The 72,089-nt window shown below is 38.0% G+C and overlaps 2 protein-coding genes and 1 long non-coding RNA gene across 19 annotated transcripts in view; 1 reads left to right on the plus strand and 2 right to left on the minus strand.

Annotated features, from left to right (window-relative positions):
• Positions 1-561, minus strand: part of LOC136222944 (uncharacterized) — a 3,845-nt gene extending 3,284 nt beyond the window's left edge. For all 9 annotated transcript variants that reach the window (XR_010685768.1, XR_010685767.1, XR_010685765.1 and 6 more), the window contains exons 1-2: positions 414-561; positions 81-335 (exon numbers count right to left, since the gene is read on the minus strand). This is a non-coding gene — a long non-coding RNA (uncharacterized lncRNA). The remainder of the gene's footprint in view (positions 1-80; positions 336-413) is intronic.
• A 1,618-nt stretch (positions 562-2,179) lies between these two features.
• LOC136221987 (alpha-1,4 glucan phosphorylase L-1 isozyme, chloroplastic/amyloplastic-like) lies at positions 2,180-5,506 on the minus strand. 6 transcript variants are annotated; one of them, XM_066009462.1, is made up of 5 exons: positions 5,296-5,506; positions 3,491-3,666; positions 3,227-3,408; positions 2,546-2,625; positions 2,180-2,429 (listed from the first exon to the last, which is right to left on the minus strand). In XM_066009462.1, the coding sequence occupies exons 1-5, from the start codon at positions 5,387-5,389 to the stop codon at positions 2,299-2,301; spliced, it is 663 nt and encodes a 220-aa protein (XP_065865534.1). In that variant the 5' UTR covers positions 5,390-5,506; the 3' UTR covers positions 2,180-2,298. The 6 variants fall into 6 exon arrangements, 2 of the variants coding, with proteins under 2 accessions (XP_065865534.1, XP_065865535.1); XR_010685449.1 differs by having other exon boundaries at positions 2,410-2,429; positions 3,232-3,408; positions 5,296-5,495; XR_010685451.1 differs by lacking the exons at positions 2,180-2,429; positions 2,546-2,625; positions 3,227-3,408 and adding exons at positions 4,208-4,287; positions 4,553-4,643; positions 4,810-5,042 and having other exon boundaries at positions 3,527-3,666.
• A 16,964-nt stretch (positions 5,507-22,470) lies between these two features.
• Positions 22,471-26,240, plus strand: LOC136221640 (uncharacterized). 4 transcript variants are annotated; one of them, XM_066009040.1, is made up of 7 exons: positions 22,471-22,769; positions 22,848-23,102; positions 23,304-23,485; positions 23,901-24,594; positions 24,685-24,733; positions 24,855-24,986; positions 25,909-26,240. In XM_066009040.1, exons 4-7 carry the CDS (start codon positions 24,424-24,426, stop codon positions 25,941-25,943), a joined length of 387 nt encoding a protein of 128 aa, XP_065865112.1. In that variant the 5' UTR covers positions 22,471-22,769; positions 22,848-23,102; positions 23,304-23,485; positions 23,901-24,423; the 3' UTR covers positions 25,944-26,240. The 4 variants fall into 4 exon arrangements, with proteins under 4 accessions (XP_065865112.1, XP_065865111.1, XP_065865113.1 ...); XM_066009039.1 differs by having other exon boundaries at positions 22,471-23,102; XM_066009041.1 differs by having other exon boundaries at positions 22,471-23,102; positions 23,412-23,485.
• The last annotated feature ends 45,849 nt before the right edge of the window (positions 26,241-72,089 follow it).

Consider the following 72,089-nt stretch of genomic DNA (forward strand, 5'->3'; position numbering starts at 1 on the left):
AGAGAACACCAAAATCAAAATTGCACTTATCTTATACCCCAAATACATATCAATTTCACGAAATTAATTAGATTACTGACCTGTAGCCGGTGAGATGGTGCATGATCTGAACCTCACGGCGGATATCCTCCAGGTCTTCCTTGTGAACGAGTCTCCGAGTAGCAACCGATTTTAGGCGAATTGCTGTTTAGTCTCCTTATGAGTAACAAGATAAGTTACACCAAATTGACCTCGACCTAACTCACGGCCGAAATTGTAGCTGGCCTTGATGTCCTCCATCGGACGACCGAGAACACGGCCGACGCCATTCAATGAATGTGGTGGAGCATGACGAACTAGAAATGAAAAATTACCAAATGTAAATACATCAATTTTTGAAGATATTGAAATGAAGAACTCGAAATAGAACTTACCAGTCAGAAGAAAATAGAAGAGGATTCAAGGGAAGATCAAATCGGCGGACATGCAATTAGAACCCTCAAAATCAAGTAGTTGAAGGCGGCGATAGTGTTTTTGAAGTGAACGAAAGAGAATGAATGAAATTAGGGAAATGACAAAAGGTTTTTTCATAATATAAAAATATATATTTTTGTTGGCCCAGATATTTACTTTTGAGGCTATTTTTAGATCCGCCTCAATATTAAAGGATGGGCCTTTTAATGTAAGCCCATTCCGGCGCTTATTAGTTTAGCCCCTAAAAAAGGGCTGGTAAAGCCCGTTTTTGTTGTAGTGCCGCTTCATAAGCAGACAATGAGAATCCTTTCCTCATAATTAGCATGTGAATTTAATGAAATGTGCCTGTCAGACACTAACTTTGCCTCCTTCCATTCTTAGCACAACCCTAGAATCATGGGTCTCTCATATGTTTTACACATTTGTATACATATTTTCCTTGAAGGAATTAATGGGTAATGTTTCCTATAAACTATAGCAGTTGCATTGTAATGGAAATCACATGAGAACTTAATGAACCAAAGAGCACATTCAGGAACAGGCTATTTTTGAAGGATGTCATATTCATATAACTTTGCTAATATTTTTTACCTGACCAAATCCAACATTTACAAATGCATTGACAAATGTAGCAGCATAATTTTGTCTAGCAGAATCAACATTAGCACCAGCCCAAACTTCAAGCAAATGTGCCTACACAAAATTAAGCAGGAAAATCATGAAAATGGCAAAGCTAACAGAAGTATCATTAAACTACATAAGTAGATGTTGCATACAAAATCCTTGAAGAGATTGACAGTTAAATATGCTTCCAGGATAAATTGTGTCGTTAATATTCAGATGGCATCAAATGATATTTGTAAACTATTCTCACAAAGTGGGTTCCTCACCAGTAGAAGCAACACGCTCCATCTTTCTAGCAATATAAAATGGCAAAAGGCAGACTGAAACAATTTGGGATAAAATGGAAAATAAATCAGAAATTTATTCCAAACACAGGGTGACTATGAAATGTGAGATCAACACATGTAAAGAATAAAATTAGCAATTTGGCGCAACGGTAAACGTTGTTGTCGTGTGACCAAAAGGTCACGGGTTCGAGTCTTAGGAGCGGCCTCTTGCCAAATAAATTGGCAGGTGAAGGCTTGCCCCCAGTAGACCCTTGTGGTTGCAAGTTACAGATACATTAAGAAAAGTTATTAACGCATTCATAGTCTTACCAGAGAAGAGATTTACGTTGTCATTGATATGATCACCAACAACTTTAAGAGACGGCAAGAGATGAACCGGAAAAGAAACTAGAGTTTGAAAAAGAGGTGAGGAATCGAGACACTACAAAAAACAGAGTCTTTACCGACGGAATTTAGCTTCTGTAGCGACGGATGTTTCTGTCGCTATAAACTTTAGCGACGGTTCACGAAACCGTCGCAGAACCCCTGCTACAACAGGCGTTGCTACACTAGCGATGGTTTTTATGAGGCGTCGGGGTAAGTTTTTGTAGGAACGGTTTGGTTGGGACGGTTTTCTGACGGTTTTGGGGCAATTTGAATTTTTTACCGACGGTTTTGCAATGTTTTACCGACGATTTTGCAGCTAAAGACTTTTGGACCTCCTCTGGACTATTTTATTAATTATTTTTATTTTATATAAATATTTCAATACTTTTTATAATAAAATATATAATTACAAAATAGTTTTAATGAATCAAATCAACTAAATTTTTTATCCAAAATTAAGAATATATTTTCATATATTATGTAATGAAATCAATATTCATTTCTCATACAATATATCCAAAATTGTCAAATTGATATAACTGTTACAACAATTATCAAAACTAGTCCACTAGAAAGTAAATCTGTTAATACAAAAACGTTTTACTACGCATATGAAATAAAGGGACATATTTACTGGATCAAAGTCCTCTGTGAGAATTCCCCTACTTGGAGAAGCCTTCTTCACTTCTGCAATCAAACCTGGAACTCCAGTTGAAATTCTGCTATTAAAGTGTTGGGAAGACTTTTTTTTGTAGTGTATTGAAATTCTGCTCAGAATCACAGCAAACAACCATACTGAATATCAAAGGACATACCTTTCAGACACTGATCCTTAATGCCTCTACTGAGAGCCCATGGGCATACTCTCCAAATATCTTCAAAGCAAGTGCAGAACCTGCAAGGGAAAAAATACAACCATGAAGTTGAAGTAGTGACTAACCTATTATGATGCCGAATTTGACGATATCATATGTTACAGATAAATTGAAGTCAATTATATCACTTGATGTTTCCTGTAATTTCTATTTCCATATAATATACACTAAACACATTCCCAATTTGCAAACAATAGTTAACTTCCACTATCACATTATAAGAAATTAAAAACATAAATAAATAGTGCTTAATCAAATTTCTAGAAGAAAAAATCGAAAACATAGGAGAACAAAGTGTCAAGTTGAAGAATTGTGAAGCACAAAACCATTTACTTTCATGTATGTACAACTAGGTTCTTAAAAAAATGCAAGGTCCAAACCATTTACTTTCAGGTATGTACTTGCAAATGAGAATGGAAGATTCTTGTTAAAGTCAAATTTTGAATGCATATGACATTGGGAAAGACTACTTTTTTTGTAGTGAGAGATATCATTTCATACTATTTCCCATGGATTCCCCATCTGAAAACACATTCTTCAATCTGTCAGTTGACAGAAAAACTCACAAATCATGCCTTCAACCAGAAAATTAGACAGATTAATGAATTCAACTACAAGTACCTCACCTCAAGCCAATTTTCTGCAACTTCCTCCTGTCCATTTTCTGTATTTAGTTGTTTGAATAAACCATATCTGTACCTAAGTCCATATCCCCAAGCTGGGTAATTTAATGTAGCCAAGGAGTCCAGAAAGCAAGAGGCTAGACGTCCTAGTCCCCCATTACCAAGTGCAGCATCAGGCTCCTGTAAGTTTTTGTAACATTGTTTAGTTAGAATCAGAATGCCTAATTAAGCAAATTGCATACAGCAACATTAAACATCTGACCTGATTGGCTACATCTTCTAGATTGTGACCTAGTTTCTGCAACGCCTCTGCATAGAGCCCGGAGAGTTCCAAATTAGTCTTCTCATGGAGCTCATAAGTAGCATTCCAATTTATGATGAGTGAATCACGAACACTCTGTGCAGTAGCAACAAATGCCTTGGGGAGGTCGGATTGTTCTGGGGAAAATGAAGGACAATCAAACTAACAAGCAAGGTCGATTCTACGAACACTCTGTGCAGTAGCAACAAATTCCATATGAAAAATACAAATCATTGAATGAATTATACATTTCTATATAGATTTAAGTAGAGTAATCTTCAATTTCAGTTGTATAGTTCATCGTAGATGTTATCTGCTTCAAACCCTTACAAGTAAAAAGCCACACATGCCTTAAGAAAACATAGATATATGATACTACTAGAAAGCACGAAGGAATAGCAACATCCACTCATCTAGAGTAAAAGGCATTGCTCCTACTTAGCATGTGACATACACAACTAGATTTGGACAAACTAAATACATCAACTTTAAACCGTTTAACTCAAACTCTTTAGACTTGAAGTGTATATTATACATACTCATCTTACTGTGAGAGACTCTGGTAGCAAATACCAAAAAACTTAAGTTAATAGGAAAATTATTAAAACAACACCTCCAAAATCATTAAAGCAACTTCAGTTACACTGCCTTTTAACGGAAGAAGGACAGGAAACTTACAGTGTTAATCCATCTTCACGAAAGGAATGAGCCTAACACACCCGAACTGAATTGCTAATTCTCTAGTGTCCAGCTTTATCCTATAGCACAAACCCAATTAAGATTCAACATATCATAAACTATATACCGGATTTACATCAAGTTAGAATTACAACTTCATTAGAAGGGAAGAACTCACTTACCGAGACTGTTTTAAATATTGAATACTTCGAATACTATCAATTTTTAAATGATAATCTTAATTCACCTATTAATTGCTTACAACAACCTGATCATTCTCCATACCAATTCAACAGTTCACTACTATGGTAGGTATTAAAGAAACATTTTAACAATAAACAATACCTCTGAATAAGATGTAGAGGTATGGTCTTCACTGGCTAACAACTCCAGGGGCAGATCAATCCAGAGCGAGATTCCATGTCTCAGAAGTGCCCTACATTAATTACACATACATTCAATTCAACAAATGCAATCCCATAATACACACACTACAATTACTTCATGTTCATACAGGTTAGTGGAACTCTGCACTGCACCATCTTATGATTCCAGATGTTTAAATATATCATCAAATTGGTTTTGTTTGAAGAGAAATTCACCTCAGACTGCAGAAATCCCTTTTCATCAGTCTCTCTACAAGATTTGAGCGCAGATGCACCACCACAACTTCCTCTACCAGACTATCACTAGAAGCAAAACATTCACAGGTTTACATCCTCCCCAAAGCTAAACTTCAACATGAAGCCCAGGAAACATAGGACTTTTCACTCTGTCCACCTCTTTAGGCTCTCATCCCTAAGATCTCTTTCTTCAACATCAATTTCACTAACAACTTTTAACAAATTCAGAATAAGATCCAATTAGCAATGAGCTTAAGCTACTCAAATGGCGATTTCAAAATTCCAACGAAACACAACCACGATAAGAATTAATAATTGTTCTTCAGGATGAACCCAATTATCAAAAACCAAAACGCTTGCCCACTCAAATCGCAATACGAGATCTAAGAATAACCGGAAATAACATAATCGAAAAAGATGGCACAAAAAAAAATATTGAATAAGTAAATCAGTAAGAATTCGTACTCTCCATTGTTAGACCTAGCTTCGGTAGTGACAGGGAGATAGAGAGAGTTAAAGAGAGAGTACTATTTGAGCGTTGTTCCAAGGGATGCTCCATAGTCGTTCACGATGAACGGCTGGTCGATGGATGAATGGCGGCCTCTTCTTGGAACTGAAATTGGATTAGGTCGGGCTGAAAAGTCATACTGGATCGGTGGATAATCAGATCAAAGAGAAAACAGCTGGAAATGTCAGGGGTAAAAGTGGAATTAAGGCATAAAAATATTTAATTTTGTACGCGTGCAAGAGGTATATAGTAAGTTTATTCAACGATTTTAAATTTCTAATAGGGACGCTTTTTGAATATGCATTCATAAAACCGTTGGTAAAGGGGTAATTTTTTGTAGTGAGAGATTATAAAAGAATCGAAGAGGATAATCTTACCAGAGAAGAGATTTACGGTGGGCGTCGGTTGCAATGATGTCACCCTTCGAGTATAGGCGCCTGAATAAGATAGAGCACTAGAGAGAGAGTTGTCGCTTTGAAGTTTAAGGTTGAGAGATGAGGGAGATTTTAGGGTTTCAGATCTTTTATTAAAATGGGCCACTTATTGGGCTGTTTGTCAACAAAGCCTATCAACGGTTTATAAAAGTGCTGCTACAAAAAGCGCTTCTAAAGCCCTATTTTCTTGTAGTGATAAGATTTAACATAGATCCTCAATTAGCCAAAGACTTGAATAGCCTTGACATGAGGTTTCTTGACTTTCTGTTTAGGAACTGTAACAATAAGCACTCCATTCTCCATCGAAGCCTTCACTTGATCCATCCTTGCATAGTCGGGTAGCCTGAACGTCCTCATGAACTTATCGTTGATGCGCCCAACACGATGTCAGATGTCTTTCTTATCTTCCTTCTTGACATTCCTTATCTGTTCCTATTTTCAAAAATATTTTAGCATCTTTGTAGTTTGCTTACGATCCTATTATATAGCATCTATTGAAGTTTGCCAATAATAGCGACGTTTTGGCAACGGTTTTAATTAAAACTGTTGCCAAAGGCCACTTCAGCGAGAGTGCCGAAGGCCAATGACATGGTTTTTTTATAAAACCGTTGCCAGTAGAAAAGACCTTTGGCAACAGTTTACTTATGACACCGATGCAAAAGATTCAAGGTATCGATGCTTTTCTAAAACCGTTGCCGATAGAAAGAAATTTGGCAACAATTTACTTATAAAACTGATGCGAATGATCAATGGCATTTGCAACGGTTTTCAAAACCGATGCCAAAGATCAATATATGGTTTCACGCATTCTAGTGTTTATTGTTAAGAAAATTTGAAGACAAAAGTCCAAGCTATTAAGAAAACATTAATATATTAATTAAAGTAAAAAAAAAAGAATTTCATGATAAACAAAAACAAACAAAATAACAAGTTAGAGCATTATTGTGATGCATTATTATGCATACACTTGATAAAAGTAACAAATAAATAAAAATTACATCATATGAACAAACTTTGAAAACGAACTGACGGTGCATGGCCCCACACGCCACCTACGAGCACCACACGCCTGCGTGTAGGCGCACATGCCAACCATGACATTCCAAAAAAATAACAGAATATTTTTTTTTCTTTATCCAAAAGTGACATAAATTTTATGAAAATTCTATTAATGAGAAATAATTATTTGGAAGCATTCTTTGTTTAATCAAAATGCGTTTTGATTGATAAAGACGTTTTTGTATAGGTACATTAACTCTTTTTCTATTAATTGATTTTTTTGACCGTAATGGTCTCCACCAAACACACTCATGTGGTTCCTCGGACTCCTGCTCAATTTTAGGCTGCGAAAATTGCAAAAGATGATAAGAAAATGCAAGATGATACTTTATGTCCAATGAGATGATGTTGATGTAATTGTGCGTCATGTGGTCAAAATGCAAAATATAATAAAAAAATTACATTTTTGCTGTTGTTCTAGCGCAAGCTTGGGTGTTGGAGTGACTAATATTTTGTTCCTTAAGTTGGGGTGGCAAAGTGATGGAAATGACAACTTTAGAGGGCTCCATATGATTTAGGCCATAAACTATTATTTAGTGACTATGGTTTTACATAACTCACTAATCATTCCTTTTATTTGGAGAAGTTACATGGTCCATCAGTCTTGATTCCGTTAAATTGCTTAGTCCTATACAAGTCTTCCCGTCTATCCATCTGTTACTCAACAACTAAAGGAGTTTAATTCGTTCCTTTTGTTTTCATTGGAATACAAATGTATGGATGGAATGAATCAATATACATATCACTTTAAAGGAATTTCCTATGTTGATTAAAGTAGTTGAACCTATTAGAATCTATTAAGAGACATTTATATTGATGAAATGAATCCCTATACGAAGAAACAGTTAGTAAAAACACATGAATATAGCATTAAGAGCTGTCAGACAATAGGAATAAGAAAAGATTAGTCAATATAAGTATATCAGAAACATGACAGATATAAGCAATATAATGTTTTAAAACAAGATCAATATGTCAAAGCAATGAAAAGCAAAAATTACATTAGCAAAATACAAATCAAGAGACAAAATTACATTGATTGAATAATCCTTGAACATACAAGTAGCATTGTATGTAACGACGTTTTAAAGCGGTGGGGCCCAAGGTGTTGGATTTGATATTCAGTTCATTATGTCCCCATCGCCATCCCTTAGGGGCCGCTCCTTGCTCAGGCCTTCTCCTTGCTCAGACCTTCTACCCGACGCCACCCTCTCGGGACCGGGTCATTACATTGTACTTATTAAAAGTATGAATGAATCTCCATCAAAACCATTCACTAAGAACTGAAAAGGGCAATTCCTAGAAACCCAGTTTGCTAGAAAGATAATCAAAGAACTTGGCAGAAACCAATTCTGCTCTTTTCACTAAATCCAAATTTTTCGATTTAACACAATTTTTTTAAAATGTTAAGAATCTTAGACGCAATCTAGCTTATGTTTGAGAAGTTTTATATGAATACTTAAAACTTGGTTCTTGACTTAACTTAAAGCATCATTTCATGCTATTATTCCGACTTAGGGGATGGATGTGACAGTCTTTGGCTTGAAAGCGATTTTACTTATGGCTTTGATCTTCTTAAGAGAAAAAATTTACTTGTTTATGAAGTCCGTCAAGATTAGGTGGTAGACTTCAATTTGGGATTTCTATATTAGGGTAGCTGGGGATGATTTTTGCAGAAACATCAAAGGCCAGTTTCAGCAACATGTCTATATTTATGTTCTGCACATTTGTTCTGTGAGTGAGTATGGATAAGAAACACGGTGATTAATTCCATTCACAGATAACTATTCACGAAGTGATTGAATGTCACCCGCCCCCAACTGGTCTCCCAAAATTTTCGCCGAGCAAATTCAATATGCCCATCTTTAGCATATGCACTAATCGCACAAGTCAAAGAGACTACATCTTTATCAGGCATTCTCTGAAAAACTTTCTCAGCAGATTGCAAACGCCCACACTTAGCATACATATCCAGAAGCGCGTTTCTCACAATCAAATATATCTCCATTCCTGTAACCACAATATATAAATGCACAAATCTGTTAAATAAAGTGAAGGACTGAATTGAATAAAACTCATTTTATTAAACCCAAACTTAAATTTTGACAACTATATTTTATTACTCATACACTCACTCTTTATTTCTCTCATACATCCATATCACACACTTATTTTGTGCATATATTTTCAACTTACTCATACACCTATTTATAGTCTAACTATGTTGGTTAACAAACTAATAATCACCACAATTTATACAATCCATCACAACCACAAACTTGTATGAATAATAACCACAAAACAACCCAAAAAATCTAGATATTTTAATAGAATTTAGTGAATTATTCTAGAGAATAATTATTGTAAGTTGGTGTTGTAATTTAAATACTCTCTCTTAACACCGACTTACAATGCCTTGTACGTGCTAGCCATTCCAAGTGACTTTTTCTGAAATCTTCTTTCATAACATTTTTCAATTTCATGCTTAAAGATGTTTCTCTGTGTTCTGTAGGCATATCTTCTTTGATCACTTGTATTCCTTTACCAAACACGACTTGTTCACGCTTGTCTTTGTCGTTTATGGAACGATTGAATTTTCCCACTCTGTTGGGATTGCCGCACTCTTCATTGTTGGTCTCCATCAACTTACATCGCCTCGACACATACTTGTAATCTCTCTTCGGTTTTTGTCATCGATCTTCTAGCCAATACTGCCAAGCCTTCCCTAGCTTAGCTAATTCGCTCAAGCTCTTGACTAGAGCTTCCAGCAGTACTATCTCTCTGATGGTTGCCTTCTTGGTGAACCTTTGTTGATTGTAAGCACATTGCTTATATTTTCTCAATGTAACAACTCCATCTTTAGCTATGTTCGCCTTGTGCTCCATGATCTGCTTTGGCTTCTGAACCTTGGACATCTGCATTAGCGTAGACTTCACCCTCTCTCTGGGTGACATCACCCTCTCTCTAGGTGACAACCATTTTGGTGAACCTGTTGGCTTAGTCTTCACCATCTTCCCTTTTTGTGACATCGTCTTTGTCATTGCTTGCTGTTGACGCTTCACCTCTCCTTTGTCTGGTGGCATTTCGCATGAAGCCGGCAACTCCTTTCGGACATCTCTCTTGTTCCTTTCCTAATTGGAACGCTCCTTGAGTGGTTCCCCATGACCACCCAGATCTTCAATGATCTGTACAGAATTGACGAGCTGAACGGAATCCAGTCGCCTCACTGGTTCCTTCTCCTCTTGCTGTCCAGCAGCAAATCCTTGCTCCTTCTTTCCATCTGTTATAGATGATCTGACTAGATCACATATCACCGGCTCTACCATGTCATTTGAAGCCTGGAAATCCCATTCTTCTTCCATTTCTCCTTGAGTGTATATGGATGTAACGACGTTGCCTTCAACTTTCTTGTACCAACAATCTCACGCATAGTGACCTCGTTTGCCACAAACATATCATTGATTGTTCTTTCGTCGATACGCCTTCTCGTCCTCTTCATTATGGTTGTGAGTGTGGTGAGCTCCCCGTTGTTTCCAACTCCTTCTTTGTGAACTTTTCTGCCATCTGTCCTGTTGTTTGAACCTTTCGCCATTTTTCGATCTTGCGGTGTCCGGATCCTTGCTATTCTTATTACTAAAAAGAGCTTTATCTTCATCATTAACTGAGACCTTAGACATTTGTTTGTCCAGGGTCTCTTGATTAGCCGAAATATTTTCCAATTCATTTAAATTTGGCTCTTTAGCCCATCCACGGGTTGCAGTGACAAGTGCGTTAAATTATGGACGCAACCTATGGACTATAATTCTTCTAATCCTTGTTTCGGTGATTTTATTTTCAGGATCCAATTTTGAAATTTCTTTACATAAAGTTTTAACTTTAGTAAAATATTCACTCACTGTCATATCTTGTTGCGAGATCGACAGTAACTCATTCTCGAGTTGTTGGAGTTTGGCATCATTTTTCTTCGCAAATAATTCTGCTAGAGTGTCCCATGCTTCCTTTGGGTTTTTGGCATCCTTGATGCGTTGCAACAAATCGTCCTCCACCGAAATTGATAAAGCATACATAGCTTTACCGCACTTGACCTTCCACTTTTTAAGGTCATTTTGTTCCGTCGGAGGTGTTGTGTCATTACCTCCAACTGTCTCCCACAAATCTTGGCCGAGCAAATAAAATTGCATACGAGTACTCCATGTACTATAATTATTATTATTAAGTTTTTCAAGAGTGCTTACCAAGGTAGACATATCTGCTGTCACAACTTGGTTATCTCCTTTAATTAACCAAGTAAGTTTGGTCACTGACCAATAATTTTCACAGTGCCGGACATCGCGTTAAAAATACCTCGTACTATCACGATCCCAGATCGCGAACTTTCGAAGCACTCGACTTCCGGTCTCTGACCGCTTTGCACTCGACCACATACCAGTCCCTGACCGTCCGATCTGATACCACTTGTTAAATAAAGGGAAGGACTGAATTCAATAAAACTTATTTTATTAAACCCAAACTTAAATTTTGACAACTATATTTTATTACTCATACACTCACTCTTTATTTCTCTCATACACCCATATCACACGCTTATTTTCTGTATATATTTTCAACTTACTCATACACCTATTTATAGTCTAACTATGATGGTTAACAAACTAATAATCACCACAATTTATACAATCCATCACAACCACAAACTTATTGGTGTTGTAATTTCAATAAAATCTGCCAAAGTCAATATTACTTCTATCTTCACATACCAAAAGCAAACACCCACATTTACCATACCGTTTGCGCATAAACATGAGATCCAAAACTCAACTTCTCAGACCATAGACAAGCAAGGACAACCAAAATGCTAGTTCAGAAGCACACGCCTTCAGTACAAAAGGGAAAGTGAACTGATTTGGTGGAAAAAGGCTAGAGAGCGATAGATACTAAGTAGAATCACCGTAAAGAAATGTAGGAATTGGAATTCTCTTCTCTAACCAGACTCTAAAGAAAGCGGCTCGTAGATTACATCGGCAGAAAATAGGCTTATTTCGCAAGAGTTTGAAGAGCTGGAAGGGTTTGGGAGGGTTTTGAAATGGGAGAAATCATTAGCTTACTAGGGGGCAGTGATAGAGGCCACAAGACCAATGGTTGAAGAGAAAAGGAGAAACTAGGTTTTTACTTTGTCTTTTATATCTAGTCTACAAGATTCAGCACGTTAAAATTTTGGGAACTTTTTGCTCCCCTTCGAAATTTATAATATTTTACGGTTTTTGATTTGAGGTTGTTTGCACTTAAGCTTTCAGATGACATAAATTTAATATAGTGTCGCGAAAAACATTCAGACAACACGAAAACAAATTCCTATAATATATCTTGTGCCATGTCAAAGGAAAAATGACATAATGTTCGTTCATTAATCGTGTTCATTCGTGAAACACACATGTCCATTTGAGTTCTATTTATACTGGATGTAGCTGTAAAATTTTATATATTTTGAAAAATTATTCTCTGAAAAATTTCTTCTCTCTGTACGTTATATTGTTCTTATTTTTCTACCCCGGAGGTAACAAATTTACACACGTAAGAGTTTGCTTGCGTAATCTATTGTATCTTGGGAGACGATCATCAATATATGAAATTTGTTTTAAGGAGACTACTAATATAGACTTCAGATTTGTGTAACACATTTGTGTATTTATTTTGTTTGATCACATCTAACAAGTATATATCATGTTTGGTTCGTGCAATGTGATTACAAGTCACATGCAAAATATGGAAAGTTTGAGTCGTGTTTGCAATTAATAGTTGTAATTTTATTACATTTATTAATTAACAGGATATATAAATACATGAGAAAATATGATAATAATTTTAAATATTTGTATCATTTCATGTCATTTTCGAGTTAGCGGGTCAATCCTAAACCAACCAAAATATTTAGGTTTCAATCCTAAAATAATCGACTACCTATAAGCTAAAGGGAAAATTACAAAACTAGGTCAAATTAGAGGCTCATTTACATATTTAACCTATTTACTCAACCTACTACATATCTAAACTGATTTTGTGTGACTTTCCTATAATACCTCTAACCTTCCCACTTCCCACCACTCGCGAACGGTCGCTCCCCCTATCTCATTGGTTACGCGAAAAGTTGGCTCCTGCATTAATGATGTCAAGACTTTTGATCTTCCTTTCTTCCTTTAAATTCCACAAAATCTGCACCATTTCGCCAAATCACAATGAATTTCTCTTTTTCCTCTCTTCATCTCTTGATTCTGCAACTTCCTAACCCTAGAAAACGAAGCCATGGTTCTTCATCTTCCTATTCGTTACTTGGTTTCTTTCTTCTTGTTACCATGTTAGAAATGGTTATTCTACGTTATTTCCTTCGTTTTTCCCATGTTATCATATTGTTATTGTGGCTTTTGGGGGTGAAAGGGGCGAAAAATGTAAGTATTTGTTGAATTTTCTGCGTTTTTTCATGAATACACTTCATGAATCGATGGTTTCACGAAGCTTTGCGAAGAGAAAGTGCCTGGAAAGTGACGATCTACTTCATGAATTGATGATTTCACGAGGATCTGTGAAGAGAAAGAGTCTGAAACGTGTGGATCTACCTCGTGAATTGATTAGTTCGCGAAGTCTGTGAATAGATCCTCACGTTTCAGACCTCGCAGACTTCGCGAAATCATCGATTCACGAAGTAGATCGTCATGTTTTAGACCTCGCATACCTCGTGAAAAAATCGATTAGCGAAGTAAAATCACCTCTTTTTATGCACATTTACATTCGCATGCTTCGCTAATCTTCATTTCGCGAAGCCAAAATCGTCTTTTTCCCTGCCTAACACGAATAATTTTTTCTAAAGGTGGTTGAATACGTAACATCCCTTTCTGGAAGGCGGCGTACTGGGGTGCAGGCGAGATGATTTTCCTTCCTGTATAGGGATGAACTTCCCTCAAGATTGACACATTCACTCCTGAAATGGTTAGTTAAGAGAGATTGTGCCAATCTTTGGGTGCACCATGGGACAAGTCCATCTCATGGTGCCAATCTTCAAAGTGAACCTAACTAATCCGGTACCAATTTTGAATCGGATGAGTAATGTTGTTGTGCACCGTGGGACACATCCATCCCAAAAGGTCTGGACTTCCATTCTCTAGACCTTTTAGGATGGATGTGTCCCACGGTGCACACCAAGATTACTCATCCGCTTCAAAATTGGTACCAGATTAGTTAGGTTCACTTTGAAGTGATTTGTTAGGAGTTTATTGTGGCAATCTTGTTGTACATTTTGATAATGTTATGATTTTAATGTTGTTATTGTGGCAATCTTGTTGTAAATTTTGATAATGTTATGATTTTAATGTTAGAATCCGTTGTTGTTTGCCATTTTTTTTGTTATATACCACTTCGCGAATTAGCTTCAAAACATATCCAGGCTTCGCATATGCGAACTAAATTCATCAAGTAAACCAAATTCTAGCTTCGCAGGCTTCGCATATGCGAACTAAATTCATCAAGTAAACCAAACTCTTCGCATGCTTCGCATATGCGAACTAAATTCATCAAGTAAACCAAACTTTAGCTTCGCATGCTTCGCATAATATCAAATCTGCGAAGTCAGACGGGAGGGGGCGAGACGCGCGTAAATATTGAGGGTATTATGGGAAAGTCACACAAAATCAGTCTAGATATGTAGTAGGTTGAGTAAATGGGTTAAATATATGTAAATGGGCCTCCAATTTGACCTAGTTTTTTAATTTTCCCTAAGCTAAATCCAAACACTATAATTACGTGTACTGTAATTGGACCCGTGTAAAATTTCTATCCTTAGGATGATGTCGGTCAAAGGTAGAGGAATGGTAGTTAAAATTAACGTTTAAAGATAAAGTAATATTATCTTTTGAAAATGAATGGGTGATGATGTTGTTATATTAAGTTAAGCCTCGGCTCATCCGGAGTCCTGGTTCTGCCACTAATTACATGATGAGATAGGGCGGTAGGAATAACAATTTTGTTTTAATAATGAAAACTACTTTATTTAGCATTTTATATAAATATACATATAGACCAATACTAAATTACATATAATTGGAACCATATAATTAATAGTCTCCATTATATATATATATTGGTTCACTTTTAATGGGTATTATCCATCTATGGGTACCTAGAACAATGTGTGAATCAAGTAGAGATTTTTTTTTCAATTAATGCAATTTATATTACTCAACTATTTTTCTCTAATTTATTTTTTCTTTCATAATAATTTTTTTCTAGGAAATGAAAAATATGAATTTTGGAAGTTTGTGTCTTCCTAAAAAAAAGTGATTTGGATAGAAAAATATTCCAAATTATCTATTCTTTCTAACATTAATTGTTATAATATTGAATTAAAAAAAACCTATGTTTATTGGGATTTATATGAGCTGTTATATTTTTAAGTTGTTATTGACTATGTCTAATTTACATAAGCTGTTATATTTTTAAGCTTTTTTTTTAAACGATATTTTTAAGCTTTTCTTTTTTTTTTCTCCCTGAAATACATCATTTTCTTTTTTTTCCATTTTTATTCAATTCATTATTTTCGAATAGTTTCTTCTATTTTTTAAATAATTTCATTAAATGCTTTTCATCTAAAATTTTGAAATTTAATTTTGATTTGGAATGTTTATATGTTACTATTTATTAATATAATTTTTAAATTTAATAAAAAAAGTGAAATCAAATTTATTATTTTTCCTTTTTATTTACACATAAACATAAATAGGGGTAAATTACATACGTGGTGTACAACCTTTACCCCAAATCACACTTTGGTGTACAACAGGAGGTTTTGTGCGAAGATAATGAAAAAACTGGAAGCAAACAAAGATTGGGCGAAGCATTTTAAAGCAACCTTCTCAGGTGGTCCAAGAGTCCAAATTAATGGCTTGGGGGAGCAGTATGTGGTTAACTTGGAAGAGCGTGAATGCAGTTACAGAAGGTGGCAGCTAACAGGCATTCCATGTTGCCATGGATGTGCTGCCATCATTGCAAACAATGATGATGCAGAGAACTTTGTAGCGGATTGCTACTCTATAGAGACCTATTTGAAGGTATGAATTGTATATGGCCGTATTTATGAATTGTTACAAGTGCATTGTATGACAATGTTGGTTACATTGTTGATTCAGGTCTACAGCTTCATAATTGAGCCAACCAATGGCATGGATATGTGGCCAGATGCAGATGCAGCAGTACCAACTGAACCACCATCTCCTGTAAGAATAAAACGTGGACGAAGAATAAAGGCAAGGAGGAAGGAGGCAGAGGAATTAGAGGAGGCAGCTAGGAAGGGAAAATTAAGTAGAAAAGGAAACATGTACATGACATGTAGGAAATGTGGAGGTAAAGGTCATAACAAGCGGACATGTACATCTCAAGGATAATCTTCAAGTGCCCCACAGGTAATCTCAAATTGTATTATATGAGTTGTATATCGATCTGAAGTTATGAATTGTTATAATTGATATGAATTATATGAGCTTGCTTGCTGATTTTAGCCTAAGATGAGAAGAACTAGCACACCCACTCAATTTAGTGCTCCAAGACCAACTACACAACCTACAACAGTGCGTTGGATGATGCCTGTAAGTGTATATGTGGAGGACTGGTTTTCATGCAATATATATTGGTGGTCACTATTATTGAATTGATGTTTGCTTGTGTTATTGTAGGGTGCAAGTTAAAGCAATACAACTGGTGGAGGACAACAGAATCAGGGCTCAAATACTGGTGGCAGACCTAATGATTCAAGCCGTTGATTGTTGATTCATTTTGTTGCTTTTTGGAACATGTTTTTGTTGTACCAATCTTATTGTGTACATGGTTATGGTTGGGGAATATGTTTTTTGTGTAATGTGCTACATGTTTTTATTGTTGCCTTTCAATGGGCTGTAAATTTTTGAAACTCGTTTTTGGTATGGTACCAATATATATATTGTGCTGTTTTTAAGGCACTTTCAATGCAAATGATGTTTTTAGGCACAAGTGATTTTGTATGCGTTGGATGTTTTAGGCAATTATAGTGCAGTTTTTAGGCAAGGTGCAAGTGCACTTTGTGCCTTTTTTAGGTATGATCCATTTGTAAGCACTTATAGTGCAAATGCTGTTTTTAAGGTAAGGTGCAAGTGCACTTTGTGCCTTTTTTAGGTATGATCAATTTGTAAGCACTTATAGTGCAAATGCTGTTTTTAAGGTAAGGTGCAAGTGCACTTTGTGCCTTTTTTTTTAGGTATGATCAATTTGTAAGCACTTATAGTGCAAATGCTGTTTTTAAGCACTTATAAAGCAAGTGTCTTCAATGATATATAGAAATAACAAAGTCTAAATACAGCAAATTAGAGTACGTTAAACCAGATTGCAAATTTCATAACAGATTTTCGAAAAGCGTACATTAACACACGGATTGCATATTTCATAACAGATTTCCGCAAAGAGTACATTAAACCTTAAAACATTTCTAACCCAACAACAATTTGGAAATACAGCAAGCAAGCACAACAACACAGAAAATCCCAAGCCAGTTGCACAATTGTCCTCCTTTGTCATTTCTATCCTTCTCCTGCGGAATTAGTGTTGCTCCTTGCTCTGTTCCTCGTTCCATTGCCATGTCAAATTCCATGTTTCTTTCTCTTTCACAATTCTTCAATCTCTCACACTCTTTCTCAATTTTATCTAGTTTCCTCAATAATCCAATGATGACAGATTTTGCCCTTTCGTTCATTGGAAGGTCCATCCACTTAAAGAACTTACATGCATTTCGAGTCTGGCATAGAGGAGGAAAAATTAACAGGGCATTACAGAAGAAATCAAGCACAGAATCAACGCAACATTTTTTTAAACAAACGACTTACCCCGAAGTTTCTACAGTTGAAGTATCTTCTCCCTGGGTTTGAATCACTCCAAGAAGTTGCCATAGGGGCTTCAATCCCACAATGGCAATACAATCCTCCGCCAAAGTTCTGGACAGTTCGCGAAGAAGATGAGGAAGGCATAATCGGTGCTTTTTTTTTTGGGTATCGCGATACTTCCCTTGCGATTGCGATTGCGATTTTGCAGATTAGGGTTTTTTTTCATGCAGTTCTTCCGATGAAGACCAACAATGGAAGAAAGAGGGAGGAAGACGCAATGTCAAGCGAGAAAGATGAAAGGATAGAGGAGAGAGGAGAGAGAGTCGTTTGGGTTTTATGATTTGTGCGGGAAACTAAGCAGGGGTATAAGTGTAATTGCATAAGTAATAGGAAACGTTTTTAAATTGAAAAAGGGGTAAAGTGATGATGTGGCATGGTTGACCGACGTTGACCGGTCACAGTTACCTGCTGTACACTTTAGTGGGAGGTCACTCGAAGTTCGTACGGTTTAGTGTGACAAAAAATTGGTTGTACACCAAAGTGTGATTTGGGGTAAAGGTTATACACCACGTATGTAATTTACCCACATAAATAAATAGAATAAGTTACAAATTTAGCTCTATAGTTATTGGACGAGAGAAGATTTAGCCTCCACGTATAAAATAGTACAATCTTAAGTCTAACGTTTATCATACAGTGTAATTTCAAAACTCATTACATATCAATGTATGAGTATGGTTATATGGTTTCAGTGATATAAACGGCTTTAGCCAGTAAAGGTAGAAGCATAATGGAGTTTTGTCTTGCAAGGATTCGAGGAGGGTTTTGAAAATTTATGAATAACGAATATGAAAATGGATTAGTTAAAAATAAAGAGGCATTTTTATAATTTTAATTATCCAAATAATATTTTTTAAATTTTCATCACTAAACTTAGAGGATTTTTTTTCTATTCTCCGATGCGGAGCCCAGTGCCCCCGGTAGTCCGAGCCACATTTTCCCCTTTTGGGGCTCATATACCCTTTTATGGAGGGGAGGAAATTTTCAGAATTGTGCCTAGAAAGAGAAAGAAACTTTTTTTTTTCTTAGAAAATTTGAGGGTAACTAGAAGGTAAAGTGATCCTATCATATCTTTTAAAGGGATAATTTTTTAATCCCAATTTTTTTTTTAAAGAGCATGAAATCCAAAAAAAAAAATCTTTCCAGAATTCAAAAGCAGTCCACAAAGGCTCCAGATGTTAGAATCAAACCAAATACTAAAAATACATTTTAAGGGTAACGTACTGAAGGGCATAAAGTCACTCACCCTCTATTGATTTTATTATTGTTATGATTTACTTATAGGACCAACCTTATATATTTTTATTGATTTAATTCTTTTAAAATAAAAATATAAATAAATTTAATTATATTCCATATTTTTATTCGTTATGTTACGTTACATTATGTTTCATTATGTTACATTATGTTATGTTAAGTTACGTTACGTTATACTAAGTTATATTTTGTTACGTTACATTATGTTACCTTATGCTAACTTAATGTAACGTAAATTAGCATAGCATAATGTGACCTAAGGTAACGTAACTTAGTGTAGCTTAACGTAACGTAACTTATTGTCACTTAGCGCAATTTAACTTATTGTAATGTCGCATAATGTAACTTAGCGTAACATACCTTATTGGAACTTCATATAACGTAACTTAGCATAATGTAACTTAATGTAACGTAAAGTAATGTAACATAATGCAACTTAGCATAATAAAACGTAGCGTAGCGTAACGTAACATAACATAACATAACATAACTAGACTTCACTTAACGGAGCTTAATATAACTTAGCGTAACATAACGTAATTTAACATAACGTAATTTAACATAACATAACGTAATGTAACTTAACTTAACTTAACTTAACTTAACTTAATGAAGCTTAATGTACACTTAGCGTAACATAATGTAACGTAACATAACGTAACGTAACGTAACGTAACGTGATGTAACATCATATGACGTAATGTAACGTAACGTGACATAACATAACGTGACGTAACGTAATGTAATATAATGTAACATAACTTAACATAAGGTTACATAATATAATGTAACACAAAGTGATGTAACATAACGTAAAGTGACGTAACATAACGAAACATAATGTAACGTAATGTGACATAGCGTAACGTAACGTAATGTAACATAACGTAACATAACGTAATGTGACGTAATGTAACGTAACATAACGTGGTGTAATATGATGTGACATAACATGACATGATGTGACGTAATATAACGTGACATAACATAACATGACGTAACGTTTAACATAACATAATGTAACACAAAGTGATGTAACACAACGTAAAGGGACGTCACATAATGTAACGTGACGTAACGTAATGTAATATAATATAACATAACATAACGTAACGTGACGTAACATAATGTAACATGACATGACGAAATACAACGCAACATACTGTAACGTAACGTAACGTACGTAACGTAACGTAACGTAACGTAACGTAATGTAACGTAACGTAACATAACGTAACGTAACCTAATGTGATGTATCATAACATAACGTAATGTAACATAATATAATGTAACGTAACATAACATAACATAATGTAACACAATATAAAGTGACGTAACATGATGTAACGCGATGTAACATGACGTAAAGTAATGTAGCGTAACATGACGTATCATAACATAATGTAAAGTAAAGTGACGTAATATAATGTAACGTGATCAAACGTAACATAATGTAATGTAATGTCACATCATATCGTGTAATGTAACATAATGTAACGTAATGTAATGCAACATAATATAACGTAACGTAATGTAACATAACATAAAGTAACGTAACTTATTGTAACTTGACATGCCTTAAAGTGATGTAACGTAACTTAAAGTGATGTAACGTAAGGTAAAGTGAGGTAACATAATGTAATGTAATGTAATGTGACGTAACGTAACATTAACGTGATGTAACATAATGTAATATAACGCAACATAATCTAATCTAGAATACTTAAACTCGGTTTGAATTTGAAACTCTACGGGCCTATAATTTTAGGTTCAACAAAAGCTCGCGGACGACTGGGTTTTAATTTATTCACTTGTACGTGATTTAACATTTATATTATCTAGTAACGTTCAAGTAATTAAAATTAACGTTTAAAGTACTATGATGTAATTAGGATGGTCGATGAGGCAGAAATTCCATGTCGTCACTTTCTCTAGAGGATTCATCTCAATGGAGATGGATAATATATTGATCTATTCATGGTCCCCGGGTACCCTTCTGGTCCGCCCAGGCCTGTGTTCCCTGGTCTAGGTTTGGATATGAAAATTTGTCTCTAGGCTCAGCACGGTCTAGGCCTGCTAAAGCCCGTCTCTTTTTTGGGCGCGCTTGAGATTTATAAAAGTAGCACATATCGTTCTACCGAGGTCAGTCTATTAATATTAATTAATAAATTAATATATTAATAGTTATTTTTAAGTATAAATTTAATTTTTTATTATTAAAAATTATACATATATATTTAGGTAGGCGTATATGGACACGGATTGTGATTTGATTTTTAAGCCCGAGCCTGCCTAAATTAATAGCGGACTGGACTGAGTTTGGATTGAGCATCTTTAGACAAAAGCCCGCTCGGTCTGGCCCATGAACAAGTCTAATAATATATCTTAAAATTCAACTAGCAAAGCAATAAGAGAGTTTGTATAAATTGACAGTGCCTACGCTATAAGTTAAGGGGTTAGTAGATTATTGTAAGAAAGTTTAGGAGGCAAATAGGAAATTGAGCCGGTAATTTAAGCAAGTTGAGCGCGTAAATAGGAAATTTTCAAAGTATAAGGAGCAGTTGACTTTTTTGAACAAATATAAGGATTAAAAATGTATTAAGCCATGATTTAAGGCATAACTTAAATATTTTCTTGGTCTGCAGATTGTAAACTAGAAACAGATGTAAAATAAGAAAATGATTAATAAAAATTAGCAGGATCTTATTGTTGTCCTTAAATACAATTTGCATCACATTCCTATATTTGCTATATATCTTAAATGCATATGAATAGTATATTGTGGTTGGATTAATATACGCACAACTATTAATTGTTTTATTTTAGTGGTTGTAATTTCTTTGTTAGTTTTTTTATTAAAGAATTTCTAAGTTAGCTTAATAACTATTAATTAGCATAACTGGGCAGTAGCGATTAAATCAATAACAACATTAACAATGAAACTAAATTAATCAAGAAGGGTAAATCTTGTTATATCAAAATTACTGGAAATTAAGTGATTTTACAATGGAAGATTTTGGAATGGATTTTCCTGGTATTAATTCGACTATGACTTGCTTGTCTTTGCCCCGAAAGAGCAATTCTCATGGAGTTGGAGGGAGTTTCAATCATCATTTCTTGACATTTAGTTTGCCCCTTTTCGAGCTGCAGATAGGAATCATTTTGACTCTCAGCCATCTAATTCGGTTTTTTCTTAAGCCTTTTGGAGTTTCTACATTCATGTCATCCATTCTGGTAATTCTCCCTCTCTATCTCATCAGGTTTTATTAAAACACTAGGTACTTACAATACCCTATAACTATGTTGCACGGAAACGGAAACAGATACTGAGAAAGAAAGGTCTAGGAGAATTTAAGTTTATGAGGGAAGTAATATTTCCTCATGATAGCCAAGGTCTAATCTGCATAGCAGCAAGTTTGGGTTACAATTTATACTCATTTCTTACAGCAGTGAAGATAGAGCTCGGAATGTTACTTAAAATAGGCCATAAGGCTCTAACAGTTGGCATAACATCGACCTTAATACCTTTCGTAATTAATTGTGTATACACTGCAATTCCGAACAAAGGTGTCATTGATATTTAGGGTCATTTCCCTAATTTCATTCATTGTCTCTTTCGTTCCCTTCAAAATCTCTATCGCCACCTTCAACTACTTGATTTTTAGGGTTGTAATTGCATGTCCGCCGATTTGATCTTCCCTTGAATCCTCTTCTATTTTCTTCTGACTGGTAAGCTCGATTTCGAGTTCTTCATTTCAATATCTTCAAAAATTGATGTATTTACATTTGGTAATTTTTCATTTCGAGTTCGTCATGCTCCACCACATTCTTTGAATGGCGTCGGCTTGTCCTCGGTCGTCCGATGGAGGACGTCAAGGCCAGCTACAGTTTCGGCCGTGAGTTAGGTCGTGGTCAATTTGGTGTAACTTATCTTGTTACTCATAAGGAGACTAAACAGCAATTCGCCTGCAAATCGATTGCTACTCGGAGACTCGTTCACAAGGAAGACCTGGAGGATATCCGCCGTGAGGTTCAGATCATGCACCATCTCACCGGCTACAGGTCAGTAATCTAATTAATTTAGCGAAATTGATATGTATTTGGGGTATAAGATAAGTGCAATTTTGATTTTGGTGTTCTCTGTATTTTTGGGGGTAAATGGAATTGGTAGAAACAGAAGGATCTTACACAAATCAATTAGTATTGGATTCAATTGATGTTCATGTTGGGCAATCTTATTCAGTTCTTGTGACAATGGATCAGGATGAATCTGATTACTACATAGTTGCAACACCTTTGTTGTTCAATAATACAAGCTTGAGCCCCTTTGCTGGTGTTGGGGCACTGCACTATATGAATTCAAATTCTCAGGTTCAATGTCCTTTACCTGCTGGTCCAGATCCTTTTGACATGGCTTTCTCAATCAACCAAGCTAAATCCATAAGGTAAAACACTATTCTATCTATAATATTTCAGGTAAATTGTATAGACAGACATTCAGTCAACTTCATTTTGTTTCAATAATGTGATTGAGCTTCCTTTTACAATTAGGTGGAACATGACAGCAGGAGCTTCCTTTTATCTTAATTTTTTTTATATAGGCTTAAACACATCAGGCAGCCCTGAACTCCCTTAAACTTACTTAAAATGATCTATTGTCCCTGAACTTGCTTAGAGTGTCTTAGTGGCCCCTGAGCTCGCTTAAAGTGATACTGCTTCAACTTGCCAAAATCTCCTCATATTCTGCCACATATCACTTAGAAGTTAATTATGTCATTTAAGTAAGTTAAAGAGGAAATATTGATGAGTAGTATTTGAACCCTGAGGCTTATATTGTGGAATTGGTTATTTGTGGGTCAGGTGAAATTGATAGATAATATTACCAACAAGGAAGGAAAGACGAGCCATTGCTATAGGACTACTTACCGATCAATGGAACGTTCACTCACAGACGAGGAATTTGGATGAGTTTGCTAATTGAGATTTGTATATACAGAAAACAATTTTTATGTTTTTTCTACTTTTCTAATCCCTTGCGATAACAAATGCAAGACGAGAATCGCAGGCGAAATGCTCCTTCTCCGTCACCGCTGAGGACTACTCGGATTTGGTAATTTCTCAGTCATATTTTTTCTTTTGAGATATTATATGTTGGTCCAATGTTTTGTTAATCTTGTAAGTTCTAGCTTCTCTTGGATCCATCTAGGTGGTTTAGTTTGTTGTGTTTGACTCACTTCTTTGTGTCAATCGAGGAATCCAGATCGATCTCGGTGGATTTTTTTTGGTTTCAGTTTTTTTAATACTCCTTGATTTTTGTATTTTTATGCTTTGATTACTTATAACCAATTTTTAATTTATTCTTTTGTGCTGAACTGCTTCTGGAATGACCGGATTTGCTCTCTTCTTTTGCGCTGAGCTTGGGATTGGAAGTGTTAGGGAAGTGAATGTCAAATCTGGACTCCCTGCTACCACTAGTACAGAGAGGCTCAAACTCCTCGACGATGAAGAGCACATTCTGGGAGTCAAGTTTGTAGGCGGTGATCACAGGCTAAAGGTATATATTCTATCTGTTTCTTTATTTGTAATGAATAGTTGCAATTACTTTTTTGAGATGCTCTTTTGTTTTAAATTGACGCTTATGCAGTTTCCTTGCATATATTTTTCGGAAGAAGGACCAGTTGAGTCTATTAAAGGTAAAATTGCCTATTTTATTGAGTTATCCTTTTAAGTTTGCTCTTTTGGTGCATTTCTGAATGCTTTGCTCTATTTGCTGGATTCTGGTAATTTCTTTGCTTCCATATTTTGTGGTTGCAGGAAGGAAGCTTTATGTGTTGAACCTCACAAGTAATAGGTTCAACTCTAGTATTTTAGCTTCATTGGGTGCTCTTAAATCACTTCAGACTTTAGTTATGGGAGATAATGAAATAACAAGTGTCTTCCCTAAAGGTAAATTAATTCAACATATATTACTTCTTATTTTATTTACTTTCCCAGTTGAAGAAACCATTCCTAATAACATTCATGATCAGAGATAGGGAAGTTGAAATACTTGGAAACATTGTATTTGAGCTACAATTACCTCAGGGGTATGCTACCTCTACAAGGTAAATATATTTTGTGGGACTTTAAGATCATTAGAGAGGAAATAAAAAACAGGGGTAAGATGGGTTTTGACATTAGAAGTTAGGATTAGAGGACACATACCAAAGATCCTAGGCAAATCCTTTTGGCGGATGCCTTTGGTTTGGAGGAAGGAGGCAATGGAGTGTATGGAATTGAGAGAAGCAGAATGGAGAGAAGGGTTTAGAGATAATGCTTTGCCACAATCAACACCCATTAATGGATTATAAAGATTTTTGTGTTCTATCAGTATGGTATGTATGTATGTATGTTGAGCCTATCCTTCTGCATTTGTTCCATGGCTTTAGAACTGTTAATATAATTCGTTTATATAACAAAATAAACAACAAAATTCATGGGGGAATTGTTAATGAGGTCTTATGGAAGGCAATGCTTGAACGTGTTCTATTTTATCTTGTCCTTTTCAAAATTTAAGGAATTGATCTCATGAACGTAGGCAGTAAACATTTTGTGATACTTTCACCATCAAAATGCAAGTATACCAATTAATTTTTGGATGAATTTCCTACATTTAGCAGCATGGTTTACTTGTACTACCATTTGTGAGGAACAAGTGTCCTGGAATGAAAAATGATTTGTGAGGAACAAGTGTTGAGATTGAATTGATAGATCTTTTAATGAAATATGGTCTATATTTGTTGCAATTTGCCTCGTAATATATATGATATGTGGAAATGATGTTTCTTTAATTTCGTTGGTTTTGATGCATCACCTGAAAAATTCTCAGAGAGCATGACAAGAAGGCTTGTTGCTTGGGGTTGACATCACTTGTGCTTCCTGCAAATCAATTACCGGGAGAGGCTTTGGAAAGAAGAAGCTGCAAAGGAAGAAGAAGCTGAAGATGATGATGATATGGATGGGTTCCAGACTGATCATGAAGATGATGGGGTCTAACATTTGCGGATGAGGCTGACAGCATTAGGTTCCAGAAGTTAGTTTCTTTTAGAATTTTAGAAATGACATTTGTAATATATTCTTTTGGATCCATTTAGGATAATGTGTTGAATTTAACAATGTATGAAAATTCAAAAAAATTGATGTTACATGCTCTATTTGGAAGTTTTATGGATATAAATTTGAATAATTGGTCTATAATTAGTATTAGGTGCCCAATTGGAATATAAAAAATATAATATAAATAATTAAAAAGCAAAAATCACTACCCTTCGGCTGAGAAGGGAGTATTCCAGCACCACAATAGGGGCGGTTTAAACCGCCCCTACACATCCCCCGCTAAATTTTATCTACCCTGTCGGTGATAATTTTCTTCGCTATTTTGTAGCTCCGGTCCCATTTGGCGACAGATTTGGGACGGTCGGTAAAACCGCCCCTAGACCTTGTAGGGGTGGTTAAAACCGCCCCTACGCGTAAAAAAAAACTGCCTCCATAGGCAATTTTTATTGTAGTGTGGGGATGACTTTTGCTGAAACGTTAAAGGCCAGTTTCAGCAACATGTCTATATTTATGTTCTGCACATTTGTTCTGTTCAGTGAGTATGGATAAGAAACACGGTGATTAATTCCATTCACAGATATGAAACGTTAAAGGCCAGTTTCAGCAACATGTCTATTTGGGTATTGATTGCTATTTCAATATCTTTATGGGTTAGTCTTTGTTTGCATGAATTTCTGTTGCTTTTATAGAGAACTCTTGTGTAGGGTTTTTGATTGGTATTAATTTCTTGCAATTAGTTGGATCTGGTAATAATTTCTCCTTCAATTTTGCTTTTAGGATGCAAATGAAGAGTCAAAGGCTCTGACTAAAGCTCCTATGATGAAAGATTATCTGCAAACCACTGTTTCGATTTTGGTTTTGTACATCCATACAAATTTCTTTTTTTATTTGTTTTCAGATTCCGATATAAGATTTGCACCTCGAATGATATTACTACTTCTCTGATTTTGATTTTGATTTTGATTTTGATATTGATATAAGATCTTATTAACTTTTGAGTATCTGGCTTCTTTATTCTAAAGATAATTTTGATTATTTCATATTTTTATGGGTTAAATTTAGTTGTCAAGCGCTATGAGGATGAAGTTAATCACTTCTATTCTACTTTTAATTGGTAATAGCTAACCAAGCATTGCATCACTTGGAATAGAATGATCCCATATAAGATATGGAAGGAAATAACTCCTTTAAACTCTATCTATTTTATGAGTCCAGCTAGCTAGCTAGCATCAACCTCAAAAGTTAATTGAGCTTGTTACAGTATCCCAATCAATATATTAGGAAGACATTAGGAAAGTAAGTGTAGAGAATTAACAGTGATGCTATAACACTGAATTATAAACTCCAGCCCACTTGTCAAGTTGTTAATTCAGTTAGATAGTTTGTTAGATGGTTAGACTATAAATAGACAGTAAATGCATTGAATTCAGTAGGTTGTTATAAACAATATACAGAAGTTTAATATAGAGTTTTCTTCCCCATTTTCTTTCTTTCGTTCATCCTTCTATTTTCTGTACATGGTATTCCGAAAATCTCAGTTGAGATTTTCTGTCTTTTTGCAATTGAAATAACTGTAAGGGATTACAGTCTTCTTTCTTTAAAATTTCTGTCAGTTGAATCAAAGAGGTATCACTTTGGCACCTTTTTCTTTTTAACAGACACAACCTTTCACTTATAGGTCTTATATATTCCTGTAGGATCAGACTTCTACCATTTCATTTTATCTTTCTGAATTTCTTTCTCAAATTCTCAAATCCTACAGACATCATTTTATTCTCTCTCACAGACATGACTAAGTCTTTGAAAAATGTTCAAAAACACACTTCTTCTCAAAACGGGAAAGTTGATATCTCTGATCGTTATGGTGCATGGTTTCCAATTTATAACCATGACGAGGGGAAACGCTTTCTATAATTCAGATATGCTCAATTCTTTGGCATGATGTATATGGACGAGTTTCTGAACGAGGAACTCGGGATAAGCGAAGACATTGATCGATATCTTACTAATTTGGGTTGGACCAAATTTGCTTCTATGAAATTTCCTATTATTGGAAATTGGGTTCTGGAATTTTTATCCACTGTTCGATTCGTCAATAAGAGACGTGTTCGTCTCAGTTTTCATTGTGAGGGGCAGGTCTTCACTTTTGGATATCCGGAACTACATAATTGGTTTGGATTTCCACCCCGAGACACAACTCAACAACATCCTGGAAGGGATATGACTTCTAGTGATATATGGAGGATGTTAACAGGATTTTGGTGATTCAATCCACGTTTTGCCTTCAACAAATCCATTAATTCTAATTCCATGCTGTATCTGGATAAATTCCTCTGTCACAGCCTTTTTGGTCGAGTCAGTAGTAATGTTGTGAAAGATACTGAGTTATATGTGTTGGGCGACATTTTCCAAGGCAACTCAGTGAACTCCTCGAAGATTCTAATGGAGGGGTTAGTTGCCACTTCCCATTCGAGAACCGGAAGATTGGGTTCGCTAACATCATTTGTGGAATCATACTAGGAGCCAAGGGAACCATTTCTGTCCCTTGGACTGATACAGAACCATTCCCTATTCTAGACTACGAGTTCATGGAGAACGAGGGGCTTGTCAAACGAGTTTTTCGTTCTGGTCCAACATTCCTTTCTGCACCAGAGAGGCAAGTCTTCATTCAAACGAAGATTAATAGGGCCAATGCATGTCGTCTGTCATCTACTTAGGGATATAATATGAGTTTCTGTTTGGTTTTATTATACATATGAGTGTTTATATTTTTTTGTGTATATATGAGTAAGATGTTTTTTTTATGTAATATATATAATAAGGTATTGTTTATATTTTTGATAATAATAAATAAAAGTGCATTAATTCCTTAGTTTCATTCTTTTATTTAAGGAACAACCCTTGGTTTTCCTTTAATTTAATGTTTCAGTTTTGTTTATCTCAGTTTCATGGATTAATATTCACATTAATGTCACTTAATTATACGAGGAATTGGTTTAGAAGTGTTAAAATCATAAAAAACAGTCACAATTTTACCCAGAATTTCCAAAATCTCAGTTGAGATTCTGAATTCTCAGTTGAGACAGCAAGAGGACAACTTTTCAGTACAATTTCGACCCCCCTACGTACTTGTTGTCGCGACTGAGATTTTGAAAATCTTAGTCGCGACTTGCGACTTCCAGTCACGGGATTTGGGCGAAATTTTGGTTCTTTTCCTATTCCTACACTAATTACTTACCTATTCATCTATCCTAATCAATACCTATTACTTACACCTATTTAAATCACCTCTTTTTACACCAATCAATCATCTTTTCTCTTCCCAATACCAAGATTCACTCATATTCCCCATAAATCTTTACCCTATTCATCTTCTTCTTCCCTAATTCACCACCATTATCTTTTACTCTTCCTTTCATCCTTTCATATTTTCTTCTTTCCATTCACCCAAATTTCACTAAAAATGCCTAGACAAAAGACCGTTGCTAACAAAACCAAGGCCACCGAAGTCAATAGATTACGGGTTCAATATGGAGCACCGTTCGATATTACGACGGAAGCTGAAGGACGAAGATTTCGTCGATTTTCTAATAGCCAAATAGAGTTAGTCGACATGCTTTTTCTTGACACCGATACGGTAAACACACTTTCTTTTACCGAGCGTATTGATGAATTTCTTTCCGTTCTTGGTTGGAAACGATTTTCTAGTATGTGTTTTCCTAGTCTTAAATTGTATATTATTGAGTTTTTGGTTACTCTAACCTATGACAAGAAGAAATGAGTTATCTATTTTCGGAATGATGGAGTTCGTTATGACGTTGGGTATGCGGCCATGAACCGTTGGTTTGGTTTTCCTACTCGGAATTTTTATTCCAAACCAAAGCCTTTTAATTCAAACACGGTTTGGCAATCTTTGAGCGGTTTAGATGTTTTTCTTCCGAAGAACACCTCTAGTAAGCTACTTAAGGATGATTGTATCTTCTTCTTTCACAAGTTTTTATCATTTTCCTTATTTGGTCGGGTTGAAAGTTCAAAAGTGTAAGTTTGTGATTTGGTTGTGTTAGATGCTATTTTTAAGGGTTTGACCATTGATAGTATCGAGATGATATTTACTAATTTAGTTCGAGCTTCCAAGTCCCGCAATAAGCAAGTTCATATGGGTAATTTAATTACCGGCATTGTTTTGGGTGCTCGGGGTGAATTAGTAGATTATCAAAATATGCCCCATGTTGGTTTACCTTCATTGGACCTCACGGCACTTCAAAGGGCCAATTTATTGAAGAAAATGGGACCCCCCGCCTTTATATCTTATGCGGATCGCACAAGACGTGTTTTTGCTACCATGGGTAGTGAAGCCTCGGGTTCTCAAGGTTTAGGTGCCCAAGATGATGATGAGGATGATGAAGAGGACTTTGATGAAGAAGAGGAGGAGGAGGAGAATGTTGATGTTAATGCCAACGAGCAAGCAAATGTGGACCCGAATGTTGATGAACAAGTTGGATGGCAACGTGTTTTGCAACAAATGAACGAGCATAACCGTCACATGAATTTGCGGTTAGATGAAGTCGTTGCCAACAATACCGAAATGAGTTCGAGGATAACCACGGTGGATGCCAATATCACTACATTGAGACGTGAGCACAAATCTACTCGTCGCCGGTTGCTATCTTTCTTCCGATGCCAAGGAGTTGAGACTACGCCTTCTCCACCGAGTTCACCTTGATAGGTTTTATCCTTTCTATCTTTTACCTCATTTTCGTTATTATTATTATGTCTTGTTAACTTTGGTACAATATTTTTAATTCTGTTTGGTACAATTCTCTTTATTATTATGTTTGAATGTTATCGTACTATATTTTTCAATTCTAATTCGTATGATTTATTTCGTACTATTTTTCGTGTTTTATCGCTTTTTGAACCAATGAGGACATGGTCCAAATTAAGTGTGGGAGGAGATATTTCATATTCATTTTAATTTTAAGTATGAATGAATGCCACGAATGAGAATGAATGCTATTTATTTATTTACGTATAAATGCATGTTATTATTCAAATTTTAAGTAAATTGCAAAATGCAACATTTTTAAAAACAAATGCAACATTTTTGTTTATAAAGTGCAACACTTTTCAAAATAAAAAATAATAGCTATTTTTCATAAACGTAAAATATTTTGTTAAGTATATATATTTCATATGTTTCAAACAAGTCAACTTTCAAAATAATGTTAAGCATATTTTAAGGTTATCATTATTGATAGAAATAATATTTCTATACGGGCTATATTTTTACAAATATTTTTTTACAAATCTTCGATACGATTTTATCAAAAACGTCTCGAGTAAATGTATATAAGTAAAATTTCTTTAGTTTCAAATCTTTATTTTATATCATGAATTCATGATAAATATAAATCTTATTTTCAATTTTCAATTTTCAATTAGGTTTATAGGCATAAATCAAACTAACAACTTTAGCTTTTTAGCTCGATATGATTTTCGTCTTACATTAAAAACCAATTGAAGTTTTTAAGGAAACTTTAGCCATAATACATGTTGAATTTCAAGTCAATATAGGATGAATGTGCTATTTTTCTTTCCCAATTTTATTTTTCGTTGTTAATTCAATCAAATAGTTGTATTCTTAACTTTTGGCCACGATTGAGACCAACCTTATCACAATCGAGGTATGAAAGGGAAGAACATTAAGTACCGTTTACTTTTGGCCACGATTGCGACCACCCTTATCACGGTCGAGGTATGAAAGGAACGTTAGAAATTAAAGCAAAATTAAACGTGTTTAAAGTTTTAAGTAACGATTGCGTCCACCCTTGGCATGGTCGGTACCTCTTAAACGAACACAAAAGCAAATTAATTCAAATAAAGTCACGGACGAGACCACCCTTATCACGGGCGTGACTAAGCAAATATATTAAACCTAAGTCCTTAATAAATCTATATTTGTAATAGTTTAGGTTTGGGAAAGGAAATTTTGTGCTTGGAAATGCCTTGAGACGAAAGATTCAAAAACATGCGTGCTTACACCGTCCCGAATACTTCAATATAAAAATTGAGATACAAGACGAGTGATATATCTCTTTTACACTAGCTAGTTTGATACTTTGCGTATAAATTTACTATGAAAAGTTTATCTTTCGGTTTAACTAATTTAAAGAGGAATATATGGATATATGTTCTATTTATAAAGAGATTGATTAAAGAATAAATTCAGTGAAATTTTGCTCGGGACTAGCAAAAGCTTAAGTGTGGGAGTTTGTTAAGCCCAAAATATACCTAAAATATCATACATAAATACATTAAATTTACTTTGAATCCGTGCTAATTATATTCATTTGGAATACTTTTACGTCTTTATTTACTTCTTTGATGCAAGGTACTTAATTATTTGGTTAAATCCAAATAGCAGCAAAAACGGAGCTAAAACAGAGCTAAATGGAGCTAAAATGGAGGAAAAACCTAAAAAACGTACCGAAAACGCATAACAGTCAGAAGAACGCTCAAGGAAGACGAGAAGCAGTCGAGAGACAGGGAGATAACTCTCTGTCACGACTGAGATTTTCATAATCTCAGTCGCGACTTACGAAAGGCATCACGGAAGAAGAACGAAGTCTTCAACTCGCCCCTGTACCCCTTGTCGTGACTGAGATTTTCAGAATCTCAGTCGCGACAGCGAAGTATTCTGCACATAAAACACATGTTTTAATCCGAGAAACGCGTCTGTTCGTTTGGATAAAAGCGACCCTTCACCAACGGACACGACCCATCATTTACAACCCTTCAACAACTATAAATAAGTGATCCATTTCAGAAATTGAGTTGTTGGTTAGGTTGGAAAAGTTAGAGAAATTAGAGAAGAAAGTTATTATGTTGAGTTTCTGATTCAGAAAAGAATCATAAAGTTAGATTTCATTTCTGTGTAAACAAACTTGCTATACACAAGTTGTTATTAGATTAGTTATAAACACAATATTAGTTTAGTTTCTAAGGTTGATCAGAGACAAGTTTTCATTCTGGTAGTGGACTGAGCAGTCTCTATTCCGAAGATCCAGCGAGAAGAATCGACGGCTGAAGCGCATGAGGTTTGACGCACCTACGGAGTTTGAGGGAAAGATTGTCAACCCGGATCTCAAAGTTTTCGTTACAATGCTATCCAAGTTTCTACTTCTCTGTTAACTTGTGAAAATTCACATTTCATTAATGATATACTTATTTATTCAATACATTCTTACAGTTGTTATTTTGATATTGTTCTGACAAAATGATTTTCAAAATGATAAATTGGTGTTTTTATTAAAACGTTCTATTCCATCTTATTCATATAAGAACTTTGTTGAACACTTGACAAATTTAGTTTTTATGGATGACATGATCGCTGATCGCGGCTTATCATACATAAAATACTAGTTTGATTAAGGTAGCAATCTGCTCCGATCCAGAGAGATTTCTACGGTTCAAAGCCATTTAATTGAATAAATCGCTATATTATTACATGTCCATAATCTTTACAAAGTTAAAGTTGCCTTATTTTCTTTATGAAAATAAGTTTTATACCTACTATTTATTCCAATTACGGAAGTATCTGTCTTGTAATCAAAACCTCAAGACAGAACTGATCTCTAAACTCGATATAATACTTCTATCTAATCCTAATTTACCAAAACCAATTCCATCAATTAAACGTATTTCTTTCATTAAACCTAAACACGTGATTAAAACTGAATTAAATAAAGTTTTAGTTAAAAAGCGTTCCCTGTGGGTTCGATATCTTTTATTACTACAAGCGTATACCGTGCACTTGCGGAAATCGCTCAACAAGTATGTTGGGGTTTTAGTGTCCTATAGACAATTGTTCTAGGATACAGACTTAATGTAAATGAAGTGTTCTTTATATCATTTGTTTTAATGAGATATATGTTTTATAACTATATAAAGGCAAACCCTTTTGAGCACTAAATAAAGTCTAATAAAAGGAAATCCGTAAGTTTGTTTAAAGTGATTATAAAGTGTTCATACAAGCATGAAATGAGACAAAACTTAATAATAAACTAATAAACTTAAAACCACCCCAAGTCAAGCAATATGTTTAGGATTGACATATCGCGGTTGAGACTTGCATGTAACAATGTCTTCTATCCGACAGAAAGCTGATCTCACAAGCTTCATATATATAGATATTTGGACAGTTACATGGATCCGATGAAAGGTAGTTCATTAGGATTGGGGACCCGACTTGAGATAACAAGATGGGTAGATTCTTCCTTGTCACCTGTTCATCTCATTGGTATTAATAGGTATAAATAATCCTCAGACTCAAAGGAATGTTAATTGGTATTATGGATTACGGAATGTGACGCTTTGACTCTGGTGTAACACGATCCTTAACAGAGATGACTCTGGGTGTGAACAGCAGACGTTGGGTATCACAGGAAGTGATTGCGTGATCGTTATACATTGGATTGAGCATTTATCACTCCCGATAAATGGGAGATATGTCCATGGATTGCTTGTGGAAGGCTTGACTCTAAATCCTTGCAAGGTGATAGCTTAAGATTGAAATGAGATTTCTCTTAACCTATCTAATTGGAGTTGACTCGGCCAGAACAAGTAAAACGAACGTCTCGCTATATGTGACTTGACATCACCCATAGTCATAAGATTCAGTTCAAGGACGTAGTTGATAAAGGATCGAATTATACCGTAACTAATACGGAAAGGTCAACGACAGAATCAACATATCTTCTTATAGCTCTAAGGGAATGATTACGGACTTGCTAATCACATACTCTGTACATCATTCCGTTATGCAAAGATTAAATATAATTCTTTGAAAATTATTTAATAACGTTGCATACGGCTAGAAGCAATAAGAACCTAATGGGTCACACATAAGACTTGGAACCCAAAAGAGAGACAGATGCTAATTAATTGACGGAAGCCCAATTGAGCCCAATAAGGCCCAATTACCATGGGGGGCGATTTTTATGTATGGAGATACATAAATAATTAATTTGATTTTAATCAATTCTAATTAGATTGGGATTATGAATTAAATTAATTAAAGGATAAATAAGTTAGGAGTTTTAATTAGATTAAATTACTCCTATTATTATCCAATAAGGTTATTGTTATTATCTTTTATATTTAGATATATTAATAGATAATATTTAAGAATTCTATTCCGAATTGAATTCTTATTCAATAAACCTAATTCTATCTAACTAAGGATTAGAGACAAGAAAGATTATATATACCCCCTATGTAGATTTTTGAAATCTACCCCCTAAGAACAAGCTAGATAATTTCGAATTCCACCCTAGCAACAAGAGAGAGAATTTCGACCCCTAGCTCGAGGACGAGATTTTCCACCGCTTCCTTCCGTTCAATTGATTTTCATCTCTTTCTCTTTATCCTTGATCTTGTGTTGATTAATTAGAGACAATCTACTTTGGTTGTTAATAAACGGTTGATTCTAACTTGATCTTCTGTTGTTTTGTTTTGTGCTCGGGAACTCGAAGTAAGAGTTGTGGGCACTTCGTTTGCAATGGTAGATAGAACATCTAAAAGGTATTTCTTCTTATCCCTCTTTGTATGAAATAACGGTTAACGGATCTTGGGGTTAATGGAAATAGGTTAAAATTTTTATATTTCCGCTGCTATACGTTAGCCTATTTTCCTTCAATGTTTCCCACAATGGTGTAGACGCACTGCTTCCATATCATCTTTACAAATCGGACATGCCATTTTTCCTTTTACAGTGTACCCTGACAGATTTCCATAAGCTGGAAAGTCATTTATTGTACAAAAAATCATGGCATGCAAGGTGAAATTCGTTCTACTATATGCATCGAACACCGACACACCTTCATCCCACAACAACTTTAGGTCATCAATGAGTGGATCTAGGTAGACATCTATATCGTTTCCAGGTTGTTTGGGCCCAGAGATGAGAAGGGATAACATTATGTATCTGCGTTTCATACATAACCAAGGAGGCAAATTGTATATGATTAATAGGACAGGCCATGTGTTGTACTGGGTACTAAGTGTTCCAAAAGGATTCATCCCATCGGTACAAAGACTGAGTCTAAGATTCCGAACATCCTGACCGAAATCCTTGAACTTCCAATTAATGGTTCGCCACTGTGGAGAATCGGCTGGATGCCTTATTAACCCATCTTTCTTCCTCCCTTCATCATGCCACCGTAATAATTTGGCATTATTTTCATCCGAGAAAAGGCGTTTAAATCTCGGTATAATTGGAAGATACCATAACACCTTAGTCGGAACCCCTTTCTTCCTTAAACATGAATCATTGTCCTTTCTCTTGTACCGAGACACTCCACACCTTGGACATGCTTGCATATCTGCATAGTCATTTCGATACAACACGCAATCATTCCTACATGCATGTATCTTCTCATACTCCATACCCATATCGCACATGAGTTTCTTTGCCTCATAAGTCGTGATCGGTACTTCGTTTCCATCGGGAAGCATTTTTTTTCAAAATTTACAGCAGTTCTGTAAAACTCTTGTCAGTCCAACTGTGGCTCGCCTTCAAGTTGAATAATTTAAGGAGAGCTGAAAGTATCGTGAATGTTGTACAACCAGGATATAATGGTGTCTCAAAGGAACTCAAAATTCTATCGTACATACCAGGACGCTCTGTAAAATCATCCTCTACATCATGCATCATATCGTTAATCCTATCCACCTCTACTTCACTATCGTTTTCAACATCAGCATCACCGACTTGATGACTAACTGCCTTAGTTGGGCTCTCTGCATTATCAAACATCTCACCATGCCATGTCCAACTTGTATAGTTTTTTTAAATCCCCGATAAATTAAGTGATCTTGGACTACATATATGTCGCCTGGACACCTCATGTTATTGCAGTCACAATAAGGACAACGGATTGAACCACTTTTTGATTGGAATTCAATAACAACCTTACTTAACTTACCCAACCCTCGTAGGAACTCAACGGAAACTCGATTACCATACATCCAACTTCGATCCATACTAATTAACCACTAAAAACACAAAACAAATGCACAGGATATCGATTAATTAATTATCTCATGTAAATACAATACAAACTTCTGTATGGTACTCCTTATCACTCCAACCTAACCCATTCTTAAATTTCCAATCTCACTTGTAAATGCATGTAGAGCTTTTACATTCTAATGAAAATTCGGTAGCACCTCCCTACAGTTCTCCAAGTACACGAAGTAGACAACATATCATGTATCTACATATGTACTCAAAGAGCATTCGTGTGGCGAGCCGTGACATTCATTAGAACCAAAATCAATATATGCATTCACGTCCTAATTGAGATTGAACAATTTAAGAACAGTCCCAATTCGGGGACTATTCGAGACTTACTCCAAATGAATAAGCCTTCGAATCGGTATCTAGGCCAATCATGAAGGAAAATAGGCAAACACATACGCATCACAAATATAAAAAATTTCACCTATTTCCTTAAACCAAGATCCGTTAATCGTTATTTCATATAAAGAGGGATAGAACGAAATACCTTTATTGACGATCTATCTACAGTTGTGATGTCTAGCGGAGAATTTCTGATCTGCTTCCGTCCCTGTGGGGGCGTCGTTGGGTTCGACGGGGGGAAGCTCCGATGCCAAAGTCAGTAAGATAGATCAAGGGAACAAACTGAATTGACAAAGGGTGTGAGAATGTACCTTGATAGCCTAAGGATGTAGGCTATATATAGCTAGGAAGTCGTAACCTTCAGCAACTAGAAAGTCGCCATTAATGCTCCATTAATGGCGGTTACAAGTTATCCTTAAACTGGCGGTTTAGCTAATTGATAGCTCATTAATGGCCTTTATGGCCGAGTCGGCCTTAGCCGTTACAGTGACGAATCATGTAGATGAGGAGATCCGCCATATAGGTTCACCAGCGGATCTCTTTGAGTGGGATCGTGGAGATCCGCCATCCGGATCTCCTTTGGGGATTAATACGCGGCGTTCTTTAGGTGAATATCCTTTTTGGTCCCTAGGATAATATCTCAACGTTATCAGAAGCCCCCCCAAAGTTCCCTTAAAGTCCTTTAGGGCTTTTGATCTTTTGGGTGCCGTCATGATTACCTGCATTAATGAACACTCCGCTCGATGCCAATCGTAAAGTGACACGTGTAAGGAGCGCTCTGTTCAAAGAAAGAAAAGACACCTTCTTCTTCCTTCTCTCTTTCCCTCTTACTCATTTCATCTTCATTTTCATCTGCGTGAAGCTTTTTTCCTGGGAATTTCGAAGTTCAAAGCTTGTTGATTTCATGTAAGTTCATCTTTCCTTACTCGATTTGTTCTGAATGTTTAGGAGTTCTTCATCATCTTCTAGATCAACTTCGGAGCTCTTTAAATCGACCCCTTCTCCTGAAATAGTAGTTAATTTTAGTTGGACCACTTCATCATCGGAGAACTCATCTTCCTCCGAGGCCTCTGTTAGCTCTAAGTTAGCTAGGTTGTGTAACTCGGCGCGTAATCGCTATCAGACTCGTTCAACCAGAAGTCAAGTTCTTTTTACTTCTGTTTCTGGTGCCGCTCCGGCCATTAAGTCTAGGTATTTTCCGGGGGCAATGGCCTCTTCTTCAATCCAACCTAAGAAAAAGAACCCTCGAGCGGAGTCAACTCCGTCTCGTATGAGTGCCACGGATCTAGCGGATCTGGCGAATCACTTCCCTTGGATCGATAATTACGAGACTCAGTTAGCCGCACTACATCAACGACCCTCCTGTCCTCCTAGCGGTTTTCTGACCGTATATTATAGTCATGTGGAGAGAGGGTTCCGACTTCCTCTCCCAAAGATGATGGCGGATATCCTCTCCTACTTTGATATTACTGCCAGCCAACTACACCCTAACGGTTGGTTGGATATCGCTTTAGACTGCTACCTCGCCTCAAATTTAGGAGTGGTTTATACGGGTCGTGTCTTTAGAGCTTTCCATAAACCCTCAAAATGGAAGTCCGAGTCTTATCTCACTTTCGCGAAATTCGGAGTATATTCGCCATTCAGTGACAAAATGTCCAATGTCCATTGCTGGGATGAGAAATTCTTCTATGTGAAGGTAAAAGAGGGCGAATCACTGGGTTTTCCCTCGTTTTGGAATCCCAAGCCTTTACACATGACAGGCGATATGCGAATATTGACCGATAGCGATGAAGTGGTGGCGGAGCTCATGAAGAAGGTCAAGGCGGATGCATGGACATACGCAGATGCTTTAGCCTTCATGATGAGTGATATTTCGTTGATTCGCCGTGAGGGGGAGCAGTTTATTTACTCTAAGATTGCGCAATTTGACCAAGGTAACTTTTATTTCTTCTTGAACTTTGATTACTTTATTGTTTTCTTTGGCAGGGGTTTATCTAAGGCCAATCACGCTATTGCAGAGAAGCGTAGGAAGTTTCTAGAGGCTGAGGCGCGTAGGAAAGATCAAGTGGCGAATCCCCAAAAAGATGACGGGAAGCGTCCCGCGGGAGTAGTGGTTGAACCGCCACTAAAAAGGAGGAAGCCTATAGCCACTGGAGGCCCTAAGCTTATGGCGGATGCCATGAGGTCCGCCATGCCTGTAGGGGAGATAGAACAGGTAAGTTGCCTTTTATCTTTATCTGTTCATCAAATTTTGGATCTGAGTTTTGATCCTTGAATATTTGTGCAGATGGAGAAGCCTGATCTGGGCGGATACTGGTCCGCCAAGTATGGTGCCCAAGGAACTTTGGAGAATGAGTCCGTCATAAATGACTTAGATGAGGCCCTGGGCCAGTTGGGCGAAGTGCAAAGGAATTAGAACCAGATCCCCGGTTCCATTCATGCACAAAAGGGGATGACGGAGCTCCTCACGGTAAACCCCTTCACTACAAAGGATTTCGTTTCGCTGAAAAAGTTGTTCTTTTGTTCTTTTCTTTTGACGAAACCGTTTGTTTTTTACAGATGTATACTCGCATACGTGCCATGGAAGCTGAGCTTCTCCAGAACGTGGCTGATAAGGCTACCATTGAAAAGTTGGAGAAAGAGGTAGCGGATGCCAATGCGAAGATCGCCTCTGCGAATGCGAACATTGCCTCTGCCACGACTGCTTTGGTTCTTAGAGACGCGGAGATCAAGAAGTTGAAGGAAAAGATCATGACAGACGCTAAGAACTATGAGGTGGCGATAGGAGAAGTAGAGTACACGGCTGGTGAGCAAGCTTTCTACTATGGCGAACTACTCATGGCGTACTTCTCTCTAGCGCATCCCGAGGTTGATTTCACAGACCCTCAGTTCGCCGTTCCAGACCCAGATGATGTTGACAAATATAACAAAATGCCAGACGCTAAAGACTACCTCCGTGACTACGTTCGGAGATGGATGAAGGGACCCATGGAAGAAAGCAAACCTCCCACTAATGTGGAATTAGTAGAGCTTGAGGAAGGTCCCCCTAAGGTGGGTGAAGAACCGATCAATGATAACACCCTTCCTCTTGGTCCCACATCTTCCGTGGAAAAAGAGGCACCGTTGGTAGGCGTATCTGAGGCTGGGGAGAAGGAGGCTTCTCAGGCAAGTGCCATAGCGAGAAGAGTGCAAAGGAGGATGCTCCCATTATTACTTAGCTGTTTTTACCTTTTGATTTGTAAAAAATCGTTAAGTACAATTTGTTTAATCCTTTATGGCAGCTATTTATGTTACTTTTGCGTAAGTAAATATATAGGCATCTAGGATTTATTTTGGAGTAGGTGGCCAGCTATACGCCATTGCAGGAACCTTTGTGAAGTTTAGAAGCTGTTTTATTCCATTGAAGGAAGTAAAGCTGCCTAGGGGATCAACTTGCTACCTATCTTTGAGGTGAAGTGATCCGCCCGTAGGACTCTTGAATCCCTTTTTTGGGAAGGATGTAAGAGAGTGTAAAGACCTTGCGTCCAAGGATCGTTTTAACTCTATCAGAAATGGGGATCATCTCAGAGATGGATCCGCCCATGAGATCGATTCTCCTATGTCTGAGGAGAAAAAGTGGCTATGAGATAGCAATACTTTTTAATGCGGAGAGCGTTGGGTGCCCCCCTTCTTTTTAAGACTGGAATATTAATATTGTTGCAAGACAAAACCTTAAAAAGAACATAGAGAATGGAACAATATTTGTTTATTGATAGGAGAAATTCTTTATTACAGTAAGCAGGTCTTATATGTGAGCCTCGTTAAAACCTTTAATAAGAAAAACCACATGGGAAAAAGCTTACTAAAGGAAAAAGAGTACTCAAGACCGTATGTACACTTTATTTTCTGATAAAATATTTGCGGAGATTTTGGAGGTTCCATGTGCGTGGCAATGTGTTCCCCTCCATGTCTTGAATTTTAAATGTGGCGAATCCAATCTTGTCCACTATCTGATACGAACCCTGTTGGGGTTTAGTGTCCTATAGTCAATTGTTGCAGGATACAAACTTAATGTAAATGAATTGTTCTTTATATCATTTGTTTTAATGAGATATATGTTTTATAACTATAATAAAGGCAATCCCTTTTAAGCACTAAATAAAGTCTAATAAAAGGAAATCCGTAAGTTTGTTTAAAGTGATTATAAAGTGTTCATACAAGCATGAAGTGAGATAAAACTTATAATAAAACTAATAAACTTAAAACCACCCCAAGTCAAGTGATATGTTTAGGATTGATATATCACTGTTGAGACTTGTATGTAACAATGTCTTTTGTCTGACAGAAAGCTGATCTCACAAGCTTCATATATATAGATATCTGGACAGTTACATAGATCCGATGAAACGTCGTTCATTAGGATTGGGGATCCGATTTGAGATAACAGGATGGGTAGATTCATCCTTGTCACCTGTTCATCTCATTGGTATTAATAGGTATAAGTAATCCTCAGACTCAAAGGAATGTTAATTGGTCATCCTGAATTACTGAATGTGAGACTTTGATCCTGTGGTCCCACGATCCTTAACAGAGATGACTCTGGGGTGTGAACTGCAAAGGTTGGGTGTCACAGGAGGTAATGTCAGGGTAGTTATACATTGGATTGAGCATTTACCACTCCCGATTAATGGGAGATATATCCAAGGATCGCTTGTGGAAGACTCGACTCTAAATCCTTGCAAGGTGATAGCTTAAGAGTAGAAATACAGATTTCACTTAACCTATCCATTTGAGTTGACTCGGCCTGTACAAGTAAAACGAACGTCTCGCTATATGTGACTTGACATCACCCATAGTCATAAGATTCAGTTCAAGGATATAGTTGATAAAGGACCGAATTATACTGTAACTAATACGGAAGGGTTAACGACAGAATCAACCTGTCTTCTTAACGGACTCTAGGGGAATGATTACAGACTTGCCAATAACATACTCAGTACATCATTCCGTTATGCAAGGATTAAATATAATTCTTGAAGAAATTAATTTAATAGTTGCATACGGCCAGAAGTAGTAAGAACCTAATGGATCACACATAAGACTTGGAACCAAAAGAGAGATGGATGTGATTAATAGATGGAAGTCCAATTGAGCCCAGTAAGGCCCGTTTAAATGGAGGGGGCCGAAATTTATATATAGAAATAAGTAATTATTTTAATTCCATTAATCCTAATTTGATTAGGTTTGTGAATTAAATTAATTAAGAGATAATTAAGTTAGGAGTTTTAATTAGATTAATATACTCCTATTATTATCCAATTAGGTTATTTATTATTATCCTAAATGTATTTGATATATTATAAGATAATAATTAGGAATCCTATTCCGAATGGAATTCCTATTAAGTAACATATTCCTATCTAACTAGGGTTTAGATACAAGCGACTATATATACCCCCTCCTTATGAGAATTTCGACTAAGCCTCCTACTCCCCTCTATGTGATTTTCGAAACCTACATTAAGAGAGAGAAAGTGAATTCGCATCCCCAAGTTCGTGGACAAGAATTCATACGGCTTCCGTCGATTGATTAATCTCATTCATCTCCTTTTCTCTTTGATCTTGTGTTGGTTAATTAGAGGCAATCTATTTTGGTTGCATCTCATAAGGGTTGATTCTAACTTAATCTCACCGTGTTCACGAAAGAAGGAAAAACAAACAAAATGGAGAAATTCGTTTTTCTTCACCTACATCAGGTCAGTTCACTATTTCGCGGATTCCCAGAGATTGAACCGTCGGATCGTCGCGATTTTTGGACAGTAGCTTCTAGACATATTCTTCCACGTTTCCACTGAAGGGATTGTCGTTCGGAGGTCTGGAAGGTCTGTTTCGGATAGGAGAAGATTGGTAAACAGTTTACATCTCTTTCGAAGTTGTGGGCACTTCGTTTGCAGCGGTAGATTGATCATCGAAAGGTATTTCTTCTTATCCCTCTTTATATGAAATAACGATTAACAGATCCTATGGTTAAAAAGGAAGTAGGCTAAAATTTTTATATTTCCGCTGCTATACCTTAGCCTTAATTTCCTTCAGTGGTATCAGAGCCATCGTTAAATCCGTTATTTCATATATGAAAATTTAGAAGTTTTTTCAATAGGATTGAATAAATATTTATGGTTAGGATTAATTAACAAATTGTTTGGTTAATTAATTCTAAAGCTAAATAAATTTTAGTTAATTGTTAATTAAAATTGATTATGCGTATGTTCCTAATTATTTCGGTTGATAATCATTATAACAAAATCTATTTGTTTTATAGTTAGGTTAATAAAATTAGTTTTATTAATTCTAAAAGATAAAACGGAAATCTATTGTAGTTTTTCCTATTTCTGAAAATCGTTTTTCAAATCGTTTTAAAAACTGATATATATATATTTATATTTTATAAAAATATATATATATATATATATGACAGCGGCTCGGGTCGCGCCTCACGGCGCGACCAGCCGCTGTCGCGCGGCTGCTGCCTCGCGGCAGCAGCCCAGTTTCGGGCCCAAGCCCGAATCCCACTTGATTTTAATTGTTAAAATTGGCTTGTAAATAATTTATATATATATATGTTTCGGAAATCAATAGTTTTCTGTTTTGATTATTGAATGAAAAATTCGTTTAAAAGTTTGTTTTTACCAAGTTGTAAATCAAAGCGTTAAATGAATTGAAATCAAAATAATTGGGACATGCATAATCGACGTTTTATATGGTTATATTAATCTAAGGGTTAATATAAAGATACGAAACGATAAGATGTAAAATTGGATGAAAGTTAATTTGACGAGTTAATGTGATTAACCTAAATATTACATAAGACGGTTATGTAATCAACCAATTAAATTTATTTAATTGAGTCTTTGCATGTTTGGAGTTATGGACATATTTGGACCCTCTTTTAGTCTTTTGGTATTTTTGAAATAGGGCCTACGCGTCCTGCCTTTCTACTATCTATTGTAATTTCTCCTCTCATCTAATTCCCTTCAATTCAGTTGAAGTTTTCTTATAGTAGTATAGAAATTAATATGTAATTTCAAGGCGCCATGGAGAAGACGGAGGATCTAAAGAGTAATATGTAATAGTTAGTATTTCCTTAGGTTTGGCCTTTTTATTCCGTCTCTGGCTCGACGGAATAATTTAGATGATATGTCCATAACACCAATGTATGTATGTATGTGTGTCTGATGTATGCTAAAGCAAATCAAGACTAAGTTAGATTATGAGACTTAAATAAAAATCCCTCATTAAAAAGTTAAGTAAATAAGCAAGTTATTAAAAATCGGTTGCCCCTCCCCAATATTATAATTCAGCCGGCAGTACTGGGGGCCTTTGGGTTGTTGGCTAAAGTCAAGCTCGGGGTCTTATGGTAACACCTGGATTATCGAAAATCGTTCTTTCATGAATATGGGGTAGTACTTAAATTAGATTATGATAATTGGATGAGCAAACTCATGTTGTCATAAACTAATGGGCAAGATGGTTGGGATTAATATGAATGACATATTAGTTACTAATGTGGTTAGTAACCCAATAACCTAGGAATCACATTCGAGATGTGATTGATTGCATGAATCTACCTAACGAATGGGACTAGCTTGTTGGCTAAAGTCAAGGCGAAATCTCAGGAGTTAGGATCCTAGCTCACTAAAGGATTTGTGAAATTCTTCGAATTAATATGGAGGGTTATTAATTTGGCAAAATAGTGGGAGCAATCTGAAATAAATTAAAAGGCCTATAATTTTAGATTGTTATACTTTAAAGCAAATGAATGACATACGTTTACTCTTTCTCACTCTCAGGTTTTGTTTAAACATACACTCTTAAAATCATGACTAAAACCAATCTGCAAAACATTCTTACCGATAACAAATTGAATGGTTCAAACTCCACCGACTGGTTTCGCAACCTCAAAATTGTTTTGAAGTTCGAGAAAATTGGGTATGTACTTGATACATCGATAACCCCTGTCCCTGAAGATGATGCTCCCATCGAGGAAATTGATGCTTACCAGAAGCACAAGGCTGATGACGATCATGCCGGATGCATCATACTTGCATCGATGACATCGGAATTACAAAGGCAACATGAGGAGATGAATGCCTATTCCATCATCATGCACCTAAAGGAATTGTTTGGGAAACAAACCAGGTGCGAACGCTACGAGATATCCAAGCTGTTATATCGTTGCAGGATGCAAGAGGGCACATCAGTCATGACACATTGTGTCAAGATGATTGGCTACATTACCAAACTTTCTAGTATTGGATTTGCGATGGATAACGAATTAAGTGTTGACTTAATTCTTCAATCCCTCCCAGAAAGTTATTCACAGTTCATTATGAACTATCAGATGAATGACTTGCAAACCTCTCTTGAAGAGCTTGCAAACATGCTCAAGTCAGTTGAGCCCAATATGAAGAAAGACAAGACCATACCGGCTCTTGTAATTGAGGGATCGAAGAAAAGGAAAGGAAATTTTCCCAATCCTAAACATCCCAAGAAAGGTAAGAAAGCTGTGTCCAAGGGAAAGGAAGTGAAGAAGCCCAAAGGAGAATGCCACTTCTGTGGTAAAGACGGGCATTGGAAGAGAAACTGCAAGGAGTATCTAGCCACCCTCAAGCAGGGAAAAGGCGGTGCTTCTACATCTGGTATGTTTTATATTGAAATAAATACAGTTTCATTGTCTGAATCTTGGGTACTTGATACTGGATGTGGATCTCATATTTGTACAAATATGCAGGAGCTAAAACAAACTAAGGAACTTAAGAAAGGAAGCATAAACTTGCGAGTGGGAAATGGAGCAAGAGTTGCCGCCCTCGCAATTGGAGATTATGTTTTACTTTTGCCCTCTGGGCTTGTAATAGAATTAAGGAATTGTTTATACGTTCCTGAGATGTCTCGAAACATTATTTCTATTAGCCGTCTTGTTGACGACGGTTTTCATATTTCAATAAAGAACAATAGTTGCAATTTTTATAAAGATTCGATCTTTTATTTTTCAGGAATATCACAAAATGGGATTTATGTGTTAGATGATAAAACTCATGTTTTTGCAATTGATACCAAAAGACATAAGATAGATAATTCAACTTACTTGTGGCATTGTCGTTTAGGCCATATAAACAAGAGACGCATGCTAAAGCTACATTCAGATGGGCTTATAGATCCAATCGATTTCGAATCATTGGAAACATGCGAATCATGTTTAAAAGGTAAAATGACAAAGACACCCTTTAGCAATAAAGGTGAGCGTGTATCAGACAATCTAGGACTCATTCATTCAGATGTATGCGGTCCTATATCAGTCCAAGCAAGAGGAGGATTCAGATACTTCATAAGCTTCATAGATGACCATACTCGATATGGTTACATCTACTTGATGAGGCACAAATCAGAAGCTTTTGACAAGTTCAAATGCTTCAAGAATGAAGTGGAAAATCAATTAGGAAAGAAAATAAAGACGCTTCGATCCGATCGAGGTGGCGAATATCTTTCAGATGATTTTCTGAATTATCTAACTGAATGTGGGATATGCTCACAATGGACACCTCCCTATACACCACAACACAATGGTGTATCCGAGAGGAGAAACCGTACCCTATTAGATATGGTACGATCCATGATGAGCATGGCCTTACTTCCAAAGTCGTTCTGGGGCTATGCCTTAGAAACTGCCCTCTTCACCCTAAACCGAGTACCAACTAAATCCGCTAGTTCCACACCATATGAATTGTTCGTTGGTAGGAAACATGTGTTCTCATTTATGAGAGTATGGGGTTGTTCAGCATATGTCAAACGCATAGCGTCCGACAAATTAGATTCTAAATCTGATAAATGTTTCTTCATTGGATATCCCAAAGAAACCATGGGGTATCACTTCTATCATCCAGATGATCAGAAAGTAATAGTATCTAGACACGCAACCTTCTTAGAGAAAGAGTTTCTCGAAGAAACACAAAAGGGAAGCGTGATTGAACTCGACGAAGTTCAAGAGGAAGAAACACCGACTGAAACAACAGAAGCGGTTGAGGTACCCGAAGAAGTCCCATTAGATGAGACAACAGTGGCACCTATTCGTAGATCACGAAGAGTTCGTGAACTCCCAGTTAGATATGGTTTTCTAGTGGGAGATGATAACGAGGTTCCCGTATTAGACGACGAACCCGAAAACTACGAAGAGGCTCTTACTAGTCCAGATTCTAAAGCATGGCTTGAAGCCATGGATTCTGAAATGGATTCCATGTATACTAACCAAGTGTGGACTTTGGTTGATCCACCCGAAGGGATAATTCCCATTGGGTGCAGGTGGATCTTCAAAAAGAAGAATGACATGGATGGAAAGGTTAGCACCTACAAGGCTAGGTTGGTAGCGAAAGGATATCATCAGAAACAAGGTGTTGATTATGACGAAACCTTCTCTCCTGTTGCTATCAATCAGAATCATGCTTGCAATTGCCGCTCATTTTGATTATGAGATTTGGCAAATGGATGTGAAAACAGCTTTCCTAAATGGAAATCTGCTTGAGGATGTATACATGATGTAGCCTGAAGGTTTCATATCAAAGGATGCAAATAAAGTTTGCAAACTTCAGAGATCCATTTATGGACTCAAGCAAGCATCTAGAAGCTGGAACAAGCGTTTTGACGAAACCATAAAACAATTTGGTTTCGAACAAAATTGCGAAGAAGCTTGCATTTACAAGAAAGCAAGTGGGAGCGCTATAGCATTTCTCATACTATATGTGGACGATATACTCTTAATGGGAAATGACATTGCTCTATTACAATCGGTGAAAGTATGGTTATCCGGTAACTTCTCAATGAAAGACCTTGGTGAAGCAGCCTATATACTTGGTATAAAGATATACAGGGATAGATCGCGTAGACTGCTTGGTCTTTCACAGCCTACATACATTGAAAAGGTGCTAAATCGGTTTAGCATGCTTGAATCGAAACGAGGTAACTTACCCATGGTACATGGAGTAAAGTTAAACAATCATCAATGTCCTAAAACTGATGATGACAAACGACGCATTCGCGTTATCTGTAACTTAAGACCTGACGCGATCGGTTCGATTATGTATGCTATGCTATGCACTAGACCTGACGTAGCGTTCGCGTTATCTGTAACGAGTCGTTACCAAGGGAATCCGGGAGACGAGCATTGGATTGCCGTCAAGAACATTTTTAAGTACTTGAGAATGACTAAAGATATGTTCCTAGTGTACGGAGAAGGAGATCTGAAAATTGAAGGATTTTCAGACGCTAGTCATCTCACAGATGGGAATGATTTTAAATCCCAATCAGGATACCTGTTTGTCTTGAATGGGGGCGCGGTCAGTTGGAAAAGTTCCAAGTAGGGAAGCGTAGCTTTCTCTACGACCGAGTCAGAGTACATCGCTGCTGCGAAAGCAGCAAAGGAAGCAGTTTGGATTAGAAAGTTCATTACAGAACTAGGTGTGGTGCATGACATTGTCAATCCCATTACTTTGTACTGTGATAACAATGGAGCCATTGCGCAAGCAAAGGAACCACGGTCTCATAATGCATCCAAGCACTACCTAAAGCGATACCACATCATTAGAGAGATTGTGGCTAGAGGAGATGTGAGAATAGAAAGAGTACCTACAGAGGACAACGTTGCAGATCCGTTGACAAAGCCTTTAACCCAGAAAGTACATGATCGTCATTTAACTTCTACTGGGATAAGTTTTAGAAACAATTTGCTTTAGTCCAAGTGGGAGTATGTTTGGGTTTAGTGTCTTATAGTCAATTGTTGCAGGATACAAACTTAATGTAAATGAATTGTTCTTTATATCATTTGTTTTAATGAGATATATGTTTTATAACTATATAAAGGCAATCCCTTTTAAGCACTAAATAAAGTCTAATAAAAGGAAATCCGTAAGTTTGTTTAAAGTGATTATAAAGTGTTCATACAAGCATGAAGTGAGACAAAACTTTATAATAAAACTAATAAACTTAAAACCACCCCAAGTCAAGTGATATGTTTAGGATTGATATATCACTGTTGAGACTTGTATGTAACAATGTCTTTTGTCTGACAGAAAGCTGATCTCACAAGCTTCATATATATAGATATCTGGACAGTTACATAGATCCGATGAAACGTCGTTCATTAGGATTGGGGATCCGATTTGAGATAACAGGATGGGTAGATTCATCCTTGTCACCTGTTCATCTCATTGGTATTAATAGGTATAAGTAATCCTCAGACTCAAAGGAATGTTAATTGGTCATCCTGAATTACTGAATGTGAGACTTTGATCCTGTGGTCCCACGATCCTTAACAGAGATGACTCTGGGGTGTGAACTGCAAAGGTTGGGTGTCACAGGAGGTAATGTCAGGGTAGTTATACATTGGATTGAGCATTTATCACTCCCGATTAATGGGAGATATATCCAAGGATCGCTTATGGAAGACTCGACTCTAAATCCTTGCAAGGTGATAGCTTAAGAGTAGAAATACAGATTTCACTTAACCTATCTATTTGAGTTGACTCGGCCTGTACAAGTAAAACGAACGTCTCGCTATATGTGACTTGACATCACCCATAGTCATAAGATTCAGTTCAAGGATATAGTTGATAAAGGATCGAATTATACTGTAACTAATATGGAAGGGTTAACGACAGAATCAACCTGTCTTCTTAACGGACTCTGGGGGAATGATTACAGACTTGCCAATAACATACTCAGTACATCATTCCGTTATGCAAGGATTAAATATAATTCTTGAAGAAATTAATTTAATAGTTGCATACGGCCAGAAGTAGTAAGAACCTAATGGATCACACATAAGACTTGGAACCAAAAGAGAGATGGATGTGATTAATAGATGGAAGTCCAATTGAGCCCAGTAAGGCCCGTTTAAATGGAGGGGGCCGAAATTTATATATAGAAATAAGGAATTATTTTAATTCCATTAATCCTAATTTGATTAGGTTTGTGAATTAAATTAATTAAGAGATAATTAAGTTAGGAGTTTTAATTAGATTAATATACTCATATTATTATCCAATTATGTTATTTATTATTATCCTAAATGTATTTGATATATTATAAGATAATAATTAGGAATCCTATTCCGAATGGAATTCCTATTAAGTAACCTATTCCTATCTAACTAGGGTTTAGATACAAGCGACTATATATACCCCCTCCTTATGAGAATTTCGACTAAGCCTCCTACTCCCCTCTATGTGATTTTCGAAACCTACATTAAGAGAGAGAAAGTGAATTCGCATCCCCAAGTTCGTGGACAAGAATTCATACGGCTTCCGTCGATTGATTAATCTCATTCATCTCCTTTTCTCTTTGATCTTGTGTTGGTTAATTAGAGGCAATCTATTTTGGTTGCATCTCATAAGGGTTGATTCTAACTTAATCTCACCGTGTTCACGAAAGAAGGAAAAACAAACCAAAGGGAGAAATTTGTTTTTCTTCACCTACATCAGGTCAGTTCACTATTTTGCGGATTCCCGGAGATTGAACTGTCGGATCATCACGATTTTTGTACAGTAGCTTCTAGACATATTCTTCCATGTTTCCACCGAAGGGATTGTCGTTCGGAGGTCTGGAAGGTCTGTTTCAGATAGGGGTAGATTGGTAAACAGTTTACATCTCTTTCGAAGTTGTGGGCACTTCGTTTGCAACGGTAGATTGATCATCGAAAGGTATTTCTTCTTATCCCTCTTTATATGAAATAACGATTAACGGATCCTATGGTTAAAAAGGAAGTAGGCTAAAATTTTTATATTTCCGCTGCTATACCTTAGCCTTAATTTCCTTCAGACCCGTCCAGGTGAGCCCTAGCTTGCCTTTCCCTTCTCGAGACTAGATTTTATCGGCCTTGCGGAGCACAAGATCGCCCACATTCAAGTCCACAAGCTTGGCATTTTTGTCATGGTAAGCAGCGATCCACTGCTTGTAGGCCGCCATACGTACGTAGGCCTGTTCTCTGTGATCTTCCACTTGATCAAGACTCTCCTTTAATCTGTCACCATTGTCCTTCTCACAATAGAAGGCAACTCTATCACTTGGAACCTGTATCTCAATCGGGATCACGGCCTCTACCCCATGAGAGAGGGCAAACGGTGTTTCTCCTGTGGACGTTCTAGGAGTTGTGCGATAGGCCCATAAGACGCTGGTTAGCTGATCCGCCCATTTTTTATCATACTCCCCCAATCTCTTCTTTATGCCTTTTACGATCGTCCGATTCGTAACTTCAATCATTCCGTTGGATTGGGGATAGTAAATGGAGGCGAATCTGTTTAGAATGCCTAATTCCTCATAGAAAGTTTTGAACTCGCCACAGTTAAATTGTGTCCCGTTATCGGTGATGATGGTGTGGGGGACGCCATATCTTCCCACGATGTTGTCTTTGACAAATTCCACCATTCGTTCAGCAGTGATGGAGGAAACAGCCTCGGCTCTACCCACTTTGTGAAGTGATCTACTGCCACTGCCACATACTTCCTCTGCCAGTGGGTAGGAGGGAATGGCCCTACTATGTCAATTCCCCAGAGGGCGAATGGCCGTCCTTCTATGATGGGCCTCTGGAGATTCTTGGCTGTATGTGATTCATTCGCATGAATCTGACAATTGTGGCAAGTTTCCACCAACTTTTGCGCGTCAAGTTCGGTCGTTGGCCAATAAAATCCTGCTAACCTGGACTTTTTTAAGATTGAGGCGGATGCTTCATGGGCCCCACATGATCCCTCGTGCTGCTCCTTGAGGACCTGTCGTCCTTCTTCTGGCAGGATGCACTTTAACCAAGGATGGCTAAAAGATTTTCTATAAAGACCATCGTTGATTATGGAGAAATAAGCCGCTCTTCTAACTATCCGCCGTGCTTCTTCCTTATCCTCAGGTAAAGTTCCACATAGCAGATATTGGCGAATGGCCGATCTCCAATCATCTTCTACTGTTGTGAGTAGGGATACTTCCTCTGAGGCAAAGGCTGGAGCTATTTTAACTTCGAAGGGACATTGTGGATCTATCCAGTTCTCCTCACTAGAGGCCATTTTGGCTAAATGATCCGCCTCAGTGTTGGACCCCCGGGGTACATGAATCAGTTCCCATTTAGTTTCTTTTGCCTTAAGGTGATCTAGCAATTTTTTGACTTCTGCTACGTATTTGGCCAAAACATCATCTTTTACCTCGTAATTCTTGATCACTTGATTGACCATTAGTTTGGAGTCACTATAGATTACAATTCGCTCGGGAGTGATTTCTTTGAGTAGGCGTAATCCCAATACCAGAGCTTCATATTCAGCAGCATTATTAGTTGCATGAAAATTCAATTTTGCTGCGTACCGTAACTTTATGTATTGGGGACCCTTGATCACAACGCCTATGCCAGCTCCATCCGCCGAGGAGGCACCATCGGTGTACATTGTCCATGTTGGTCCATTGATTAGTTGCAAGTATAGTTCAAAGGGGGGGGGTTAGGAACTATTTAAACTTTTTTCGCAATTTTAGGCAGACTTCTTTTTCTAAAGAAAGTTTGAACAGCGGCGCTGAGTAAACAGTAAGGTACTGGCTTAGTCAACAGGTGACTAGGTCAGTTTCTTAGCTTGAGTCAGGAGATAGCACTTAGAGTCTATTCCTGAGCTCAGACGTTCAACGCGCACAACTCAACTTGACCACTTTACTTGGTCAGTTTTGATTATTTAAAGCAAGCAATATAAATAAGGAGTTAAGGTAAGAAATACTTCACTCAGCAGATTTATCCAGGTTCGGCTTCTTCTAAGCCTACGTCCTATCCCCGGAACACGTTCCGAGATTTCAAATACTCGACTGAGCTCTTTAAAGGTAGAGCCTCAAACCTTTTACAATATCAGCAATTGAGTATGACAAGAGTACCTTCCTCTATACTTCTACTCAATCCTAATCTCTCCACTGAGTACTTAAAACCGAGTACTCAGCCTCTCCTTTCTATCTCTAGAAATGATAAGTGTTTTGTCCTAATACAAAGATGTGCTAAGACACTTTAGACGATTTACAATCACTCTAGACTTTTACACAGATATGAGAAATGTAGTGTAAGAATTTTGCTTTGCTTCTTGCTTGCAGAACTTGTAGAGATTTGGTCAGCGTAATGGCTTGATCAAGTTCTGTATTTGTGAAGCTTGTGATGGCACTATTTATAGAGACGTCTGGGTCATCGGTCATTTCGAATTTCGAAATAACCGTTGGAGGGAAACGGCTATGTGTCGTTGTCATCCTGACTTGTACAGAGCTCTCGGCCAATCACAATCGTGTATCTTCTGTCCTCGGTCAGCTCAGCAGATGGTCTCTCCTTTTATGGTAAAGTCAACTGGACAACATATTGTGTCGTCTGAACTTTGCCAAAAGAGGAAACACTTTGTCTGGAAGTTTTCCTTTGCCAGCTGCTGTCTTGTACGCTTTGTCGAGACTACTCAGCAGCTTTATTGTGAAGTTGTTCCTGAAGGTCTTCTAGATCCTTCCGTTTGCTGAGTTGCGTTTTTGTTCAAAACGGCAATGTCTTGACATACGCGGGCCGAGTGTACTGAGTTGTTTGACTTGGGCCTTGGCTTCCGTATTGGGCTTGGGCCTTCCAATCCTTATGACTTATAACATTTATACTCAACATTGAACAAACACATTAGTAGAATAAATCAAAGCATTTAAACTTAGTGTGTTTAGAATATGTATTTTAATTTATACTTAAACAATTTTGTCAAATCAAAATTATGTGGAAAGGTGTTTCAACAAACTCCCCCATTTTGATGTTGGCAAAACTATTCAGCAAGGAACTCAATATGAGCTCCCCCATGATAGTTGACCTAGTATAATTAAGCAAACTCCCCCGTAAGGGTTGAGCTACTGACTTAGTTTTACTTAAGACATTTAAGGATTTAAATGAGTAAGTCTAAGGTCAGTTTTCAGATATAGGTCAGCTATATCACATATTCTATTTACTCAGTGTTAGGCGGAAGTTTTTAGACATATAGAGCGCGCTAAATAATTTGTTGTTCAATGAGTTCTTATCAGAATATTTCATAAGTGTATAGGTTCATGTCAAACATGTTATCAGCATATCATTTAGTCAATGAATATTATAAGTGTTAAACAAAGCTGATATAAATGAAGATACATAATAACTCAGTACTTATTAGCATATATCATAACTCAGTATTTGAATAAGAAAAGTAAATATGATATATAAGTTGAAAGAAGTCAGCAGTTACACAGCAAAAGAAATAATCATAGCACATAGATTACAAATGTTAAGACCTAGCCTATCTATTTCTTTTTCTTGCCCTGTGACTGACTTCGCTCGTACTGACGTCGCTCATGCTGAGCTCTGGCAGCTTGTGCTTTCTCCCCCGTTTTGTCAACTTCAAGGAGCTTGAACGCATCGGTTAAGACAGCGCGAGTCAGTTCTTGTGAAAGCTCCTTTAGCTTGTCAGCACTCTCATTTACGCCATCAAAAATGGCAACTCCATCAGCTGATACTTCGACTGGTACTCGAAGATCAGCAGCACTGAGCATATTTACACTGAAAGCTTGAGCTTTGGCTTGCCAGAGGAGGGCTTCAGAGAGGCCTGCAAAAATTTGGTGGAATGTCTTCAAGAGAGCTGAGTCATAATGATGACGCTGGATATTGTTGTGACGGATGTGGTTGAAAGATTGTTGTGCGAGAGACAGCAACTCATTCTGCTTTAACACATCAGTATCCATCTCTTGCTTGTTTAGGTTAAGGAGCCTGATGGCCTCACCGATTTGCTCTACTGAGCACTGACTGTATGACACCATTTGCTCATTGGTCTTAAGTTGCTCAGTATGAAGCTGAGCAAAGAGCATTTTGAGTTCAGAGGAAGTGTCGTAGTCAGTGTTCACAGCAGACAACTTCTGAACTTGCTGATGGAGAGAGTTCAGATGTTGAACTGTTGTCAGCTGTATCTCTGCCAACTTGGCAAGTGAATCCTGCTTAGCTTGCTGAGCTTGGAAGGACAAGACTACATTCAGCAGATCCTTCAGTCCCTTGACTTTGTTAAGAAGCAGAGTGACCTGGGAGAGCTGAGTTGCCTCAGGAATGGAAGATTCAGCAGCAGGCGAAGCGAAATGTTGAAGATCTTTGATAAGTGCTTGCACTGAGTCAATGAGCTTTTTGCCGGACTCAGTGGCAGCCAGATGGACATCCGTATGACCAGTAGAAAGTGGAGTAAAAGGAGTACCCTGGTCAGTGACCGGAAGAGTTTGCTCAATCTGCACTTGAGTCGGAGGTAATGTTGATTGATCGGCAGAGAGGTTTGTTGTGGAAGTAAAAACCCGAACACTGTCTGTGCTGACGGCGGAAGGATGGGGAGTCAGCACCATGCTTGAGGAGATAGCATGAACAGTGGACGGTTCAACCTGACTGGTTGAAGTTGTTGAAGTGTTATGGTCGGCATGTTCCTGTTGAGAAGAAACAGAGGCTTGTTTTTCCAACAGCGCTGAAGTAGAGGAAGTTGATGGCCGTTTGAAAAAATTTAGTTGAACAGTAGAGGGGTCCTTAGTTGTTTTTGAAAGAACAAGGTCAGGAAGAGTCGGTAGTTGCATAGGAGGTTCACTGACGAGCTTCTCACTGGCTTTAACCAACTTTCGCCTTCTACGTGGTGGAGTGAAAGTAGGAGCAGCTTCTTCTTTTGAATGAGTAGGAGAGGATTCCTATTGCTCAGTATGAGTCTGGTCAGCTTGCTCTTCAACTTGTTCAACTCCCGTAGCCAACTCAGTGTCAGTCTGCACAGCTCCACCTGCTAACCCAGTGTTGGCATTTTCAACCTCGATTTCGCTGTCATACTCTTCAGACTCCTCAGCGTCATCCTGACCGCTGGTTTCATCGTCTTCCTCTTCCTCCTCAGTATTATCTCCATCAAGTTCTTCCTCAACTTGGGAGATGAAGTGGTCATCTAACTGGACCTCAGGTTCCTCAGCATCACTACCTTGGCATTGAGTGAAATGAGAATCACCCGGTACAATAAAATCTGTCGGCATGACGTCGAGAGGTGCCAGTGTTGAAGACTTCTGCTTCTTCTGAGGTAGCTCAGCAGCTTCCTCAGTGTCAGGCTCATCTTGCCTGCTTCTCTTCTCAGCTGACTTTCCAGCTGACCTCTGCCTCTTTGCTGGAGACACAACATTAGGTGTCTCAGCAGATTTTCTCTTGCGAGAAGCTGGGGCCTTAGTTCTTCGCCCTTTCTTAGGCTCAGCAATAGTCTCCTCAGTCTGATCAGCTTGGCCAGCGGCAGCAGCAGCAGCTTTTCCTTTCTTCAAAGGCTGCCCAAACTTTAGTGCCCTCAGAGAGGCAGCTGTGATTTCAGTTCCTTTGAAGGATTCTTCACCTTCGAGGTCAATCTTGTGGTCAAGAAGAATTCGAGTTATGAGTGACCCAAGTCTCATCGTACCCGTGCTGCGTAGAAACCCAGCAACTAAGAAAACCGGCATGTTGATGGGGGTGTACGTCAGCATGTGCCATATGAAGCATTGTTCAAAGTTAGTTGCTGATGTAGTGCAGTTGATCTTTGGGTAAATGAAGTAGCTCAGCAGATAGTGAGCCATCTTCTGGTGCTGTCCCATTGAAGATGCTGAGATCTCTCCTGAGTGACCCTCAGGTTTGCAGAAGGTATGGGCGTAGTCGGTTTTGTCCTGATCTCCTGACTTCCTCAGCCTTACTCCCTCAGTTTTGAGCTGGAGGAGATTTCCTATGTACAGAGGGTTGATGAAGATGGTTTTCCCTTTTACTTCAGTGCTTAGGTAGTCGGCGGAGTCACTGGCAACCTTGAGGTTGTGGTAAAATTCCCTCACTAGGTCAGGATATGTCTCATCCCTGACCGAGAACAGCCCAGTCCATTCGTTCTTGGAAATCCACTCAGCAAATGGCTGTTCGTTTTGTACAAAGTGCTCCGAAACCCATTTGGAGGGTTCTACCTTCCATTCACGTACATTGTCGAAGACCTTGGAGTAGGTCCTGATCTTAACAGCTTTTCCTTGGCCAGAAGTTTGGCCAGTTTTACCCTTGCTTGGTGTAGAAGGGTTTCGTGAAGGTTCATCAGAGCTGGACTTTTGGTGGCCGGCACCGGAGACGTTGAAAGACAACTTAGTCATTCTTCGAATATGGAGAACTTAGAGGAAGTTGCGAGAGAAAAGAGGTTCTAAGTGATTTCTTTGCCTTAAGAATTGATTAAGCGTAAAGAGTAAAAGATGGGGAAATACCCATAATTTATAGACGAAATGAACAGTGTGGATCTTAATCGAATCCATGTGTCAGTTTTGCCTTGGGATCATGTACCGACAATGATCTTGGCATTTGTGACACATTACGGTGAATACGTCATCCTAGGCTATACGCGTGCTTTGCATTTATGCTAACGGATTAATCACTCAGTATTTAGAATGTCAAGCGTTTGATATTCTGAGTGGTCAGTGCATTATTTAAGAATGATTTTAAGGTCAAGTTCTAAACTAATTTACTCAGTGTGCAAGTGTACTCAGTATTGTATATTCAGTCAGTTTCAATGAGATACTCAGCAAAAAAAAACATTCAGCATGTAATTCACTCAGCATTCATATTAATTTAGCACAGGAATTTACTGAAGAGGATTAAACATACCAATTTCTTCTCTCAATATGCTGAACTGCTCACGGGCCAGTGGCTTCGTGAAGATATCAGCAAGCTGTTCGTCCGTTGGGACAAAGGTCAGCTTGATCTCACCCTTGAGTACATGGTCTCTAATGAAGTGATGTCTGATGCTGACATGCTTCATTCTGCTGTGTTGAATTGGGTTCTTGGAAAGATCAATTGCGCTTTTGTTGTCACATTTGACTTCAATTGTTTTCGTTTGAACACCATAGTCTTCAAGCTGTTGCTTGATCCATAGGACTTGAGCAACATAATGACCAGCAGCAATGTACTCAGCTTCAGTGGTGGACAGGGCTACTGACGCCTGCTTTTTGCTGAACCAGGATACAAGACAGCTTCCTAAGAAGTGGTATCCTCCAGAGGTGCTTTTTTGTTCCAGCTTATCTCGTCCATGGTCAGCGTCAGTGTATCCGATGAGTGTAAAATCATGAGTATTTGGATACCACAAACCTGCGTTCACTGAGCTTTGCAAATATCTAAGGATCCTTTTTACAGCAATGTAATGAGATTCCTTAGGGTTAGATTGATATCTAGGATAGTAGCATACTGAAAACTCAATGTCCGGTCTACTGGCTGTCAAGTAAAGTAGAGAGCCTATCATACCTCGATATAACTTGCTGTCTACTGACTTACCATTCTCATCAGCACAGAGGACAGTGTCAGTGCCCATAGGAGTGGATATTGGCTTGCAATTTTCCAAGTCATATTTCTTTAAGATCTCCTTGGCATATTTGGCTTGACTGATGAAGATGCCATTCTTTCCTTGTTTAATTTGAAGACCCATGAAGAAGTTGAGTTCTCCCATCATGGACATTTCAAACTCAGTCTGCATTTGTTTGCTAAACTCCTTGCACATTGATTCGTTAGTTGCACCAAATATTATATCATCAAAATAAATTTGGGCCAGCAGCGTATCTTTACCCTTTTTCCTAATGAATAAGGTTGTATCAGCTTTGCCCCTGACGTAATTTCTAGTCAGCAGGAAATTGGTCAGCCTCTCATACCAGGCACGTGGTGCTTGTTTGAGGCCGTACAGAGCCTTTTTGAGTTTGTAAACATGGTTTGGGAACTTAGGGTCCTCAAAACCTGGAGGTTGATTTACATAAACCTCCTCGTTTATAACTCCATTAAGAAATGCACTTTTGACATCCATTTGGAATAATTTAAAATTCATGTAAGATGCATATGCACATAATATTCTAATTGCCTCTAGCCTTGCCACTGGGGCAAAGGTCTCACCGTAGTCTATACCTTCTTACTGACTGTAGCCCTGAGCTACAAGCCTTGCTTTGTTCCTGACTACGTTTCCTTGTTCGTCCATCTTGTTCCTGAAGACCCATCTTGTTCCGATGGTCTTTTGACTCTTTGGATGAGGCACTAACTCCCATACATCATTTCTTCGAAATTGATCGAGCTCCTCTTGCATTGCATTCATCCAGAATTCATAGTACTCAGCTTCAGCGAAATTCTTCGGTTCTTGTACTGAGACGAAAGCAACATTGCTGAGGTACTTCCTGAGTTGATTCCTCGTCATCAGGGTATTCCCAGCAGAATCAAGGATTGCACTTTCGGAGTGCCCTCTTGGAATCCTTATTTCTTTGGGTAGATTTATGTCTTGTGCTGTTCCTGTTTCAACAATCTCTGCAGAAGTAGATGGGTCAGTAAAAGTAATCTTAGGTTCACTCTTACTCTTGGTCAGCCTTTTCGTGAATGACTCAGTAGCTGGTTTTGGGTCAGCGATGGTTACTGAGTTTGGATCATCTTCGGTCAGCGGCTGGTATCTACCTGCAGGGTCAGTTTCATCGAACTCTACATGTATTGACTCTTCTAAAACTTGAGTCCGCTTATTAAAAACTCTGTATGCTTTGCTGTTTGTTGAGTAGCCCAAAAAGATAGCCTCATCAGCTTTTGAATCAAACTTTGCTAAGCTATCTTTGGTATTTAAAATAAAACATCTACAGCCAAAGGCACGAAAGTATCCAATATTGGGCTTTCGTCCTTTCCAAAGTTCATAAGGGGTTTTCTTGAGTATAGGTCTAACTAGAGCCCTATTAAGAATGTAGCATGCTGTGTTAACATCCTCTCCCCAAAAATACTTTGGAAGCCTATGCTCATCCAGCATTGTCCTAGCTATTTCAACCAGAGTTCTGTTCTTCCTTTCTACAACCCCATTTTGCTGAGATGTTCTAGGAGCAGAAAAATTATGGTCAATGCCGCTGGCTTCACAAAATTCAACAAACTTTTGGTTTTTGAACTCTCCACCGTTATCACTACGGATGTGAGCTAATTTTAGGTCTTTTTCATTTTCAATTTTTCTAACCAAATTTGAAAATGTCTCAAAAGTCTCATCCTTGCTGGTCAGCAAGATGACCCACGTATACCGAGAGAAGTCATCTACAATGACCAAGGAAAATCTTCTTCCACCCAGACTCAGCGGCTGGACTGGACTAAAGAGATCCAAGTGTAGCAACTCTAACGGACGTTTAGTTGAGACAATGTTTTTACTGTGAAAAGATTGTTTGGTTTGTTTTCCAGCTTGGCAAGCGTGGCATAATTGATCTTTTTGAAATTTAAGTTCGGGCAGTCCCTCAACCAATTGCTTTCTTGCTAGTTTGGCCAGGAGGTCCATGCTTACATGACCAAGTCTCCTGTGCCATAGCCAGGAATTTTCTTCATTTGTTACTAAGCACACTGTTTTTGAAAACTTTTTCTCTAAGTCTAGCATAAAGACATTATCTATCCGAGGGGCAGTTAAAATTAACTCATTTGTTTTACCATCGTATATTTTACATCCAGTAGCATCAAATATAACTTTTCTCCCATTGTCACATAGCTGAGCTACGCTGAGTAAGTTATATTTGAGTCCGCTGACTAGAGAGACAGATTCAATAGTAGGATTACCTCCGATGGTTCCTGAGCCTACTATCTTACCCTTCTTGTTGTCTCCAAAACTTACGCTCCCTCCTCGTTTACGTTCAAACGTGATGAACTGAGTTTCATCACCCGTCATATGCCTTGAGCATGCGCTGTCAATATACCACATCTTTGACTTCTCGGCACATCTCAGGCTTACCTGCATTGTAACTAGTTACTTTTAGGTACCCAATTCTTTTTGGGTCCTGACTTGTTAGGTGCAACAGGTATAGCATCATACTTTATTTTATGGCGGCATACATGGACAGTATGGCCATTCTTTCCACAGAAGTCACAACTGGCCTTCTGTTTAGGGTTTTTTACTGACTTGTCAGCACCCTAGTGCTGAGCGTGCCAGCACACCTTAGTGGTGTGTCCTAACTTCCCACAAAAGTCACACTGGACTTTTCGCTGGGGATTCCATCTCTGCCGAGTACCTCGGTACTGAGTTCTCAGAGGAATGTTATTTTTCTTAGGAACCTTTAGTTCGTTCTGGATGGTTGTGACGTCCTTCCTCAGTTTCTTTGAAACTGACTGGACTTCAGAGACATACTCATGCATGATCTTCATGTTATCATGCAGAGTCGAGTTGTCCTGAAAAAGGTATCTGAGGTCACTCAGTTTGACCTCTTCCACTTCGTCACAGCGCCTGCTGAGTGCTCTAACCTTCTTATTACACTTCTTAACAAGTGTATAGAGGTCACTCAGGGCATTAACCATATCGTTTCTGAGCTGGGGAAGAGAAATTACCTCATTTGATTGCTCTTCATCATCTGATGCGATGGATGGATCAGCATGCTCAGAGACGCATGGCTCAGCAAGTTCGTTAGCCATAAAGCATATCTTCGCTGACTCGGTGGCCTCAGTTTCTGTTGATGAAGATTCATCACTGTCACTCCAAGTAGCCACCATTGCCTTCTTCCCACTCTTCTTATCTTTCCTCAGCGTGGGGCAGTTTGACTTAATATGGCCAGTTTGATGGCACTCAAAGCATGTAATGGTCTTTGAGCTGTCCTTTCTGTATTTGCTGTCGCTTGAGTCAGCCTTATACTTATCAAACTTTTTGTAAGGCTTTTTAGAATATTTGTCGTTCTTCCTGAACAGCCTTTTCATCTTCCTTGTGAACATAGCCATCTCCTCATCATTAGTTGAACTCCCGTCAGTGGAGTCAGCTTTCATGACAAGTGACTTCTACTTCTTGTCATCAGATTTTTCCTTCACGTCAAAGTTTTTCATGGATATCTCATGGGTCAGTAATGAACCGATGAGTTCGTCATATTTGTAGGTGGTTAAATCCTGAGCTTCCTCAACTGTTGTCTTCTTTGCTTGCCAGTCCTTCAGAAGACTCATGAGTATCTTTTTGACTTGTTCTTCCTCAGTGAAGATTTTCCCAAGTCTCTTGAGCTCATTTATGATGTTGGTGAATCTTGCGTTCATGTCTGAAATTCCCTCATCATTGTTCATCTCGAACAGCTCGTACAGTCTCATCTACTGATTCACCTTGGATTCTTTTACTTTATTTGTTCCCTCGTAGGTGACTTCCAGCTTTTTCCAGATCTCTTGTGCCGACTCGCAACCTGAGATTTTGTTATATTCTGCAGCATCGAGCGCACAGTGAAGCATATTGATAGCCGAAGCATGGTTTTGAAGCTTCTTAAGATCATCCTCTGTCCATTTGACCTCAGTTTTTATAACTGTTTGGCCAGCCACCACCTCGACAGGTACAAACGGGCCTTGGACTATGGATAGCCAGGCACTCATGTTTGTAGCCTGAATGAAGTTTTTCATCCTATTCTTCCAGAAGGTATAGTTTGACCCGAAGAATAGGGGAGGCCTAGTAATGGACAGCCCCTCAAGCAGTATTTGAGTTATTTGGTTTCCAGGGAGAAACCGAGTGCTGTTTTCGCCCATGGTAGGGATCAGCTCAAGGTTGTTAGACCTTTTAAAGTGAGATTTTAAGCTCTGATACCACTTGTTGGTCCCTTGATTAGTTGCAAGTATAGTTCAAGGGGGGGGGGGGGTTAGGAACTATTTAAACTTTTTTCGCAATTTTAGGCAGACTTTTTTTTCTAAAGAAAGTTTGAACAGCGGCGCTGAGTGAACAGTAAGGTACTGGCTTAGTCAACATGTGACTAGGTCAGTTTCTTAGCTTGAGTCAGGAGATAGCACTTAGAGTCTATTCCTGAGCTCAGATGTTCAACGCGCACAACTCAATTTGACCACTTTACTTGGTCAGTTTTGATTATTTAAAGCAAGCAATATAAATAAGGAGTTAAGGTAAGAAATACTTCACTCAGCAGATTTATCCAGGTTCGGCTTCTTCTAAGCCTGCGTCCTGTCCCCGGAACACGTTCCGAGATTTCAAATACTCTACTGAGCTCTTTAAAGGTAGAGACTCAAACCTTTTACAATATCAGCAATTGAGTATGACAAGAGTACCTTCCTCTATACTTCTACTCAATCCTAATCTCTCCGCTGAGTACTTAAAACCGAGTACTCAGCCTCTCCTTTCTATCTCTAGAAATGATAAGTGTTTTGTCCTAATACAAAGATGTGCTAAGACACTTTAGACGATTTACAATCACTCTAGACTTTTACACAGATATGAGAAATGTAGTGTAAGAATTTTGCTTTGCTTCTTGCTTGCAGAACTTGTAGAGATTTGGTCAGCGTAATGGCTTGATCAAGTTCTGTATTTGTGAAGCTTGTGATGGCACTATTTATAGAGACGTCTGGGTCATCGGTCATTTCGAATTTCGAAATAACCGTTGGAGGGAAACAGCTATGTGTCGTTGTCATCGTGACTTGTACAGAGCTCTCGGCCAATCACAATCGTGTATCTTCTGTCCTCGGTCAGCTCAGCAGATGGTCTCTCCTTTTATGGTAAAGTCAACTGGACAGCATACTGTGTCGTCTGAACTTTTCCAAAAGAGGAAACACTTTGTCTGGAAGTTTTCCTTTGCCAGCTGCTGTCTTGTACGCTTTGTCGAGACTACTCAGCAGCTTCATTATGAAGTTGTTCCTAAAGGTCTTCTAGATCCTTCCGTTTGCTGAGTTGCGTTTTTGTTCAAAATGGCAACGTCTTGACATACGCGGGCCGAGTGTACTGAGTTGTTTGACTTGGGCCTTGGCTTCTGTATTGGGCTTGGGCCTTCCAATCCTTATGACTTATAACATTTATACTCAACATTGAACAAACACATTAGTAGAATAAATCAAAGCATTTAAACTTAGTGTGTTTAGAATATGTATTTTAATTTATACTTAAACAATTTTGTCAAATCAAAATTATGTGGAAAGGTGTTTCAACAGTCCACTCTTCCATTGGAGGCTTGGGATGACCTATCCCCTCTTCAGTGAATTCATTCACAAAGTCTGCCAAGACCTGACTCTTTAAAGCTGACCTGCTTTCATATCTCACATCGAATTCACCAAGGCGGATTGCCCATTCCATCAACCTTCCAGAAGTGTCCGGCTTCTGCAACACCTTTCTCATCGATATATTCGTTCGAACCACCACAGTATGAGCCTGAAAATATGGCCTAAGGCGGATTGCTGTGGTGACAACAGCCAGCGCCATTTTATCAAGCTTAGAATATCTGGTTTCGGCATCTTTTAAAACCTTGCTCACATAATAAATCGAAAACTGCTGGCCATCCTCCTCTCGTATCATCACCGTGCACACAGCTTTATCCGTAACCGATACGTACATGTAGAGGTCCTCTCCTTTCACTGGTCGACTCATTATGGGCGGCTCCGTGAGAAACCGTTTGATCCCTTCAAAGGCCTTTTCACAATCCTCGTTCCATTCGAACGCCTTTTGCTTCTTGATGACCTCGTAAAAGGGCTGACATCTGCGCGCTGAACAAGAGATAAACCTGCCCAAGGCTACGATCCGCCCGTTAAGACGTTGCACTTCTTTGATGTTCCGTGGTGCTTGCATTTCTAGGACAGCCTTAACCTTGTCAGGATTTGGGCTAACTCCTTTCTCGCTGATCATGAATCCTAAGAATTTTCCATATGTCGCACCAAAAGTACACTTCTCTGGGTTCAGCTTAATATTGTGGCGTCAGAGTACGTCCAGTACCTCCTTCACATCATCTGCATGCTTTTCTACGGTTGTGCTTTTAATGATCATGTCATCCACATAGACTGAGTAGTTATCACCTTTGCTTTCCGTGAATATCTTGTTCATCATCCACTGATAGGTGGCTCCTGCGTTCTTAAGCCCAAAGGGCATGACTTTGAAGCAATAAGTGGCTTGGTGAGTCACGAACGAGGTTTTGATTCTGTCTGAAGGCTCCATGGGAATTTGATGATAACTCGACTTCACGTCTGTAAAGGAGTACATGGCATGCCCGGAAGTTCCATCCATGAGTATGTCAATACATGGCAAAGGGTAGTTGTCTTTGGGACAAGCCTTGTTAAGGTCTGTAAAGTCGATACACATGCGGTAAGATCCGCCTGCCTTCTTTACCAGAACGACGTTTGCCAACCATTGAGTGTAAAGTACCTCCTCAATGGCGTCCGCCCATTGAAGCTTGGTGATCTCTTCTTCTATCACCTTTTGTCTTTCAAGCCCATGGTTTCTCCGCTTCTGAGCTACGGGAATTGCATCTTTGTCAATGTTGAGCTTGTGAGTGATCACGTCGGGACTGATCCCGGGGAGAATTTCATCCTTCCATGCGAAGACATCCTCTGCTTCACGGAGTACCTTGGTGATTGCATCTTTAATTTCGCCCTTGAGCCCTTTAGCGATTCGCACCTGTTTTTCATCCGCCATAAGGTACGTTTCTGTCTCGCCCAAGGCCATTGTGACGAGCTCCTCCTCATCCTCTTCTTTAGATTGGGGGCGAATCATTAGTGATGCCGAATACATCTCCTAGGCCACCTTTTGGCTACCTCTGATCATTACACCTCCCTTGGCCGTGGGGATGTAAAGCGTTAAGTGGCGTATGGAGATAAGGGCTGCTGCTTCGGAGATAAAGGGCCGTCCGAGGATGATATTGTAAGCTAACTGACCATCCAAGACAGAAAATTCCAGATCACCTTTCCAGACCTGATCATTGTCTGTAAGCTCGCAATCCAGAGTGACTTGGCCTTTCGTTTGGATAGTGTGTCCCGTTACTCCTAGGATATCTACCACAGTTGGCTCTACTTGGACCGGGTCAATCATGAGTTTGGCGAAAGCTCCTCTGGTGATGACATTACACGAACTCCCAGTATCAATCATCACCCTTTTCATCTCCCAGCCTTCTACCATCATAGTGACGACCAATGCATCCGCATGGGGAGATATTTCAGGACCTACATCGGCAAAGGGGCGATTTAACGATGCCCTATCAAGAGCGGTGGTTTTTGCCTTTTTCAGCATTGGTTGATATCCAGGTCCGCCTGCTATGACATTAATGGTACCCTTTCCCTTCTTCTTTGGGTCCTCTTTGGATCTATCGCCATCTCCCTTCTTGCCATCATTTTGGATGAACCGATCCAATTTGCCTCTCTCAATGAGACGCTCGATTTCCCGAGCTAACTCCCAACATGCATCGGTGTCATGGCCATTTTTCCTGTGATATTTACAATAATTTTTAGGATTTTTACCAGTATTGGTGTACTCCCCCCCTTTTGGTTCGGGGTATGAAATGCTCCGTTTGTGTTGACTGTTCTCGATCCACATAAGTACTTCACTTTTAGAAGCATTGAGAGGTGTGAAAGAGGTGACAAATGCCGATTTGTTCTTAGAACCTTTTCGCCGACCCCTAGAGGAGGAATCCTGGTGCTTGTCCTTTTCTTTATCCCGATGAGAATCGCCTCTGTCCCTTCTAGGCGGAGATAGAGATTCGCGGCAAATGTCATCAACCTCCATAAAGTCCTTGCAGCGCTCTATTAGTTCTGCCATGCTAGTAGGCTTCTTGCGAATTAGATCCTCCTGTAAACTTTTACAAGTGGTATTTTTTACCAGAGATTCCACTTCCATGGAGATATCTACATCCACGATTTGTATACACAATTTGTTGAAGGATTTTATATAATCTCGAAAGGATTCATTTGCCTTCTGCTTTAATTCAAAAAGCTTCCTGGATTTGACCACTGGAGGGATACAGCCAGCGAATTTAGCACAGAACTCTCTGCTTAGTTGGTCCCAACTATCAATTGAACCAGGAGGCAGGGATTGAAACCAACCATAAGCGGGGCCTCCTAACGTGGTGACAAACATTTTGCACAGCACTGGCTCGGTTGCACGATTGAGGCGAAGTAATATTCGGTATTTTCTGACATATGCCTCCGGGTTGTCAGCACCTGTGTATATAGCGATATTAGGTATTTTAAAATGCCTATCCGTCTCCTCTGCCTCAATCCAAGCCGTGAAGGGCGAATCCCGATTGGCGAATGGGTTGTGCCTGGCATTCTCCTCATTCATGCGAAGCACCGCTGCTCGAACTCTATCGTCAAAACTCTCCAGATCCGCCCGTGGGCGACCCCTCCGTGGAGATCTGCTTGGAGAAGACGACGAACTGGATCCTGAAGACGGATCCGAGGGGGATCGTCCGCCATGTCCGCCTCCGCCTCCATGCCCGCTCCCACCTCCACCTCCACCTCCTCCGCCTGGGGGAGCCTGACCGTTATCTCCTCCAGCGCCTCCTGAAGGAATATGCCCATCATTCCCCTGGTGTGGTGGTGGTGGTGGCAGCCCACTTGAATGGGGTGTGTTCGATGGCCTTTTACTCTGTCTACGTCCAGGGGGTGACCTGCCTCTACGGGAAGATCTCGGTTCTCGAGGCGAAGGTGATTCAGACCGCCTGCTTTTCTCCTTTCTACGCTTCTTATGCTTTCGCCCTTCCGATCCGCCCAAGGAGAGGTTCGTCTGCGGTCGCCTTGGGATATCCGATCCGCCCAGATCAATCCTCTGGCTAGTAGACCCGCCTGCCAGAGTTTGAGGGGCCCTTTGGCTTCCTCCTGCGCCAGCAGGGAATAACTCTCGATTGATTGGTTGCTCTCCTAACGTTATCGTGGTGGTTACCATGGACTCCGTATTATGGGCTTGGAGAAACGAAGAATTGTGGGCGCCTGGTCCTAGAGTCATCTGGGGCCAAGAGGATATTGTAGATGAAGGCGGCAAACTCCAAAATGGGGGAATGGTCATGAATGACCGTAGGCGTTCACCTGTTTCTGGGCCAAATTTTTCCCCTATAGCTGCTGCACACATGTTGATGATTGCATCCGGAGGCATACTACTTTCTGGGGGAGCATTGGAATCAGTGCGACCAGCACTAGTTATTAGTGGTGTCTCAACCCCTGAGGAAGGGGTATGATCTCCATTTGTCATATTTCTTTTAATCGTGAGTGTGAAAACCCTTTATTTGTTTAAGGATTCCATGTTGACCGCACCAATTGATGTCTAGCGGAGAATTTCTGATCTACTTCCGTCCCTGTGGGGGCGTCGTTGGGTTCGATGGGGGGAAGCTCCGATGCCAAAGTCAGTAAGATAGATCAAGGGAACAAACTAAATTGACAAAGGGTGTGAGAATGTACCTTGATAGCCTAAGGATGTAGGCTATATATAGCTAGGAAGTCGTAACCTTCAGCAACTAGAAAGTCGCCATTAATGCTCCATTAATGGTGGTTACAAGTTATCCTTAAACTGGCGGTTTAGCTAATTGATAGCTCATTAATGGCCTTTATGGCCGAGTCGGCCTTAGCCGTTACAGTGACGAATCATGTAGATGAGGAGATCCGCCATATAGGTTCGCCAGCGGATCTCTTTGAGTGGGATCGTGGAGATCCACCATCCGGATCTCCTTTGGGGATTAATACGCGGCGTTCTTTAGGTGAATATCTTTTTTGGTCCCTAGGATAATATCTCAACGTTATCAAGTTGCAAATGAAGTGCCCACAATTCTTAGTCTTGGATTCCACGAACACAAACAAAACAAACAATCAAACGATTAGAATCTCAACCAAAAGGATAGCAATCAATAAAGACGGCCTCTAATAAATCAACACAAGATCAAAGAGAAAAAAGGAAGAGATAGAATTAATCAGATGGAAGCAAGCGGAGCAATTTCTTCCTCTACAGTAGTGGTTCGAAATTCTCACTCTCTCCTGGATTAGGGGTTAGCCAAATTTCACCTATGAGGGGGATATAAATAGCCTCTTGTATCTAAACCCTAGTTAGATAGAATTAGGTTACTTCTTTAGAGTTTTATTCTAAATAAATACTCCATAAATATTATCTACAGTTATTAGGTTACTGTTTAGAGTTTTATTCTAAATAAATACTCCATAAATATTATCTACAGTTATATCTAAATATAAAGATAATATTAAGTTGTTTGATAGAATAATATTTAGAAGCAATTTAACCACTTTAAACCTTCTAACTTAATTATCCCATAATTAATTTAACCACAACAATAATCTAATCATAATTGTCTAAAATAAATTAATTTTCACATGTATGTATTTTGCCCCCTCATTCTTTGGGCCTTAATGGACTATATTGGGCTTCCATCTATTAGTTACTATCCATTCCTCTTTTTGGTTCTAAGTCTTATGTGTGACCCATTAGGTTCTTATTGCTACTAGCAGTATACAACCATTAAATTAATTTCCCAAAATTACATTTAATCTTTGTATAACGGAATGAGTGTGTGGACTGTGAATAACAGAACCGTAAACATTCCCCCAGAGCTATAAGAAGACAGGTTGATTCCTGTTGACCTTTCCGTATTAGTTACAGTATAATTCGATCCTTTGTCAACTACATTCTTGAACTGAATCTTATGACTATGGATTATGTCAAGTCACATATAGCGAGATGTTCGTTTTACTTGTACATACCGAGTTAACTCCGAATAGATAGGTTAAGTGAAATCTCTTATTTCAATTCTTAAGCTATCACCTTGCAAGGATTTAGAGTCAAGTCTTCCACAAGCGATCCTTGGATATATCTTCCATTTATCAAGAGTAACAAAGGCTCAATCCAATGTTAACTATCCTGCAATTACTTTATGTGATACCCAACGCCTGCCTGCACGCACCCCAGAGTCATCTCTATTATGGATCGTGTTTGAACAGAGTCAAAGTATCACATTCCACAATCCAGAATCACTAATTAACATTCCTTTGAGTCTGAGGATTACTTATACCTATTAATACCAATGTGATGAACAAGTGACATAGGATAAATCCATCCATCCTGTTATCTCAAGTCGGGTCCCCAATCCTAATGAACTCATTCACTGGATCCATGTAACTGCCCAGATATCCACATACCTGAAGCTTGTGAGATCAGCTTTTTGTCTCGATAGAAAATATTGTTATATGCAAGTCTCTATAGTATTATGTCAATCCCTATTCAAAACATATTACTTAACATGGGGTGGTTTTAAGTTTATTAGTTTATTATAATGTTTTGTCTCACTTCATGTTTGTATGAACACTTTATAATCACTTTAAATAAACTTAGGGATTTTCTTTTATTAAACTTATTTAGTTCTTAAAAGTAATTGCCTTTCCATATCTTATTAAAACAAATGATATAAAAGAACAATTCATTTACAGCTGGTTTATATTCTAGAACAATTGACTATAGGACACTAAACCCCAACAAATCATGCATATATTATTTCTATTGACTTAAGTGCATTATCATACATTACTTACACATATATGCTATTATATATTCCATACTAAAATAAATCGGTATTGTGAGGGATAAGATAAAAAAATTACCTTTAAGAGTGATCAAAGCGAAGCAAATATGGAATCACAAATATTGTCAAACGCCCAGCCCTCAAAGATCAAAAAGAAAGCTCACTGAAACCAAAATTGAAATATCAGTAATTAGTAGGGTTTAGGGTTTATAGAGTTTAGGTTCAGGGGCTTAAGGGTTTATAGGGTTTAGAGGTTTATGGATTTTAGGTTTAGGGGTTTAAAAAATAAACATAGCTGACATAGTTATGTTAATATTGCAATAGCTATTATTTAATAAGGAATGACAACATAAAGCAATACATAAATTAATAAGAGAATTAATAAGCAAACCCATCAATCAGCAAACTACATAGCTCTGAAGAGTTGATTTTTGCATAAAAGGAGGTATACATTTGTCTAAATGAGCAAAATTGTGGATTTAATCCAAAAGTTACTTGTCATTCACATGTGGCATTTAGTTACTTCTGCCCATCTTATTTTCATGATTCTAGCTCATCTTGGACATCCAAGCAAAATAAGCTATTTGAACAGGCACTAGCTATATATGACAAGAAGACCCCAGACTGGTGGCAAAATGTGGCTAAGGCTCTGGATGGAAAAACACCTAACGAAGTAAAGGTGGTCTCCAAAACTATAGACTGGGCATTTGATAGTCCAAAATCACAGCAGCAGTAACATGGAAAAAAAGCAAAATTACACAATCCAAAATGTTTTCCAATTTATATGTTTCAAAACTTCACCTTAAAAATTAATTATACTATAACAAACTTAAAACATCAAATTTTACCAAATAGCATGCCAACATCTAAGGTCCATGAGCTGATATAAAGTTAAAGTTCATCGCTATTAAGACAAGAAAGACCAGATTTCAAACTCATTCATATTTTTTTGTTCTTTTATCACAACACAAAAAATAACATGGAAGAAAGCAAAATGAGATGCTCTCCAAAACTAAGGGTGCACATGGTCGGTTAACCAGTCCATTAAAGTAAATTCGGTCGGTTAACCATATTTTTGGTTTTTAGAAAATACTAACTGTACACCAATTCATTAAATTCGGTTAACAACTAATTGGTTAACCAATTATTTCGATCGGTTAACCTTATATTTCGGTTTTAACCATTAATAATAAGATAATTCAAATTTTAACAGATTAAGGCAAAGATTAAGGTAATTCAAATTTTAACAGATTAAGGCAAGGATTAAGG

This window comes from Euphorbia lathyris, chromosome 3, assembly GCF_963576675.1.
Source record: "Euphorbia lathyris chromosome 3, ddEupLath1.1, whole genome shotgun sequence".
NCBI classification, from domain to species: domain Eukaryota; kingdom Viridiplantae; phylum Streptophyta; class Magnoliopsida; order Malpighiales; family Euphorbiaceae; genus Euphorbia; species Euphorbia lathyris.

Coding starts and splice junctions, on each gene's coding strand:
- LOC136221987 (XM_066009462.1), bottom strand. CDS start 5,389: ATGGAGCATCCCTTGGAACAACGCTCAAATAGTACTCTCTCTTTAACT. Junction 3,409..3,490: donor TAGAAGATGTAGCCAATCAG/GTCAGATGTTTA, acceptor AAAAACTTACAG/GAGCCTGATGCTGCACTTGG. Junction 2,430..2,545: donor TAAGGATCAGTGTCTGAAAG/GTATGTCCTTTG, acceptor CTGGAGTTCCAG/GTTTGATTGCAGAAGTGAAG.
- LOC136221640 (XM_066009039.1), top strand. CDS start 24,424: ATGACCGGATTTGCTCTCTTCTTTTGCGCTGAGCTTGGGATTGGAAGT. Junction 24,734..24,854: donor ACCAGTTGAGTCTATTAAAG/GTAAAATTGCCT, acceptor TTGTGGTTGCAG/GAAGGAAGCTTTATGTGTTG. Junction 24,987..25,908: donor AACAAGTGTCTTCCCTAAAG/GTAAATTAATTC, acceptor AAAAATTCTCAG/AGAGCATGACAAGAAGGCTT.